We start from the raw sequence: 65,418 nt of genomic DNA on the forward strand, positions 1-65,418 counted from the left end.
TCCTCTTGAGAATTAGAATCAGAAGTACAGTCGTATAGCTCATCGCATATTTCACGTCTTTGGGCAAATAGTACCCTAGACAGTCCTGATCATCTAGTTGAGCATTCCAGATAATTCCTCCATCCCAGCAGAAATGTCCCATCCACATAGTAGGATTTTACCATTACAAAGCCCAGTCTATTTTACCGTTACTATATTTACATTGACATTTTAGTCATTTAGCAGACGCTCTTATCCAGAGCAACTTAGTTAGTGAGTGCATACATTTTTCATACTATAGTCAAGCCTGTGGGTTATAGTATTTTAATATAAACATTTACATTACATTTACGTCATTTAGCAGACGCTCTTATCCAGAGCGACTTACAAATTGGTGCATTCACCTTATAGCCTTATAAAAAAAAAAATTGGGAGGGGGTGGGGTGGGGTAAGTGGGGGGGTTAGAAGGATTACTTTATCCTATCCCAGGTGTTCCTTACAGAGGTGGGGTTTCAAATGTCTCCGGAAGGTGGTGAGTGACTCCGCTGTCCTGGCGTCGTGAGGGAGCTTGTTCCACCATTGGGGTGCCAGAGCAACGAACAGTTTTGACTGGGCTGAGCGGGAACTGTGCTTCAGCAGAGGTAGGGGAGCCAGCAGGCCAGAGGTGGATGAACGCAATGCCCTCGTTTGGGTGTAGGGACTGATTAGAGCCTGAAGGTACGGAGGTGACGTTCCCCTCACAGCTCTTTAGGCAAGCACCATGGTCTTGTAGCAGATGCGAGCTTCAACTGGAAGCCAGTGTAGTGTGCGGAGGAGCAGGGTGACGTGAGAGAACTTGGGAAGGTTGAACACCAGATGGGCTGCGGCATTCTGGATGAGTTGTAGGGGTTTAATGGCACAGGCAGGGAGCCCAACCAACAGCGAGTTGCAGTAATCCAGACGGGAGATGACAAGTGCCTGGATTAGGACCTGTGCCGCTTCCTGTGTAAGGCAGGGTCGTACTCTCCGAATGTTGTAGAGCATGAATCTACAGGATCGGGTCACCGCCTTGATGTTAGCGGAGAACGACAGGGTGTTGTCCAGGGTCACGCCAAGGCTCTTCGCACTCTGGGAGGAGGACACAACGGAGTTGTCAACCGTGATGGCGAGATCATGGAACGGGCAGTCCTTCCCCAGGAGGAAGAGCAGCTTCGTCTTGCCAAGGTTCAGCTTGAGGTGGTGATCCGTCATCCATACTGATATGTCTGCCAGACATGCAGAGATGCGATTCGCCACCTGGTTATCAGAAGGGGGAAAGGAGAAGATTAGTTGTGTGTCGTCTGCATAGCAATGATAGGAGAGGCCATGTGAGGATATGACAGAGCCAAGTGACTTGATGTATAGCGAGAATAGATAGGTGCCCCACTAGCGCTATCTCTGAGTTGTCATTATGCCCATTATCTCAACATCTTCCTTTTCATATAGAATTAGCTCGAGCACTTCATACCATTTTAATACCACAGTGAAAATACCTATTTACATTATCAACACCTTTTTCCTATTTTTATTTTGTATTTTAGTTATTTAAAAAAAACATTCATTGTCCATCTCTTAAGGGACATAGTCCCGTACCGCAGGGGCGGTCTTATGTTAGCCCTTGTCCTAGTGTGGCGCACTGGTAGCATATTGGGCATCTCTGGGAGCCTCAGGGCCTCTCCTTCCTCTTCCACATCCTCCTGAAATTGTGGAGGCACAATCGGCAGAGATAACTGCCATGGTGGGGTCTTCCCTGTCTCCTCATTATGTGTCCTGCCCACACCATCCAGAGGATATTCAGTCTTCCCATGTGGCCCTCCTGTGCCCTATGCTCTCCCGAACTGGTTGAATGTCACTCCGGTTCTTTCGTTACTTTCGTTCCTTTACTTCCACTTCATATGACCTTGCGCTGATGTGCCCTATGCATGTGCCAAGACTCCATGTGGCATCCCTGGCATGAGGTGACAGGAGCACTCTGACAGCTTGGCCTTGTTTTATTACAGGCTGATTTTTTGCATGCTGGTCATAGTAATGTTTTGACTTGTCCTGATGTGCACGCTTGTGTGCCTGAACATCCCTAATGACCTTTGGTGCGAGGAGCTTGGGAGTTGTTGGCAACAGAGAGCGAGTGCGTCTAGACATTAAGCGCTGTACAGGATTGCTGCCGAAGCCCTCTGGTAGTATTTCTCCACGCCAAAATGGCTTGCCACACATCTGTGCCTGCATAGCCTTTGTGATGAGTCTTTGCTATTTTCACTGCTGACTCCGCCTTACCATTACTCTGACTGTCGTAGGGTGAGGTCGTCACATGCTGGAACTCCCAGGCTTTTGCAAAAAAAGCAAAGTCTTGACTTGTGACCCGGGGCCCATTATCCGTAACTACACCACTGTCAGGTATGCCATATCTGCTAAACACATGATGCAAGTGGCTGTTGTGTCAATCACTTTCTCCACCTCCCAAAAATCTGAATAGTAGTCCACTATAATCAGAAAAGGAACGTTATTGACTGTGAACAGATCCATTCCCACTTTAGACCAAGGACATGCTGGCATTTCCTTTTGCCGCTTAGGTAGATTAGCATTACATATGCTGCACACAGCCACAAAATGCTTAATTTCTTGGGTCATGTTGGGCCAGAATACTGAGTCTCTGGCTTTCTTAAGACTGGCTTTGACCCCTGAGTGCCCTGCATGGATACGAGAGAGAATCATCGGGCGTAGAGTTTCTGGCAATACCACCCTGTCGCCTTTGTAGGCGACCTCTTCCTGCATTGTGAGTTCGTCTCTGTATGTCCAGTAGTCCCTAACCAGGAAGGCGTACTCTTTCTTGTGTCCGGCCAGCCTCTTAGGATAAAAGACTGAAGCATTCGAGAAGTCTTGTCCTCTGCTGAATGAGCTTTGATAGCATCCTGTGTCTGCAGGGAGATGTTTTGATTAGTAGCATGATTCACATCTTCAAACTCAGCCTGTAGAGCATATACAGTTTAATTTGTCCGATATTGCGAGTGACTTGTTGTTGGTAGTGCTGCCCTGGACAAGAAATCTGCAATGTGAAGCTCTATTCCTTTCTTGTATACCATCTGTAGTTGATAACGCTGAAGCTTTAGCATCATCCTTTGTAGTCGCTTCGGGCAGACAGAATAGGTTTTTTGAAGATAAGCTCAAGCGGCTTGTGAGCAGTGTGCACCGTGATAAAGTCCCTACCATGAAGGTATTGATCAGAACGGTCACAGGCGAACATTATGGCTAGGCACTCCTTTTCAATTTGGGCATATCCTTGCTCCGTAGGTGTCAATGTCCTTGAAGCAAATGCAATGGGCTGCCCCTTCTGCTGCCCCTAGGCCTTTGTCACTTGCATCACATTGTAGGGTCACTTCCTCAGAGAGGTCATAGTACCTGTCACGATCGTTATAAACAGCGGACCAAGGCGCAGCGTGATATGCGTACATTCTTTTATTAAGTACACACACGAACAAAAACAACAAAACAAACGATACGTGAAGTCCTAGGTTAAACACCAAAACAAACCTTACAGAACAAGATCCCACAAATAACTAGTGCCAACAGGCTGCCTAAGTATGGTCCCAATCAGAGACAACAAGAATCAGCTGCCTCTGATTGGGAACCACCCCGGCCAACATAGAAAACACGAACTAGAACAAAACATACAGTGGGGAAAAAAAGTATTTAGTCAGCCACCAATTGTGCAAGTTCTCCCACTTAAAAAGATGAGAGAGTCCTGTAATTTTCATCATAGGTACACGTCAACTATGACAGACAAAATGAGAATTTTTTTTCCAGAAAATCACATTGTAGGATTTTTAATGAATTTATTTGCAAATTATGGTGGAAAATAAGTATTTGGTCAATAACAAAAGTTTCTCAATACTTTGTTATATACGCTTTGTTGGCAATGACACAGGTCAAACGTTTTCTGTAAGTCTTCACAAGGTTTTCACACACTGTTGCTGGTATTTTGGCCCATTCCTCCATGCAGATCTCCTCTAGAGCAGTGATGTTTTGGGGCTGTCGCTGGGCAACACGGACTTTCAACTCCCCTCCAAAGATTTTCTATGGTGTTGAGATCTGGAGACTGGCTAGGCCACTCCAGGACCTTGAAATGCTTCTTCACGAAGCCACTCCTTCGTTGCCCGGGCAGTGTGTTTGGGATCATTGTCATGCTGAAAGACCCAGCCACGTTTCATCTTCAATGCCCTTGCTGATGGAAGGAGGTTTTCACTCAAAATCTCACGATACATGGCCCCATTCATTCTTTCCTTTACATGGATCAGTCGTCCTGGTCCCTTTGCAGAAAAACAGCCCCAAAGCATGATGTTTCCACCCCCATGCTTCACAGTAGGTATGGTGATCTTTGGATGCAACTGAGCATTCTTTGTCCTCCAAACACGACGAGTTGAGCTTTTACCAAAAAGTTATATTTTGGTTTCATCTGACCATATGACATTCTCCCAATCCTCTTCTGGATCATCCAAATGCACTCTAGCAAACTTCAGACGGGCCTGGACATCTACTGGCTTAAGCAGGGGGACACGTCTTTCACTGCAGGATTTGAGTCCCTGGCGTGCGTAGTGTGTTACTGATGGTAGGCTTTGTTACTTTGGTCCCAGCTCTCTGCAGGTCATTCACTAGGTCCACCCGTGTGGTTCTGGGATTTTTGCTCACCGTTTTTGTGATCATTTTGACCCCACGGGGTGAGATCTTGCGTGGAGCCCCAGATCGAGGGAGATTATCAGTGGTCTTGTATGTCTTCCATTTCCTAATAATTGCTCCCACAGTTGATTTCTTCAAACCAAGCTGCTTACCTATTGCAGATTCAGTCTTCCCAGCCTGGTGCAGGTCTACAATTTTGTTTCTGGTGTCCTTTGACAGCTCTTTGGTCTTGGCCATAGTGGAGTTTGGAGTGTGACTGTTTGAGGTTGTGGACAGGTGTCTTTTATACTGATAACAAGTTCAAACAGGTGCCATTAATACAGGTAACGAGTGGAGGACAGAGGAGCCTCTTAAAGAAGAAGTTACAGGTCTGTGAGAGCCAGAAATCTTGCTTGTTTGTAGGTGACCAAATACTTATTTTCCACCATAATTTGCAAATAAATTCATTAAAAATCCTACAATGTGATTTTCTGGATTTTTTTTCGTAATTTGTCTGTCATAGTTGACGTGTACCTATGATGAAAATTACAGGCCTCTCTCATCTTTTTAAGTGGGAGAACTTGCACAATTGGTGGCTGACTAAATACTTTTTTTCCCCACTGTAGAAAATCACACCTAGAAAATCCACACCCTGGCTCAACATATAAGAGTCCCCAGAGCCAGGGCGTGACAGTACCTCAGTATTGGTTGGTTGCTTACCAATTTCTTGATTTTGTCCAATGCAGCATCATGTTGAGGAAGCCATGCCAACAGCACATCTTTATTGGTCAGCCGACGCAATGGCTCACATACGTCAGACAGATGAGGTAAGAAATTGGCTAAGTAATTTACAAAACCAATCAGTCACTGCACTGCTTTTGCATCTGTAGGTGGCGGCATTTGCTGTACTGCCTCCACCTTCTTGGGGTCTGGCTTCAGGCCTTCAGCTGTCAAAAGATGAACCATGTATGGAATACTTGTGAGCCTGAGCTTAACCTTGTCCTTATTCAGCTTTAGATTCATCTCCCTTGCTCTTTGTAGGAGCTGAGTCAGGTTGTGGTCATGCTCCTGCACTGCTTCTTCCATTGTAGCACCACAGCCTTATACCAGGATGTCATCAGCTATGCCGCTTATTCCTGAAGTGCATCATGTTGCCTTCACTGATATTCCTCTGCAGCTGGTTTCACTCCAAATGGTAACCTTGTCCACCGGTATCTACCATTAGGGGTCCAAAATGGGGTAAGGTAACTACTCTCTTCATCCAAACGTACCTGCCAGTACCCATTTTTTTGCATCCATAACATATAAGATTTTAGCTTTTGCCAGGCTTGGCAGTACCTCTTCAATGGTAGGCATTTGGTAATGTGCCCTACATAAGGCTTGTTCAGGGCACTTGGATCGAGGCAGACTCTTATTTTGCCAGGCTTTTCCACCACAATCATGTTGCTTATCCACTTAGTAGGTTTGGTGACCTTCGTAATGACACCCTGTTCCTCCATTGAATCAACAGCCTTTAGTATATTTTCTTTCAGTGGAATGGGGATTCGGCGGGGAAGCTGTTGAACTGTTCTGACAGACTCATCCACCACCAGCTGGAGCTCACCTGGCAGAGCCCCCATCCCTTCAAAAACATCCTCAAACTGTTTCAGTATTGCCTCTGAGGTGTTCAAGTCTGATGGGACCTTTTGTTTTTCTTTAGTGCTGACTTAATGAACAACATGTTAGTGGTTAAGCTGTAGCAACAAAAGCTTTTCACACGTTTCTGCTGAAAGGAGAGACTTTTGCAAGGTTTTCACCACTTTAGCACATATGTTTCCCCATCATGATTGGCTTGTAGTTCACACTCCCCTACTGGTGTAATAACCGAGCCATCGTACAGCCTTAGCCTTGCCTTGCTTGGTTGTGGCTTTACATCTCCATCCTGCATTACTTGCATAAAATCTCTGTAGCCGAGTATATTAACAGTTGAGCCACTGTCTAGCTGGCATTTGATAGTGCTGCTTGGATCATAATCACAGTTATCACCTGTCAGTGGGGCAAGCTTTAAGTTTGTAAACTATTTATCTTTGCCATTTTGAACAGAATTTACATCTGTCATGTATAGCATGTCAGCTTCTTCATCATCATTATGATCACTGCATATATCCTGTTCTAGCAGATTGACAGGCTTACTTTGTCTTTGTCTGCACACTTTAGCAAAATGGTTATTTCTTCCACAGAATTTGCACAGAACCCCATACGCTCGGCATGTGGCTCTTGCGTGTGTTGATCCGCAGTGCATGCACCCATCTTTAGTATTTTCCGCCTTGCATTACTGTCCTACGAATTTTGTTTCAATTTTTTGTCGACATGTTCTCTGTATTTGTTCTGAGTTGCATAATTGACAGATTCTGCCTGTTCAGCGACAGTGTTCATTTATCTGTTTGCTTGCTCTGCATATACAGTGGGGGAAAAAAGTATTTAGTCAGCCACCAATTGTGCAAGTTCTCCCACTTAAAAAGATGAGAGAGGCCTGTAATTTTCATCATAGTTACACGTCAACTATGACAGACAAATTGAGGAAAAAAAAATCTGAAAATCACATTGTAGGATTTTTATGAATTTATTTGCAAATTATGGTGGAAAATAAGTATTTGGTCACCTACAAACAAGCAAGATTTCTGTCTCTCACAGACCTGTAACTTCTTCTTTAAGAGGCTCCTCTGTCCTCCACTCATTACCTGTATTAATGGCACCTGTTTGAACTTGTTATCAGTATAAAAGACAACTGTCCACAACCTCAAACAGTCACACTCCAAACTCCACTATGGCCAAGACCAAAGAGCTGTCAAAGGACACCAGAAACAAAATTGTAGACCTGCACCAGGTTGGGAAGACTGAATCTGCAATAGGTAAGCAGCTTGGTTTTAAGAAATCAACTGTGGGAGCAATTATTAGGAAATGGAAGACATACAAGACCACTGATAATCTCCCTCGATCTGGGGACCACGCAAGATCTCACCCTGTGGGGTCAAAATGATCACAAGAACGGTGAGCAAAAATCCCAGAACCACACGGGGGGACCTAGTGAATGACCTGCAGAGAGCTGGGACCAAAGTAACAAAGCCTACCATTAGTAACACACTACGCCGCCAGGGACTCAAATCCTGCAGTGCCAGACGTGTCCCCCTGCTTAAGCCAGTACATGTCCAGGCCCATCTGAAGTTTGCTAGAGTGCATTTGGATGATCCAGAAGAGGATTGGGAGAATGTCATATGGTCAGATGAAACCTAAATATAACTTTTTGGTAAAAACCCAACTCGTCGTGTTTGGAGGACAAAGAATGCTGAGTTGCATCCAAAGAACACCATACCTACTGTGAAGCATGTGGGTGGAAACATCATGCTTTGGGGCTGTTTTTCTGCAAAGGGACCAGGACGACTGATCCATGTAAAGGAAAGAATGAATGGGGCCATGTATCATGAGATTTTGAGTGAAAACCTCCTTCCATCAGCAAGGGCATTGAAGATGAAACGTGGCTGGGTCTTTCAGCATGACAATGATCCCAAACACACCGCCCGGGCAACGAAGGAGTGGCTTCGTAAGAAGCATTTCAAGGTCCTGGAGTGGCCTAGCCAGTCTCCAGATCTCAACCCCATAGAAAATCTTTGGAGGGAGTTGAAAGTCTGTGTTGCCCAGCGACAGCCCCAAAACATCACTGCTCTAGAGGAGATCTGCATGGAGGAATGGGCCAAAATACCAGCAACAGTGTGTGAAAACCTTGTGAAGACTTACAGAAAACGTTTGACCTGTGTCATTGCCAACAAAGGGTATATAACATAGTATTGAGAAACTTTTGTTATTGACCAAATACTTATTTTCCACCATAATTTGCAAATAAATTCATTAAAAATCCTACAATGTGATTTTCTGGATTTTTTTTCCTCATTTTGTCTGTCATAGTTGACGTGTACCTATGCTGAAAATTACAGGCCTCTCTCATCTTTTTAAGTGGGAGAACTTGCACAATTGGTGGCTGACTAAATACTTGTTTCCCCCACTGTATCTATGGCTTTAGTCAGCCTAAGCTGTGGTTTGCGCAGCATACTTGCTCTTATTCTGTTATCTTTGCAGCCAATCACAAGTTTGTCTCTGATCATTTCGTCTCTCATTGACCCGAAATCACATGAATCAGACAATTGACGCAGCCTCACAACATATTGACCCAACGTCTCTGCTTGAGTTTGTTCAGGTGTTAAAAATGAATCTTTCATAAATCACATTACGAGTGGGTTCAAAATGTCTTTGTAAAACGTCAAGGATTTTCAGTGAATTTTTCCTGTCCTCTTCCCCCATATCTATGTGATGCTGAAAGCACTGTGTCGGTAAAGTAGGGGTATAGCTTTAAAACACTGAAGTGCATTATGGATTCTCTACTGGCGGCGACGAAGATGGCGGCCTCGCGACTAGCTCTTATGAAACTTTGCAGTATTTTGTTTTTTTTATGTATGTTTTACATTATTAGCTCAAAGTGTTTTGTATCATTACATACAGCCGGGAAAAACTATTGGATATCAGAGCGGCGGTAACTCACCAGCATTACGACCAGGAATACGACTTTCCCGAAACAGATCCTTTGTTTGCGCTCCCCAGGGCAACTGAACTGACTCCAGCGGCTGACCCAAAACATTTTTATTTTATTTATTTATTTCACCTTTATTTAACCAGGTAAACCAGTTGAGAACAAGTTCTCATTTACAACTGCGACCTGGCCAAGATAAAGCAAAGCAGTGCGATAAAAACAACAACACAGAGTTACATATGAGGTAAAACAAAACAAAGTCAAAGAAATACAACAGAAATACATATATATACAGTGTGTGCAAATTTAGCAAGTTATGGAGGTAAGGCAATAAAATAGGCTATAGTGCAAAATAATTACAATTAGTATTAACACTGGAATGATAGATGTGCAAGAGATGATGTACAAATAGAGATACATTGCCGGCGGAGGAGAGGCACTCGGAGCGGCCTGCTGGTTCGACTTAGGAGGTGTGCACACCACCCACCGCTTCCAAGTATATTACTCGCTAATATTCAGTCTCTGGTTAACAAGGTCGACGAACTCCGGGCAAGGATTTCTTTCCAGAAAGAAACATACTGTAACATACTTTGTTTCATGGAAACATGGCTCTTTTGGGATATTCTGTCTAAATCGTTCCAGCCAGATGGGTTCTCAGTTCATCGTGCAGACAGGAATAAATATATCTCCGGGAAGCAGAAGGGCGGAGGTGTGTGTTTCATGATTAACGACTCATGGTGTAATTGTAGTAACATACAGGAACTCGAGTCCTTTTGTTCACCCGACCTAGAATATCTCACAATCAAATGCCGATCGTATTATCTCCCAAGATAATTTTCATTGGTTATAGTCACAGCCGTGTATATACCCCCTCAAGCCGATACCACAATGGCCCTCAAAGAACTTCACTGGACTTTATGCAAACTGGAAACCACATATCCGGAGGCTGCATTTATTTTAACAAAGCAAATTTGAGGACTAGGCTGCCGAAGTTCTATCAACATATCGACTGTTGTACTCGCGCTGCCAAAATCCTCATCCATTGCTAATCGAACTTCCGGGATGGTTATAAGGCCCTCCCCCGCCCTCCTTTCGGCAAATCTGACCACGACTCCATTTTGCTCCTCCCTTCCTATAGGCAGAAACTCAAACAGAAAATACCCGCGCTAAGGACTATTCAACGCTGGTCTGACCAATCGGAATCCACGCTTCAAGATTGTTTTGATCACGCGGACTGGGATATGTTCCGGGTAGCTTCTGAAAATAATTTAGACGAATACACTGAAACTGTGACTGAGTTCATCAGGAAGTGTATAGGTGATGTTGTGCCCACTGTGACTATTAAAACCTACCCTATCCAGAAACCATGGATAGATGGCAGCATTCGCGCAAATCTAAAAGCGCGAACCACCGCATTCAACCATGGCAAGGTGACTGGGAATATGGCAGAATACAAACAGTATAGCTACTCACTCCGCAAGGCAATTAAACTGGCTGCCGGCCCAGACGTCATCCCTAGCCGCGTCCTCAGAGCATGCGCAGTCCAGCTGGCTGGTGTGTTTATGGACATATTCAATCTCTCCCTTTCCCAGTCTGCTGTTCCCACATGCTTCAAGATGGCCACCATTGTTCCTGTATCCAAGAAAGCAAAGGTAACTGAACTAAATGACTATCGCCCTGTAGCACTCACCTCTGTCATCAAGGATCATATCACCTCTACCTTACCTGTCACCCTAGACACACTTCAATTTGCTTACCGCCCCAATAGATCCATAGACGATGCAATCACCATCACATTGCACACTGCCCAATCCCATCTGGACAAGAGGAATACCTATGTAAGAATGCTGTTCATTGACTATAGCTCAGCATTCAACACCATAGTACCCTCCAAGCTCATCATTAAGCTCGAGGCCCTGAGTCTGAACCCCGCCCTGTGCAACTGGGTCCTGGACTTCCTGACGGGCCACCCCCAGGTGGTAAGGGTAGGTAACAACATATCTGCCACGCTGATCCTCAACACTGGGGCCCCACAAGGGTGGGTGCTCAGCCCCCTCCTGTACTCCCTGTTCACCCATGACTGTGTGGCCAAGCACGCCTCCAACTCAATCATCAAGTTTGCAGACGACACAACAGTAGTAGGCTTGATTACCAACAATGATGAGACCGCCTACAGGGAGGAGGTGAGGGCTTTGGGACTGTGGTGCCAGGAAAATAACCTCTCACTCAACGTCAACAAAACAAAGGAGATAATCGTGGACTTCAGGAAACAGCAGAGGGTGCACCCCCCTATCCACATCAACGGGAGTGGAAAGCTTCAAGTTCCTTGGCGTACACATCACCGACAAACTGAAATGGTCCACCCACGCAGACAGTGTGGTGAAGAAGGCGCAACAGAGCCTCTTCAACCTCAGGGGGCTGAAGAAATTTGGCTTGGCACCTAAAACCCTCACAAACTTTTACAGATGCACAATTGAGAGCATCCTGTCGGGCTGTATCACCGCCTGGTACGGCAACTGCACTGCCCGCAACCGCAGGGCTCTCCAGAGGGTGGTGCGGTCTGCCGAACGCATTACCGGGGGCAAACTATCCGCCCTCCCAAGACACATACAGCACCCTATGTCACAGGAAGGCCAACAAGATCATCAAGGACATCAACCACCCGAGCCACTGCCTGTTTACCCCGCTATCATCCAGAAGGCGAGGTCAGTACAGGTGCATCAAAGCTGGGACCGAGAGAATGAAAAACAGCTTCTATCTCAAGACCATCAGACTGTTAAATAGCCATCACTAGCACATTAGAGGCTGCTGCTGCCTATTGAAATCACTGGCCACTTTAAGAAATGGAACACTAGTCACTTTAATAATGTTTACATATCTTGCACTACTCATCTCATATGTATATACTGCATTATATTCTACTGTATCTTAGTCCATGCCACACTGTCATTGCTTGTCCATATATGTATATATTCTTAAATTCCATTCCTTACTAGTTTTTGTGTGTATTGAGTATATGTTGTGAAATTTTTAGATACCTTACAGTGAGGGAAAAAAGTATTTGATCCCCTGCTGATTTTGTACGTTTGCCCACTGACAAAGAAATGATCAGTCTATAATTTTAATGGTAGGTTATTTGAACAGTGAGAGACAGAATAACAACAAAAAAATCCAGAAAAACGCATGTCAAAAATGTTATAAATTGATTTGCATTTTAATGAGGGAAGTAAGTATTTGACCCCCTCTCAATCAGAAAGATTTTTCTGGCTCCCAGGTGTCTTTTATACAGGTAACAAACTGAGATTAGGAGCACACTCTTAAAGGGAGTGCTCCTAATTTCAGTTTGTTATCTGTAAAAAAGACACCTGTCCACAGAAGCAATCAATCAATCAGATTCCAAACTCTCCACCATGGCCAAGACCAAAGAGCTCTCCAAGGATGTCAGGGACAAGATTGTAGACCTACACAAGGCTGGAATGGGCTACAAGACCATCGCCAAGCAGCTTGGTGAGAAGGTGACAGTTGATGCGATTATTCGCAAATGGAAGAAACACAAAAGAACTGTCAATCTCCCTCAGCCAGGGGCTCCATGCAAGATCTCACCTCGTGGAGTTGCAATGATCATGAGAATGGTGAGGAATCAGCCCAGAACTACACGGGAGGATCTTGTCAATGATCTCAAGGCAGCTGGGACCATAGTCACCAAGAAAACAATTGGTAACACACTACGCCGTGAAGGACTGAAATCCTGCAGCGCCCGCAAGGTCACCCTGCTCAAGAAAGCACATATACAGGCCCGTCTGAAGTTTGCCAATGAACATCTGAATGATTCAGAGGAGAACTGGGTGAAAGTGTTGTGGTCAGATGAGACCAAAATGGAGCTCTTTGGCATCAACTCAACTCGCCGTGTTTGGAGGAGGAGAAATGCTGCCTATGACCCCAAGAACACCATCCCCACCGTCAAACATGGAGGTGGAAACATTATGCTTTGGGGGTGTTTTTCTGTTAAGGGGACAGGACAACTTCACCGCATCAAAGGGACGATGGACAGGGCCATGTACCGTCAAATCTTGGGTGAGAACCTCCTTCCCTCAGCCAGGGCATTTCAAATGGGTCGTGGATGGGTATTCCGGTATGACAATGACCCAAAACACACGGCCAAGGCAACAAAGGAGTGGCTCAAGAAGAAGCACATTAAGGTCCTGGAGTGGCCTAGCCATTCTCCAGACCTTAATCCCATAGAAAATCTGTGGAGGGAGCTGAAGGTTTGAGTTGCCAAACGTCAGGCTCGAAACCTTAATGACTTGGAGAAGATCTGCAAAGAGGAGTGGGACAAAATCCCTCCTGAGATGTGTGCAAACCTGGTGGTCAACTACAAGAAACGTCTGACCTCTGTGATTGCCAACAAGGGTTTTGCCACCAAGTACTAAGTCATGTTTTGCAGAGGGGTCAAATACTTATTTCCCTTATTAAAATACAAATCAATTTCTAACATTTTTGACATGTGTTTTTCTGGATTTTTTTGTTGTTATTCTGTCTCTCACTGTTCAAATAAACCTACCATTAAAATTGTCTTTGTCAGTGGGCAAACGTACAAAATCAGCAGGGGATCAAATACTTTTTTCCCTCACTGTACTTGTTAGATATTACTGCACTGTCAGAGCTAGAAGCACAAGAATTTCGCTACACCCGCTATAACATCTGCTAAACACGTGTATGTGACAAATACAATTCGATTTTGATTTGGGTAACGTAGTAAGTTAACTTTAGTTTTTGATGGAATTGTGGTGTGACGGAGATGTAGCCGAACTGTGAGGCACGCTCTTTTTGCTCTGTTAGCCCACTATTTGATTTTGTCATACAGACTACCTCACATGGTGTACAAGTTTAATAAATGTCAACTACTTCAGTGAAATTCCAGACTAACTCATCATTAGCAGCGGATAAGCTCCCTAAATGTGGGAATTACCCCAGAGCAAGTGAAGGCTCCCTCCCATGAGCCGTCCCGACTACGGTCTGGAGGCGAGGCAGGAAAGGTAACAACTGTTATGTGTAAGGCTTGGATGCCACCTGCTGGTATGGTGCTAAACTATTAGGTCATAGACCGGAGGCCATTGTTCTACGTGCAGGATATGGAAGTTGTTACATGCTGGCTATATGAAACATCCACAACTAAGTAATCACTGTGGAATCTGAAAAGACACTTATCCCAAAGGTATGATGGTGTAAACAAAGAATCCGATCTCTTATACGTTAAATTCATTTTCGTATTATTATCTATGCAATGGGCCATTATTGATTTTGGCCCAATAGGCCTGTGATAGAGGAATTATGATTATGACTAAAATTGTTCCACCCCGATACTGATGATGACTGTGTGAACTGTGTTAGGGTTATCATTATAAACCCACTAATAGAGGGGGTGAGCTAGAAACTGCTGAGACAAACATTCCAGGAGGGAGGGGTCTTAGAAACTAGTTAATCATTCTATACTGTGTAAATATGCAGGCCGCCTAATGGTGGGCGGAGCAGTTCCTTTGTGTGAAGGGGTATAAAAAGGCTGTATTTGTTTTTTGGCAGGAGAGCTCTCCATGATTAAATAATACAGATCATTCTTGCTGGTTGTGGACCTTGTTTAATTAATGATTAAAACCAGAGCATTACAACCTCTGGGAATTATTCAAGCTTGAGTTTAATAAGAGATAGAAATTCTCGTGACAGCCTGACATAATCCCACATTCAAAGAGCTTTTCATTTTGATTGGGTTAGTTAGCCTAAAAACCTTTAGGCCTACCTCTAGATGTTTGTTTTGTTTTACTCTGCATCTCTGCGCAGCCTGGCAAGACTGGCCAAAAGGGTGTTTAGCATCCCCAGTGGCTCTGCAAGTGTGGAGAGGATATTCTCCGCTGCTGGTCGGCTCTACAGGCACCATTTCATGAGTCAAACTCGTTTCTAAAAGTGAATTCTGAAAATGAAGGCACTAATAACTCATTTTTCGTTTAATTTGTATTTCATTCTAAGTAAGTCACAGCCTATATGCGCAATTTATAGACTAATGATTTCATAAAACTATAATGATTTAATACAACAAAATGTTTAAATGCTTCGCAATGTATTTCTTTGTAGGCTATAGCCTTGAAATAATTTAGCCTAAATAATTCATTTGCGTTCCTTCTTAGCCTCCCTGTCTGGCTCCTGACCTATTTAGAGTGTTTATATGCTGTTTAATATGACTTGTAGCCAATTTGAAATGATGTTCGCTTCTTACATTCACCTTTTCATGTTTATTCAAATACTTTTCATTCAAATCCATATGGTTTTGTTTCAATACTTAGAAAACAATTGGTAGGTCCAGGTAGTCACATAAATAGATTGGTGTTGGTTAAATTGTGATTTTAATGAATGGAGCGAATTTGGAGTGGGACTTTTTTTTTCCTGTGAGAGCGGAGCGGTTTTTAAGCGAAGCTGTAGGAAACGACAGAGCGCCCGGAGCATCCGGCTCGACTCTGCTCACATGCTCTGGTAATGATAAACAATGCATTTTCTGTCCAGATAAAGATGTTGATACGGCATTGAAAAATACCCACCACTGACCAAATACCTCTTTGTTTTCCAGTCCAACAGGAGTGCATCCCTCAAGCCATGCGGTGTATGGACATCCTGTGCCAGTGTGATCCGAGCACAAGCATCCAGTTGTAGAGACTACAGCAGATCGAGCCTGTGGATGGACAGGTCAGTAACTCATCAAATGTGATACAACAATTAATTTGTAGATATACTGTATCTGCACAGTGTTTGTCATGTTTGTGTATGGTTCTCATGACTTAAGATTGGGTGTTGAGGGACCACTTGTCACATTGTCAAAGGTGTGTTTGTGTTATGATAAAAAATGCATTTTCTGTCCAGATAAAGATGGTGATACAGCATTGAAAAAGACCTACCACTGACCAAATGTCTCTTTGTTGTCCAGTCCAACTGGACTGCATCCCTCAGACCATCCAGTGCATGGACGTCCTGTGCCAGTGTGATCCGTGCGTGAGCGTCCAGTTGTGGAGACGACAGCACATCGAGCCTGTGGACGGACAGGTCAGTAACTCATCAAATATGATACAATAGTGTAAAACATTGAATTTGTAGATGCATCGAAATTGTTATTTGTGTCCCCTTTTCCCCATGTTTTAGACATCAGGCTCACCCCACGAGAAGCAGTGCATGATCAACGCCACCCTCCGCAAGGAGATCTGCTGGAAGTGATGTACTCTCACTCTGGGGTAAGACATTTATTTAAACATTACAGATATACATTCCCATGATAAAATGCAATGTGAATTGTGTTGTACTACTGAATGAAACTGAGGAGATGCACTCAGACCAGCCTTTTTGATTCAACTTACATTAAATACATTATTTTACTTGGCTGCTTTGAGCAAAACATGAATGTAATATAACCTATTCTTTGCCTATTGTTTGTGTATAATCTTTATTCATTGTTCTCTTGTTTTTCAACAATGTCAGGTACAGGCAGGTATGACTGGGGCCTTCAGCAAGTAAGACACAGGGGGTAAGAAATCATTTGAACATCACAGATATAAATTCCCACTGTGCCCATGATAAAGTTAACTTCATGACTTTAGTTGGCAGCTTTGAGCAAAACTTGTAATGTAATATAACCTATTATGGGAGCTTAGTGTGTGTGTATGAACATTGTGGAATATTTTTGGACCATTGGCTTCCCTGAAAACAGGTACTGACAGGAGGAGCAATATGAGTATGTCAGATGTCGTCAGTCTGGATGGGGATGGTGATGGAGGCTTTGGTGGTCCACACATTGAAGAAGCAGGTGTCCCTTCCAGTGATGTGGAGCTGACCTTGGACCTGGTGCCAGTAAGGATGGTCTTCACGGAGGTGGTAAGACCCTCCCTCCTTGATATAGAAATCCTTTGACTTCACTGCCTCTTCAATGGTAAGGTGCCTGCACCATAGAGACACTTGCCCTCCACCACTGCTTTGGTGCCCACCAGACCATCCGGTGAGGCACCCAGGATCCCAGACTCCATGACCCAAAGTTCCTGCACATCCATCCCTGTAGCCATTTTTAATGCCTTGATGCCCTCCTCTTCGTTATCTGTGTCCCACTTTACAGACAACACCCCATCCAACGACTGTGATCTGAGGACACTTTTAAGCAGCGACGGAGTAACACGCTTGGCCCTAACCACTGCTCCATAATTGCTGGCCATTAACCTCCCTCTCCTCAGGGTGTGCCAGTTGGGGTTGGTGTGCTGTTCAGGATGCCTGCATGCCCCAGGTGCCCTTGTTTCTTAACAATGTCCGATACAGACAGGGATGACAGGGAGTGTAGCGGTTGTTCTGGCACAGGTTCAAGGAGACATGCCATTCCACTGAACCTGCCACGGAGACGGTTCCTTAGCCACTAAAGATCCTCTGTGGGCTGTCGGGACAGAGGGTTGTAGTCTGGCTTCCTCCACTCATACTCCACAGCCGTACGCACTATATTGTGAACCGCCAAAATAGGCTGCATGGCTACATTTATGAGCTCCACGGAGGCATTCACATGTGGTAGAGAGAATCCCCTGGTCACCTATAGAGACCTGCCAAGAGGAAGGATGTTAATTGCCACATGCCTTTCAATGCATGACTTTGAACACCTTGAAATGCATTTGTAGTAAGAAATATGCTATATAAATAAAGTTTTATTTGATTGATGACATTACAGTGGTAGAATATTTAATAAACTGTAATTTTCACATGAGGACAAGTGCAGTTTTTTCATAAACTTTTAATTGATAACATAGTATTTTATCACTTGACATATCAATCATATAGTGGAAAGGATCCTGTAAATCAAGACTGCGTGAATGCATGTATCACTCTGAATAAATAAATACTGTGCCTTTGAAGATTTGTCTCTGGTCATGCAACTACAATACAGGCTGAACGTCAATAGATTTTTTGATTCATTTTCAATGACAACATTCTAGAATTGCGTTATCACTCATCTACAGTGCATTCGGAGAGTATTCAGAACCCTTGACCTTTTTCCACATTTAGTTATGTTACAGCCTTATTCTAAAATGGATGAAATTGGTTTTTTCCCTCATCAATCGACACACAATACCCCATAATGACAAAAAAAAACGGAAATATAACATTTACATAAGGATTCAGACCCTTTACTCAGTACTTTGTTGAAGCACCTTTGGCAGCGATTACAGCCTCAAGTCTTCTTGGGTATGACGCTACAAGCCTGGCACACCTGTATTTGGGGAGTTTCTCCCATTCTTCTCTGCAGATCCTCTCAAGCTCTATCAGGTTGGATGGGGAGCGTCGCTGCACAGCTATTTTCAGGTCTCTCCAGAGATGTTCGATCGGGTTCAAGTCTGGGCTCAATTGTAGCTCAATTGGTAGAGCATGGCGCTTGTAACGCCAGGGTAGTGGGTTTGATCCCCGGGACCACCCATACGTAAAAATGTATGCACACATGACTGTAAGTTGCTTTGGATAAAAGCGTCTGCTAAATGGCATATTATTATTATTATTATTATTATTATTATTCAGAGACTTGTCCCGAAGCCACTCCTGCGTTGTCTTGGCTGTGTGCTTAGGGTTGTTGTCCTGTTGGAAGGTGAACCTTCGCCTCAGTCTGAAGTCTCTGGAGCTGGTTTTCATCAAGGATCTCTCTGCTTTGCTCCGTTCATCTTTCCCTTGATCCTGACTAGTCTCCCAGTCCCTGCCGCTGAAAAACATCCCCACAGCATGATGCTGCCACCACCATGCTTCACCGTAGGGATGGTGCCAGGTTTCCTCCAGACGTGACGCTTGGCATTCAGACCAAATAGTTCAATCTTGGTTTCATCAGACCAGAGAATCTTGTTTCTCATGGTGAGTCCTTTATGTGCCTTTGGCAAACTTCAAGCGGACTGTCATGTGCCTTTTACTGAGGAGTGGCTTCCGTCTGGCCACTCTACTACCATAAAGGCCTGATTGGTGGAGTGGTGCAGAGATGGTTGTCCTTCTGGTTCTCCCATCTCCACAGAGGAACTCTAGAGCTCTGTCAGAGTCACCATCGGGTCCTTGGTCACCTCCCTAACCAAGGCCCTTCTCCCCCAATTGCGCAGTTTGGCCGGTCGGCCAGCTCTAGGAAGAGTCTTTTTGGTACCCTTCCCCAGATCTGTCCCTCGACACAATCCTGTCTCAGAGCTCTACGGACAATTCCTTCGACCTCATGGCTTGGTTTTGCTCTGACATGCACTGTCAACTGTCGGACCTTATATAGACAGGTGTGTGCCTTTCCAAATCATGTCCAATCCATTGAATTTACCACAGGTGGACTCCAATCAAGTTGTAGAAAAATCTCAAGGATGATCAATGGAAACAGGATGCACCTGAGCTCAATTTCTAGTCTCAAAGCAAAGGGTCTGAATATTATGTAAATAATGTATTTCTGTTTTTTATTTTTAATGTGCTTCGTCATTATGGGGTGCTGTTTGTAGATTGAGGATTTTTACAAATTTAATCAATTTTAGAATAAGGCTGTAACATAAAAAAATGTGGGAAAAGTCAAGGGGTCTGAATACTTTCCGAATGCACTCTATATCTGTGATGTTCAAATTATTTCTTACCCTGTGTCTTACTTGTTGAAGGCCCCAGTCATCCCTGCCTGTACCTGACACTGTTGAAAAAGAAGCGAACAATGAATGAAGATCATACACAAACCATAGGCTCCTCGAATAGGTTATATTACATTCAAGTAGTCTAGCGGAGCCAGACGTGTATAGCTATAATGGAAATTTTGGTGACCTTATTTGACCTTTTCTGCTGCTTTTGAGACACAGTTCGATCCCACTGGGGCACTACTTGTTGAGTAATTAAAACACTAAACAATCACAATACAGTAACTATTGGTCACTGATGTAATATTATTCTAATATGTATTAATTATAGAATTGTGTCAGTCATTAATGATAAACCTTTAAACTGCACTCTTCCTACCCATCTCTCTGTTTCAGCTTCAGTTGACAAAACCTGCACACACTCCAAGGGTTGCAGGTCTGCTGACTTCCTTTTGGTCACACATTTTATTCTGAGAAATATCCAATAAACCAAAGACATTGCTTTAACGGTGAATGTACTTTATTGCAGACATTTTTCTCATAAAATGGAGCATACCTAAATGCAAAAGTTATTACAATTTATTCACATTGGGTCTAATGTGGGTGAGTTTGAGAGTCATGTTTTGTAACTTAAACAAAAGCACACAGAACTTACCCACATATGAAATGGAGTATACATAAAATAAACAATTACAATTTATTTACATATTCACATACTATTGTGTGTGGGAGAGTGTGTGCATGTTGTATTTTATTTTTCCTCGTCAGCCACCATCTCTTCTAACCATGCCCTCTCCACCAACTGTGAGTAAGCACAACTGCACATATCCATTCTGGGAAATGGATAACAATCTGTAGGCCTAAATATCTCCAATCCTGAAATAAAATGGAGCATACATATAAAATAAAGTAATTACAATGTATTTACATACTAGTGTGTGTATGAGAGAGTGTATGTTATTTTTTCTTGTTAGCCACCCATCTCTGCTTTTCCACTTCATAAAAAAACGGAGGTCTGGAACTCCCTCCAGGTCATCCCTCTCCATTCCTTGGCCTTGGTTGCCTGATGATGCACCCTGAATTTTAATCGCTACATACATTAATTGTGGAGAACAAATGTCAGTTTGGCCTCAGCGATGTGGATGGGTAGCCAGGGAATGGCCTTGGTACATAAAAAATAATTTTGCAGGACAATAAACATATAAACAAATTACGCAATAGTCATACAATATTATCAATCACACGTTGATTGGATAGATATTTAGAGTAATTATGTAGATATTTATAATGGGTATGTAGGCATAGATAACTCCAATCATAAAATAAAATGGAGCATACATAAAATAAACAAGTCATTACTATTTATTTACATTGGGGATAATGTGTGTGTGACAGAGAGAGGGAGTGTGTGTGCATGTGGTGTTTCATTTTTCCTTGTCAGCCACCCATCTCTGCTTGTCAGTCTTGATAGGCCCAGTGTATGCACTTCTGGGTGAGGCTGTCGGGCAGTGGTGGAGTGCATGGCAGATCTGAAAGAGAGATGCAAAAAGTGACAGTAAGTATACAGCTCAACAACATGTTTGTGTGAACATCTGTTGGTTTGAGTGAGTGAGCATATGTGTATGTAATATAATTCTGAATTACCTGTATCCATCTGGGAATCCTCAAAAGATTCTCCCTTCATGGCCAGTGTAGTAGGAACTGGTGCAGCCGGTAAATTAAATACAACAGCATAGGACAACCGTGACTGCAGCTGAACTGCTGGGGGTGGCAGATCTAAAAAGAGAGGCACAATTTTCTTAACTGACAATAATCACACAACTAAATAGACTGAATGAGCGTAAGACCTAGATTCAATCAGATCAAGCGTTACCCGGCGATAGCCGACACCCGCATAGCGGTTGTTTTGGCGGTGTCTGAGGTGTAACTGTGTTGGATCTGTCAAATCAGTAAGCAGCTGCTCTTGATCATTGTCACGAAACTACACCCGTCCTACTTGCGTTACAAGTTCAGAAGAAGAAAGTGTAGGTTATATAGACATAATGATGCTCAAATTCTAAATCATTAAACTAAATAATGAGGATTTATCAGCCTAATCTAGGTGTAGATTACATCTCAAATTCCAGTGTTCTAACTTGTAAGCAGGGCTGCATGAGATTTCTGTTAATGCGACTCCGTGCAGCCAATGGCAATGTCCGCTTTAGGTACAGTGGGGAAAAAAAGTATTTAGTCAGCCACCAATTGTGCAAGTTCTCCCACTTAAAAAGATGAGAGAGGCCTGTAATTTTCATCATAGGTACACGTCAACTATGACAGACAAAATGAGAAAAAAAAATCCAGAAAATCACATTGCAGGATTTTTAATGAATTTATTTGCTAATTATGGTGGAAAATAAGTATTTGGTCACCTACAAACAAGCAAGATTTCTGGCTCTCACAGACCTGTAACTTCTTCTTTAAGAGGCTCCTCTGTCCTCCACTCGTTACCTGTATTAATGGCACCTGTTGAAATTGTTATCAGTATAAAATACACCTGTCCACAACCTCAAACAGTCACACTCCAAACTCCAGTATGGCCAAGACCAAAGAGCTGTCAAAGGACACCAGAAACAAAATTGTAGACCTGCACCAGGCTGGGAAGACTGAATCTGCAATAGGTAAGCAGCTTGGTTTGAAGAAATCAACTGTGGGAGCAATTATTAGGAAATGGAAGACATACAAGACCACTGATAATCTCCCTCGATCTGGGGCTCCACGCAAGATCTAACCCCGTGGGGTCAAAATGATCACAAGAACGGTGAGCAAAAATCCCAGAACCACACGGGGGGACCTAGTGAATGACCTGCAGAGAGCTGGGACCAAAGTAACAAAGCCTACCATCAGTAACACACTACGCCGCCAGGGACTCAAATCCTGCAGTGCCAGACGTGTCCCCCTGCTTAAGCCAGTACATGTCCAGGCCCGTCTGAAGTTTGCTAGAGTGCATTTGGATGATCCAGAAGAGGATTGGGAGAATGTCATATGGTCAGATGAAACCAAAATAGAACTTTTTGGTAAAAACTCAACTCGTCGTGTTTGGAGGACAAAGAATGCTGAGTTGCATCCAAAGAACACCATACCTACTGTGAAGCATGGGGGTGGAAACATCATGCTTTGGGGCTGTTTTTCTGCAAAGGGACCAGGACGACTGATCCGTGTAAAGGAAAGAATGAATGGGGCCATGTATCGTGAGATTTTGAGTAAATACCTCCTTCCATCAGCAAGGGCTTTGAAGATGAAACGTGCCTGGGTCTTTCAGCATGACAATGACCCCAAACACACCGCCCGGCAACGAAGGAGTGGCTTCGTAAGAAGCATTTCAAGGTCCTGGAGTGGCCTAGCCAGTCTCCAGATCTCAACCCCATAGAAAATCTTTGGAGGGAGTTGAAAGTCTGTGTTGCCCAGCGACAGCCCCAAAACATCACTGCTCTAGAGGAGATCTGCATGGAGGAATGGGCCAAAATACCAGCAACAGTGTGTGAAAACCTTGTGAAGACTTACAGAAAACGTTTGACCTGTGTCATTGCCAACAAAGGGTATATAACAAAGTATTGAGAAACTTTTGTTATTGACCAAATACTTATTTTCCACCATAATTTGCATATAAATTCATTAAAAATCCTACAATGTGATTTTCTGAAAGAAAAAAATTCTCATTTTGTCTGTCATAGTTGACGTGTACCTATGATGAAAATTACAGGCCTCTCTCATCTTTTTAAGTGGGAGAACTTGCACAATTGGTGAATGACTAAATACTTTTTTTCCCCACTGTATGTACCATGCAGCAGACTTCATTTTACAAACTGCTCATTGTACTTGCCCTCGCAGTCTGGGGTGTGTGTGATTGTGTTATTGTGACTCAGAAGTGTGTCAACCTGACCATATCCTTGTAGTAGGACATTCAGTGATTAGCTTTGGGGGAGAAAACTGTGTACAGTAAAAAGGATATCAAATATTCAGATCTGGATTGACAAGTACGCTAAATCATGTGAAGTTACAAAACCTCTAGGGCTTAGTCTACACAAATTAAATAAAGGATGCAGGACCTGAGCCCTAGGACCAGGACTACCTGGCCTGATGACTCCTGGCTATCCTTGTCCCTAGTCCACCTGGTCGTACTGCTGATCCAGTCTGTTTCTGTCTGCGGCTATGGAACCCTGACCTGCTCAGGACCTGTTCAGGACAAGCGCTACCTTGTTCCAGACCTGCTGTTTGACCCTGTCTCTCTCTACCAGACCTACGGTCTCAACCTCTAATTGCTCAGCTATGAAGAGCCAACTGACATTTACTCCTGAGGTGCTGAACTATTTCACCCTCTATAACCACTGTGATTATTATTTGACCCTGCTGGTCATCTATGAACGTTTAAACGTCTTGAAGAGCGATCTGGCCTAAATGGCTGTACTCTTATAATCTCCACCTGCACAACCAGAAGAGGACTGGCCAACCCTCAGAGCCTGGTTCCTCTCTAGGTTTCTTCCTAGGTTCCTGCCTTTCTAGGGAGTTTTTCCTAGCCACTGTGCTTCTACGTCTGCATTGCTTGCTCTTTGAGATTTTAGGCTGGGTGTCTGTATAAGCACTTTGTGAGAACTGCTGATGTAAAAGGGGCTTTATAAAATACATTTGATAGATTGCTTGTATATGCTTCTATTCATGTCAGTAACTCTAAATATGACATTGAATTATCTTACTTTTCCTCAATAGGAAGTTGTACCTTAAGCCAACACTTTTTCCTGGTCTTTCCTGCTGGGGACAGGGGGCTTCAGGTTTGGGAATGGAGGGCCTAGAGAATTGGAATATTAACAATAATTAGTGTCCACATTTATGAATGAATGAAATTCAGTTTGGGTTAGCTGTGTATCTCATCTCATTGAGAATGCTGATGATCTACTGTATATGTCTATTTTCTTTTGACAATCAGCAACCAAACCACACAATTCTATCTAGTGACAGTGCACACAACAGTTAGCTTATTTTACCAGGTCAAAAATAACATCATTTTGTTAAGGGAGACCTGGCAAAGAGGACAGAGCTCTCAAGTAAAAGGCATATCCATAGCAGCAGCTATGGTATGGATAAAGACAATGTGACACCACCACAGCATGAATGTGTGATCTTTCTATAATATTAGCTAATTTAACAATTTCCAGACCCACCGAATAACAGAGCAGTAGGAAGGCTATTGTTGCTGTATTGTAGCCTACTGTACCCCACCCCATCAACCAACTACTAGCTAGTGACAAGGCTACATCGTTATCATTTAGTAATGTTGCACTGTAGCGTACTGCACCCCATATCAACCAACTTGCCAACTAGTAGTGACAAGGCTATATTGTTGTCATTCAGTAATACTGTAACGGTACTGTAGCCTACTGTACACCACATTAACCACCTAGCTAGCTAGTGATAGCTTGTGACAATATTCCATGTAACTCCTTCGCCGAGAAATCTTTCAGCCCCATGAACCGCTCCGCCCCATCCACAATGATTTCTATCTTCCTGGACCTTCTCTCCACCTTGGCAGTGCCATTAATCACCATAGCTATAAAGGCCACAAAGTCCACCTTCTTAACCTTTCAAATGTCAGGATCCTGCTGGTGAAAGGCAACCCCTGCAGCCTGCAGTGAAGGCCTATCCACCACCATGGACTCTTCAGGTGCACCATTCAAACCCTCAACCCTTTTAACAGCTGCTGCATATGAAATGCTCTGGACAGCCCTGACTTTGGCCACCTCGTTCTCTTACACCCTTGTGGGCCAATTGAAAGACGTAGCTTCATGGTTCCTACCACAATTGCAACATGTCACATTTTCATCACTTTTATAACACATTAGATTATATTTTCCACAACTTGGACATCTCGGCTTTTCTCTTCTGCAAACACTTGAAACATGACCAAAAGCTTTACAATGATCACACTGCATTGGTCTTGGGATAAATGCTCTGACTCTGTAGTTAATATACCCTAACTGCACTTGAGTAGGGAGAGACTCCACATCAAAAAACAAAAGAACAGATACTCTTCACTTTTTTTTCATTCACCACCCGATTCAGCCGACATGCATCAATCACTCTAGGAATATTTTTCATCTCCTCAACATTCCCACGAGACGCCAGATATAACCCCCTTTAGGAGTGCCCTGTTCTTAAAGAGACACACACGACAGATGTGTTGCTCATTACTGAGACGTGGTTAAGAAAGACTGTTTTAAACACTGATGTTAACATTTCTGGTTATAACCTTTTTCGGCAAGACAGATCTTCCATAGGTGGTGGAGTAGCAATCCTTACCAAGGAACACCTTCAGTGCTCGGTTGTCTCCACCAAGTCCGTCCACAAACAATTTGATTGGCTGGTTTTAAGGATTCAACTTTCAAATAGCTCTTTGTTGACTGTTGCTGGGTGTTATCATCCACCATCAGCCTGTACCCTAAATGCCCTAAGCTCTCTCATTTTTTACATTTTAGTAATTTAGCAGACGCTCTTATCCAGAGCGACTTACAGTTAGTGCATACATTTTTTTTTTCATACCCCCTGTGGGAATCGAACCCACAACCCTGGCTTTGCAAACGCCATGCTCTATCAACTGAGCTACATCCCTGCCGGCCATTCCCTCCCCTACCCTGGACAACGCTGGGCCAATTGCACACCGCCCCATGGGTCTCCCAGTCGCGGCCGGCTACGACAGAGCCTAGATTCGAACCAGGATCTCTAGTGGCACAGCTAGCACTGCAATGCAGTGCCTTAGACCACTGCGCCACTCGGGAGACACTATTCTGGCCCCTTACACTAAGTCTGAATTGTCCTGCTAGGTGACCTAAACTGGGACATGCTTAAACCACCTGACCAAGTCCTGAAGCAATGGGACTCCCTAAATCTCTCATATTATTACCAATCCCACAAAGTATGACGCCAAATGGGACATAGTCAATTTCGATGAATCTACAAATTCAATGTTTTACACAATATTGTATCATATTTGATCAGTTTGTGTTTTGTGAGCTAGCTAGCCAACTTTAGCTAATGTAGCTAACTAGCCAACCGAGGTGCCTAACTAGCTAGCCCACCAGACGATATGTAGCTAGCTAGCTAACATTAGCTCACCATTCGTGAATAAAAAGGTCAAAACAGTCATTATGCTAGCTTTCTTTTTACTTGTAAGGTAACATGCCTTGTACATGTAACTACAGTTGGTGGTAAATTTTTTTTTTTTTAGTCATTTAGCAGACACTCTTATCCAGAGCGACTTACAGTTAGTGAGTGCATACGTTATTTTTTTAGTTTTCATACTGGCCCCCCGTGGGATTCAAACCCACAACCCTGGCGTTGCAAACGCCATGCTCTACCAAATGAGCTACATCCCTGCTGGCCATTCCCTCCCCTACCCTGGACGACGCTGGTGTTGTGTTTTACACCATTGATTTTTCCCATAGGGAATTTTAGAAACACTTAAAAATAAAGGCTGTGTGTCCTGTAGGCTCACCCTGGCGTGGCGTTTTGATAACCATGTAAATGTCTCTCGGACAAGGTGACTTTTAGCAATTATTATTTGTAAATCAGTCAGTCACAATTTACCCGTGATACATTTAAGCAATAAGGCACGAGGGGGATGTGGTGTATGGCCAATATACCAGGGCTAAGGGCTATTCTAAAGCGCGACACAATGCGGAGTGCCTGGATACAGCCGCTAGCCGTGGTATATTGGCCATATAGCACAATCCCCCGAGGTGCCTTATTGCTATTATAAACTGGTTACCAACATAATTAGAACAGTAAAAATAAATGTTTGGTCATTCCCGTGGTATACGGCCAAACAGCATTCAGGGATCGAACCACCCAGTTTATAATGTGGTTTTGATCCTCTCGAACATGGGCATAGCGTTTGGCCACAGCAAGGAGTTTGGGTAGCCAGGCGAAATGAGCCCTCCCCAGCTAGCTAGTTTATGCTTGTTTCTAGGAATTTCTACGAACATTTTAAATTAATCTGCCGAAGTTGGGACTTGGGAGAGTTTTCAGAATCATTCAGTTTTTATAGGAGTAATTATGTCGCAGGTTTTTAGACATTAATGCAGTAGTTGTAGGCAACTTTTTTGTGTCCTCAGTAAACAGGAGTGAATGACACTGTGCCAGTGTTGTTGTATTGCTGGCTTGCAGCCAAACTCTCCCCATTGAGTAGACTGTATCATGGTGACATTCAGATGATTACTACCAATATTACAAGTTATTTATGGTGTAGGCTGCTATCCTACTAATCGAGTGGGATGGAACAAATTGGCCACATTAATCATACTGCTGTTGTTGCCAGGGAGCCAGCATAAATTAGGCTCACCAGGACGACTGAACCGAATCCACTCGACTCTCAATTGCGCGACATACGTCATCAATTTGGGCACTAGGCGTGTCCATTTGGCAGGGATCATCAACTAGATTCAGCCAAGGGACGATTATTTTCTTGAGTGTATGGTTGGGGGGCCGGAACATAATTAGAAATAATTTGTAGACTGCAAATTGACCGCAAGAAGCCCAAACAGAGATAATGTTTGACTAAAACATAATCATTTCAAACCTTGCTTACATTTGTTTACGATCAAGTGGCTTTCTCTTATGCGTGGGAATACTTGGGAACAGATTTCTTAAATTATAATCAATTGGAGCTGATTTCCTGGTGTTTTTACAGTCTTTTATGTACAAGGATGAACATTTTAAAAATGTAATAGTTGGGAACCCTGCCGTATAGCCTCTCCCCATCCTATGGCAGCTTCCAGCTTCAGGACTAACTTTAAATTAAGAAATGAAAGTGAAACATACCGTGTAAGATTCGATTCCCAGGGATGACACTCCCCCTATTTTACTAAACCGGTTATTATAAAAACGATACTAGAGTAAAAACTCTCCCTCTCGGAAAAGGGACTGGAGCTGGAGGAGGGAATACTTTTGAAATATATGCTTTGCCAATAATTTCATAACCTTTCAACATCCGCAGTGGGCATCAGATAGCAGAACATCTTGCTTTTTATTTCAGTTTTATCACTAAATAATAATACACCATGAATAACACGCTGAACCAACATTATGAAGAGAAGGTGCGGCCCTGTATCGACCTCATCGACTCACTGCGCTCCCTTGGCGTGGAAAAGGACCTTGCGCTGCCAGCCATCGCGGTGATAGGGGACCAGAGTTCGGGAAAGAGCTCCGTGCTGGAGGCGCTGTCTGGGGTGGCTTTGCCAAGGGGTAGCGGTGAGTGATAATTCAACCTGGATTCATGGGTAGACGCCCGCAGCCCTCGCCTATCATCGATGTCTTTATTTATTTATTTAATAAATCATTTTGACAGTAACCCTCCAAAAAGTAATCAATAACCTTTTTCATTTCCATATGTACTAGGAAGCTAAGTGTTTGTTTCTTGGTCTTCAGGAATGTGACTGAACAATAACAAATGTACTGATTGAAAGAATAAGCGGATATCAGTGAACCAATGCCGTGGTCAAGAATACGATGGCGCCAGTGCAAGGAGTGGAGCTTACTTGTTTGTTCAAAAGCGCACATCAGACCGAGAGCCAAATGCTTCTTAGTTCTTTATTAGTTTTAGTTGAGAAAACGATCTCTCCGCAGAAGCGACAGTTACAGGTATAAACAGCATCAGGGAAACTGGGCAGAAGCGAGGTTTGCTTTAAAAAGCTTACAGCAGTTCTGTAACATTAGTTATGTATCTCATTCTCATTCATTGCCGGCCTCAACACGTTACGTAAAGGGATTAACTGTATAGGAAGCTCTGGGGACAGGTCGTCTGGATACTGGACAGCCAATAAATTGACAGATGTTAACAGATTATCATCTTTAGCAGACAAGTTCTTGAGGGCTTGAACAAAAAAAGCTGTTTGCGATTACGTTCATACTGGTGAACCTGCGTTTGTGTTGTGTGGTTGCAATATCAACAGTCCCTTATCTCTGGTATTTCTTGGCATGCATAATTCAAGACTAAGTTTAAATTGTGTGCAGCGCAATGGACATATAATGCACAATGTCTCAGGAAACACTGTCTGGGTTGGCAATACTCAGTATAGAAAACAGTCGGGCCGCAACCTGGACCTACTGGCCGTGGTGAAAATATTTGCACACAAAAAAGGAGGACTTCAGGACACCAGTGGAGTCTCTGAAGTTGGATTTAATTGGATTTAATTTAATTTAACTTGAATATTGCAGCCCATATGTGTAGACTATTAGCCAGACAAAACCCGCTGAGTTCAACAATAAATACTGGCTGAATTTATCCTCAAGCAGACTACTTTTTTCCTCACTGTTAGGCTATTTTATGTTACATTTTTATAAAAAGTTTGTAAATAGCAGCTAAGTACGGTATAGATATGACACTGCATAATGAAACAATCTCTAGTAAACTAGTGTTTTGAGGGTGGACTGACTGTATTATTTGGCATTAAAAGACTGGTTTTACGCACAACTTTTTATCCAAGCTGGGAGAGAGCGGGAAGACGGCTCATGTCATGCAGGTTCCTGGTAGCCTATACAGGACAGTTGTGTGTATATATTGAAAATATATATATTGGTAGCTGATTAGTATGCTGTTGCATCGAACATTTATTTTACAATCTGCAATGTTTGAATTTCCTACTTGAATTACTGAACAAGTAATATCATTATACATTTATTTTATTACACCAGTCTAACAATGACATCATTGCGATACTGTGTATAGCTTCGTGAATGTTAGACTTAACATGATAAAATGACGACCAATTAGGCCTACCAATACATATTTATCCATTAGCTAAAGAAAAGCTAAGACCTGGCAGGACAGAAAGCCTATAATCGATTCGATAGACATGCAGCCATATAGACATGTCGCAATTTCAGCACCATGGACAGCGATCGGTAGTCTATACTTTTTATTTTATTTTATTTTATTATAGGGATGGGTGAGGGCCGAACTCCGACCTTGCAGGGGTCCAGAGAAACTGCGTTGTGCCAGTGTGTAGATGTAACATCACAAGATGTTGGAACATTGCTGTGGGGACTTGCTTCCATTCAGCCACAAGAGCATTAGTGAGGTCGGGCACTGATGTTGGGGGATTAGGCCTGGCTTGCAGTTGAAGGTCCAATTCATCCCAAAGGTGTTCGATGGGGTTGAGGTCAGGGCTCTGTGCAGGCCAGTCAAGTTCTTCGTACCCGGAATGTATGACAGTGTAAAATCAAACCGGGTGAACAATAGGGCCCACCTGGCCTGGCGAGGATTCAGCCTCCTCGCTGTCCGGATGTACTCCAGGTTACGGTGGTCCGTCCAGACGAGGAAAGGGTGTTTCGCCCCTTCGAGCCAATGCCTCCACATGGTCAAAGCTCGGACAACAGCCAACAGCTCCCGATCACCAACGTCGTAGTTCTGCTCCGCCGGGCTGAGCTTATTAGAGAAGAAGGCACAGGGGCGGAGCTTGGGTGGCGTGCCCGAGCATTGGGATAGGACAGCGCCTATCCCTACCTCAGACGCATCCACCTCCACTGCGAACGGTAGTGATGGATCGGGGTGGGCCAGTACCGGGGCTGAGGTGAACAGACCCTGCAGTCTCCTGAAGGCCAGGTCAGCCCTTGCCGGGACGGCCCACCCTTCAACAGGGAGGTAATGGGAGCTGCGACCTTGCCAAAGCCCCGGATAAACCTCCGATAGTAGTTGGTAAATCCAAGGAAGCGCTACACCTCCTTTATCGTGGTTGGATTCGGCCAATTACGCACGGCTGAAATGCGATCTCCCTCCATCTCCACACCTGAGGTGGTAATGCGGTATCCGAGGAAGGAGACGGACTGCTGGAAAAACATACACTTCTCTGCCTTGGCATAAAGGTCATTTTCCAACAGTCGGGCCTACACTTTGCGAACCAGGGACACATGCTCGGCGCGCATAGCGGAATACACCAGGATGTCATCGATGTAGACCACCACACCACGACCAAGCATGTTCCGAAACACCTCGTTCACAAAGGACTGGAAGACAGATGGAGCATTCATCAAACCGTAGGGCATCACCAGGTATTCATAATGCCCCGTGGTTGTGCTGAATGTTGTCTTCCACTCATCCCCCTTCCGAACACGCACCAGGTTGTATGCACTCCTGAGATCTAGTTTAGTGAAGAAGCACGCCCCATGCATTGACTCAATCACTGAAGGAATGAGGGGGAGAGGATAACTAAATCTAATCGTCTTCTTGTTCAGTGATCGATAATCAATGCACGGGCGCAGACCGGCGTCTTTCTTCTTCACAAAGAAGAAACTCGAGGAGGCGGGTGAAGTGGAGGGACGTACAGTGGGGAAAAAAAGTATTTAGTCAGCCACCAATTGTGCAAGTTCTCCCACTTAAAAAGATGAGAGAGGCCTGTCATTTTCATCATAGGTACACGTCAACTATGACAGACAAATTGAGGGAAAAAAAATCCAGAAAATCACATTGTAGGATTTTTAATGATTTTATTTGCAAATGATGGTGGAAAATAAGAATTTGGTCACCTACAAACAAGCAAGATTTCTGGCTCTCACAGACCTGTAACTTCTTCTTTAAGAGGCTCCTCTGTCCTCCACTCGTTACCTGTATTAATGGCACCTGTTTGAACTTGTTATCAGTATAAAAGACACCTGTCCACAACCTCAAACAGTCACACTCCAAACTCCACTATGGCCAAGACCAAAGAGCTGTCAAAGGACACCAGAAACAAAATTGTAGACCTGCACCAGGCTGGGAAGACTGAATCTGCAATAGGTAAGCAGCTTGGTTTGAAGAAATCAACAGTGGGAGCAATTATTAGGAAATGGAAGACATACAAGACCACTGATAATCTCCCTCGATCTGGGGCTCCACGCAAGATCTCACCCCGTGGGGTCTAAATGATCACAAGAACGGTGAGCAAAATCCCAGAACCACACGGGGGGACCTAGTGAATGACCTGCAGAGAGCTGGGACCAAAGTAACAAAGCCTACCATCAGTAACACACTACGCCGCCAGGGACTCAAATCATGCAGTGCAAGATGTGTCCCCCTGCTTAAGCCAGTACATGTCCAGGCCCGTCTGAAGTTTGCTAGAGTGCATTTGGATGATCCAGAAGAGGATTGGGAGAATGTCATATGGTCAGATGAAACCAAAATATAACTTTTTGGTAAAAACTCAACTCAGTCGTGTTTGGAGGACAAAGAATGCTGAGTTGCATCCAAAGAACACCATACCTACTGTGAAGCATGGGGGTGGAAACATCATGCTTTGGGGCTGTTTTTCTGCAAAGGGACCAGGACGACTGATCCGTTTAAAGGAAAGAATGAATGGGGCCATGTTTCATGAGATTTTGAGTGAAAACCTCCTTCCATCAGCAAGGGCATTGAAGATGAAACGTGGCTGGGTCTTTCAGCATGACAATGATCCCAAACACACCGCCCGGGCAACGAAGGAGTGGCTTCGTAATAAGCATTTCAAGGTCCTGGAGTGGCCTAGCTAGTCTCCACACCTCAACCCCATAGAAAATCTTTGGAGGGAGTTGAAAGTCCGTGTTGCCCAGCGACAGCCCCAAAACATCACTGCTCTAGAGGAGATCTGCATGGAGGAATGGGCCAAAATACCAGCAACAGTGTGTGAAAACCTTGTGAACGCTTACAGAAAACGTTTGACCTGTGTCATTGCCAACAAAGGGTATATAACAAAGTATTGAGAAACTTTTGTTATTGACCAAATACGTATTTTCGACCATAATTTGCAAATAAATTCATTAAAAATCCTACAATGTGATTTTCTGGATTATTTTTTCTCATTTTGTCTGTCATAGTTGACGTGTACCTATGATGAAAATTACAGGCCTCTCTCATCTTTTTAAGTGGGAGAACTTGCACAATTGGTGGCTGACTAAATACTTTTTTCCCCCACTGTATATACCCCTGGCCCAGGGACTCGGTGACGTATGTTGCCATAGCCTCCGTTTCAGCCTGCGACAGGGGGTACACATTACTCTTGGGAGGTACAGCGTCTACCCGAAGGTTTATCGTGCAAACCCCCACCCGATGAGGTGGTAATTTAGTCGCACGCGTCTTAGAAAACGTGTGCGCCAAGTTGAGGTATTCGGGGGGAATGCGCACGGTGGAGGTACCGTCTGGACTTTCCACCGTGGTTGCACCAACGGAAACACCTAGACACCTACCCTGACACTCTCGCGACCACCCCGTGAGAGCCCTCTGCGCCCATGAGAAGGTGGGGTTGTGGAGTGCTAGCCAAGGGATACCTAATACCACAGGGAAAGCAGGAGACTCAATAATCGAAAAAATTACCTGCTCACAATGAGTCTCCTGGGTGATCATGGTGACTGGTATAGTGACTTCTATAACAAATCCGGACCCTAATGGTCGACTATCAAGTGCTCTGATGGGGAGTGGAATGGATAGGGGAACCAATTAAATGCCTTGACGGCGTGAGAATGCCCTGTCCATAAAGTTCCCAACTGCGCCTGAATCGACTAGCGCCTTACACTGGGGAACTACCATGTGATCGGGAAAGTGGATAGGTAGGGTACAGTGCGCAGCAGAGGGCTCTGATCAAGTGTGGGTGTTCGATACCTGGGGTGATGCGAGAGTACCCTTCCTGCCGCCTCCAGGCCCAAAATAACGTTGGCTATGACGTATGGTGTACTGTCCCTTCGTGCCACCAGAGTGGCACTGTCGCTGTCTTCCTCCGATCTCTCGGATGGCGGCTCCACCCAGCTCCATCAGGGATCCGAGTCGTCCGGGGTGGAAACAGGCAGACCCCTACCAGGACGTCCTCTGGCTGCCAGCAGGTTGTCCAACCGAATGGCCATGTCCACCAGTTTTGTGAAGGACAACATGGTGTCCCGGCAGGCTAGCTCCCGTTGGACGTCCTCCCGCAGATGGCACCGGAAATGGTCGATCAGGGCCCACTCGTTCCATCTAGACCCCTTTCCCACAGAGGCAGGAAACGAGGGCGGACACCTTCTCCCGCTCCGATGGCGCCGGCCTGATGCTGGAGAAGTAAAGCTCTAGTTGGAGGAGGAATCCTTGGCAGAGCGCCGCCATCCCATCGAACGCCCGTGGTCAGGATATCTGGATCCCTCCGGGTGCTGGGGTGTAGGTGGCTGGATCCAGTTGGCCAGCTGGTCTCGACAGATCGGGTCCTCTCCTCTCCAGGCATTGGACGACCTGAAGAACCCGATCCATCGCTTCCCCCAAGCTGGCCAGCATCGTGGAATGCTCCTGGACTCGTGCCACGACTCCAGGCATGCACTCTTCTCCCGCTGACTGCATAGCGGGTGGGTGATTCTGTGATGAGTGTGATGGAAGGAGTCAGGCGCAGGAGGGTAATCACCGAATACAGAGTTTATTCCGTCTTTACACACACATGCGCTGGAATAGCGACAAACGAAACAGGCACAGGGGAAACTATTATCCCTGGCAATACACTGTAACGGTAGATCCAGCAATACATAGGCACAGGGGAAATATCTACCCTGGCAACAAAATGGTACGAGTAGCTCCACCAAGCTATGCTACTCTCACAATTAAACAATCATCCACAAGGACAAGGGGGCGTGGATTCCGATTGGTCAGACCAGCGTTGAATAGTCCTTAGCACGGGTACTTCCTGTTTCAGTTTCTGCCTATAGGAAGGGAGAAGCAAAATGGAGTCGTGGTCAGATTTGCCGAAAGGAGGGCGGGGGAGGGCCTTATAACCATCCCGGAAGTTTGAATAGCAATGGTCGAGGATTTTAGCAGCGCGAGTACAACAGTCGATATGTTGATAGAACTTCGGCAGCCTAGTCTTCAAATTTGCTTTGTTAAAATCCCCGGCTACAGTAAATCCAGCCTCAGGATATGTGGTTTCCAGTTTGCATAAGGTCCAGCGAAGTTCTACAATGTCATTGTATGCTGTAGCGTTAAGATTTCCCTTCACTGGAACTAAGGAGCCTGAACCATGAAAAACAGTCCCAGACCATTATTCCTCCTCCACCAAACTTTACAGTTGGCACTATGCATTGGGGCAGGTAGCGTTATCCTGGCATCCACCAAACACAGATTAGTCGTTCGGACTGCCATATGGTGAAGCGTGATTCATCACTCCAGAGAATGCGTTTCCACTGCTCCAGAGTCCAATGGCGGCAAGCTTTACACCACTCCAGTCGACGCTTGGCATTGCGCATGGTGATCTTAGACTTGTGTGCGGCTGCTCGGCCATGGAAACCCATATCATGAAGCTTCTGACGAACAGTTCTTGTGCTGACGTTGTTTCCAGAGGCAGTTTGGAACTCGTTACTGAGCGTTGCAACTGAGGACAGACGATTTTTACGTGCTTCAGCACTCAACGGTCCACTTCACGGCTGAGCCGTTGTTGCTCCTAGATGTTTCCACATCACAATAAAAGTACTTACAGTTGACCGGGGCAGCTCTAGCAGGACAGAAATTTGACGAACTGACTTGTTGGAAAGGTGGCATCCTATGACGATGCCACATTGAAAGTCACTGAGCTCTTCAGTAAGGCCATTCTACCTCCAATGTTTGTCTATGGAGATTGCATGGCGGTGTGCTTGATTTTATACACCTGTCAGCAACAGGTGTGGCTGAAATAGCAGAATATTGTATTTATTTTGACTATTTTCTACATTGTAGAATAATAGTGAAGACATCAAAACTATGAAATAACACATCAAACAAATCAAAATATATTTGAGATTTGAGATTCTTCAACGTAGCCACCCTTTGCCTTGATGACAGCTTTGCACACTCTTGGCATTCTCTCAACCAGTTTCACCTGGAATGCTTTTCCAACAGTCTTGAAGGAGTTCCCACATATGCTGAGCACTTGTTGGCTGCTTTTCCTTCACTCTGAGGTCCAACTCATCCCAAACCATCTCAATTGGGTTGAGGTCAGGTGATTGTGAAGGCCAGGTCATTTGATGCAGCACTCCATCACTCTCCTTCTTGGTCAAATAGCCTGGAGGTGTGTTGGGTCATTGTCCTGTTGAAAAACAAATGATAGTCCCACTAAGCGCTGTCGTGACGTGACTTTCATGAATCTGATGACTGTTATTTATCGAATCAACTAACTGTTTACTTGTCACTCGATTAAATTAATCATGTAACAATTAACTCATTAGGAATTTGGGGCACCACGGAAGAAGTTGTTTAACGAGTTACCATCTCCCGAATTAAACTCTTAGAATATATACAGTGGGGAGAACAAGTATTTGATACACTGCCGATTTTGCAGGTTTTCCTACTTACAAAGCATGTAGAGGTCTGTAATTTTTATCATAGGTACACTTCAACAGTGAGAGAATCCAGAAAATCACATTGTATGATTTTTAAGCAATTAATTTGCATTTTATTGCATGACATAAGTATTTGATACATCAGAAAAGCAGAACTTAATATTTGGTACAGAAACCTTTGTTTGCAATTACAGAGATCATACGTTTCCTGTAGGTCTTGACCAGGTTTGCACACACTGCAGCAGGGATTGTGGCCCACTCCTCCATACAGACCTTCTCCAGATCCTTCAGGTTTCGGGGTTGTCGCTGGGCAATACGGACTTTCAGCTCCCTCCAAAGATTTTCTATTGGGTTCAGGTCTGGAGACTGGCTAGGCCACTCCAGGACCTTGAGATGCTTCTTACGGAGCCACTCCTTAGTTGCCCTGGCTGTGTGTTTCAGGTCGTTGTCATGCTGGAAGACCCAGCCACGACCCATTTTCTTTTTTTTTTTTTATATATACTTTGTTTATTGAATTTTCAGTACCAGCATTTAGTAAATAATTGCACTTGAAAGTTATTTGGTATGAATATGGAACAACAATTTGAAGACAACGATACAGCAAAACATAGAGAAACAGACATGAAAGAAAAAATAGACATTAAATACATAAATAAGATAAAGCACAAAAAAATAAAATAATAATAATAATACAAAAATAATAATAAAAAAAAATTTAAAAAAAAGGAAAAATATCTGTTTTGATCCAGTTGTTATAGGTCAGCTAGCACAGTTATTACCGTCCTTAACATCCGAGATGTCGTATATGCACATACCAGGCTTCTTACATCATCAATATATAAATATACATCACTCTGGAACTGCAGGGAAATGTATTCTTTTAACATAAGAAAAGAAGGGAGCCCACTTTGCATAGAATTTGTCTACAGACCCATTGAGTGTCTGTTTTATTTTCTCCAACTTTATGCAATTCAAAATAGATTTAATCCAAAGAGCATGAGAAGGGGCTGCAGAGGATTTCCATCTAAGTAAAATTAATCGTCTCGCTAACAACGTGACAAAGGCAATTACATCCTTATTCATTTTGGTCAATTGTATTGTGGGTAAGGAAACTCCAAATAATGCAATGAGAGGGTCTGGCTCGATCTGTGTGCCGCTTAATTCTGAGAGTGTGTTAAAGATGTCTTTCCAGAAACCAACAAGAGATGGGCAGCACCAAAACATGTGCACATGATTAGCAGGGGACTGGTTACATCGAACACAATTAGGGTTCACATCCTTGTAAATTTTTGATAGTCTTGCTTTGGTCCAGTGGGCCCTATGAATGAGTTTGCATTGGATGAGGCCGTGTCGAGCGCAAATAGAAGAGCTATGTACCCTTTTGAGTGCCCCTTCCCATAGTTCATCAGATATTTCCTCACCCAGTTCCTCCTCCCAAGAGGATTTGATATTGTTTAATGAGATGGCTTGTAGTGAGCAAATTTGACTATAGATTATTGACAATGTGCCTTTCTGGTTAGGAAGTGGGGTGAGAAATGTGTCGAACTGTGTTCCACCAGAAAGGTTGGGGAATCCTGGATCTATGCTGCGGACGTAACTCCGGACTTGTAGGAACCTAAAAAAATGATGTCTGGGGAGACCAAATTTAGCTGATAATTGTTGAAACGTACTAAATGTATTGTTAGTGTACAGATCTCTGAATCTTTTAATACCGAGATTAGACCATGTTGAGAAAGCACCATCAATCATAGATGGGGAAAAGCTGGGTTTGAGGCTACCGGAGCCAAGGAAGAGGTTGTTTGAAACCCAAAGTGGCGCCTAAATTGATTCCAGATCTTCAATGTTGTTTTGACACATGTATTATTGGTGAAGGAGGAGTAAGGGCCTGTAATAGAGGAGTGAGCGAGGGAAGACAGTGATGCCGGTGTTGACGAGGCAGCCTCCATCTCCAGCCAAGTTGGGGGTGGGAATATCACTCTGCTCTGCAACCAGTACTGAATGATCCTAAGGTTAGCGGCCCAATAATAGAATCTGAAATCTGGTAGAGCTAGACCGCCGTCTGGTTTGGGCCTCTGCAAGAGCTGTTTTCGCATCCTAGGAGGCTTTTTGTCCCATATAAAGGGTAGAATTAGGCCGTCGATCTTTTTGAAAAATGTATTGGGTAGAAATATTGGAAGGCACTGATAGAGGTATAAGAATTTAGGGAGAGTATTCATTTTAATAGAGTTAATTCTAGCAACTAAGGAGAGGTGTAGCAAAGACCACCGTTCCAAATCGTCCTTAGTACGGGTTAAGAGAGGAGCAAAGTTGGCTTGAAAAAAGGTTTTCAAACCTAATTGTGACATGTACCCCGAGATAAATAAAACTACTGTGAGCTATTTTAAATGGCAAGTTATGTAAAGGGGGATTTTTTTTGCAGCCATGTTAAGTGGCATCAATTCACTTTTACTGAGATTTAGTTTATACCCTGATAAGTGACCGAAGGATGCGAAAGTGGCAAGGGCAGCAGGGACAGAGACAGAAAGATTGGATGTGTATATTAATAAATCATCTGCATATAAAGACAGTTTGTGTTCGTGCCCGTATCTGACTATGCCTTTGATGAGGGGGTTGGAGCGAAGTGCTATTGCAAGTGGCTCTATGGCGAGGGCAAACAGTAAGGGACTTAAAGGGCAACCCCTGACGTGTCGATCTTTGCAAAGGGGCGATCTGATTGAGTGTTATTAGTCCTGACAGAGGCTTGGGGGATGAGTACAGAAGTTTTATCCAGGTCATGAATTTGGAGCCAAAGCCAAATTTATTTAGAGTGTAAAAAGGTATTTCCATTCCACCCGATCAAACGCTTTCTCCGCGTCCAGGGATATAATGGCTTCAGAGGTATTGTCGACAGAAGGATTGTATATAATATTAAATAATCTTCGGAGATTGAAGAATGAGTGTCTATTTTTATAAATCCTGTTTGATCCGGAGAGATAATTGATGGGAGGACTGTTTCTAGCGCGTTGCCAGAATTTTGGCTAGAATTTTATAGTCCACATTTAGCAGGCTAATTGGACGGTATGATGCACAGTCAAGAGGGTCTTTGTTTTTTTAAGAATAACACAAATGGTTGCTTGAGTGAGAGTATGTGGGAGAGCACCATTTACAAATGCATCATTGTACATTTCAATTAGAATAGGGGCTATTTTGGTGATAAACTTTTTATAAAACTCTGTCGGGTAGCCATCAGGCCCTGGGCTTCTCCCAGATTGAAGGGATTTGACAGCGTTAGACAGTTCTTCAACAGTGATCGGCTGCTCTAATTTTTTAACCAAATCCCGGCCGACCGAAGGCACAGATAGTGAGTGGAAGAAATTATCCAATTCCAGTGTATCCGCTTTACTTTCAGAGGTATATAGAGACTGGTAAAATCTCTTGAACTCCTCATTGATCCCCCAGGATCTAATGATATCCCAGATGATGTACGAATTTTTGTAATCTGAGATGATGATGATTGTTGACGTAACTTGTGAGCTAATAATTTACTGGCTTTATCTCCTTGTTCATAGTAAGTGCTCCTAGACTTGACAAGCATTTCAGTAACCTGGTCTGTTAATAGTGTGTCAAATTCTGCTTGCAGAGTTAAACGTTCCTTATAAATATCCGGGGATGGTGAAACGGCATAAATGTCATCTAATTGGGCAATACAGCGTGTTAGCATAGATAACCTATTCCTTTTCAATTTGTTCTCATGTGCGGTGTAGGAGATAATTTCACCTCTGATATAAGCTTTCAAAGTTTCCCAGAGAGTAGACGCGAGAGATGTTTGGGGTTCTATTTGTAATCATGAAAAAGTCGATTTGACTCAAAACAAAATTGACAAAGTGTTCATTACTGAGCAGTTGAGTTTTTAGTCGCCAAGGCGGTCGCTGATTGTCAACATTTTGAAAAGCTACTTCCATAGTAACAGGGGCGTGGTCAGATACAACAATTGGGTTATATGAACATGAAGATATGGAGTGGAGGAGCCGGTCATCAACAAGGAAGTAGTCTATGCGCGTAAAAGTGTGGTGAACCGATGAGAAAAAAGAGTATGCTTTCCCAGCTGGATTAACCATTCTCCAAGGATCTGAGACTGCGAATTCAGACATAAAGGTTCGAACAACTCTAGCTGAGGTTGATAAGGTGGTAGGTTTAGTGGAGGATCGATCCAATTGTGGGTCTAACCAACAGTTAAAGTCACCTCCTAAAATCAACATATGGGTGGACATATCTGGGAGTGTAGAGAAAACTGATTTGAAAAAATCACCATTGTCCCAATTAGGAGCATAGATATTAACAAGAAGAACCTTTGTATTGAGCAGCCTACCACTGACAATTATATATCTGCCATGGGGATCTGCGATCACCTTAGAACATGTAAAAGGTAACCGATCTGTGAAGTAAAATAGCCACCCCTCTCGCCTTACTCTGAAATGAGGAATGGAACACCTGACCCACCCATCTGCACCTAAGACTTGAGTGTTGTGATACCTTCAGATGAGTTTCTTGGAGAAAGATGATGTGAGCTTTCAAATGATGAAGATGGTGTAGCACTTTACTACGTTTAACTGGGTTATTTATGCCCCTGCAGTTCCAAGTAAGAAAATTAAAGCCATTCCCTCCAGCAGTATGGGCTACACTAGGCTGAGTCATATCTTAAGAGAGAGAGAGGATGTGTAAAGGACAAGGTACAATGTAAACTGAAGATCTTAGTTGAACCTAAAAGCGCAAATGTAAAAAAAACAAAGACAAACGAAGAGGCACAAAAACATATACAAACTATATACAAATAGAGAGTGAACAAACCCTTCCCTCACACCCGCCCTTGCCGAAGCATCTCCCCAAATGAGATGCAAGCAAAACCCTAAATACGAAGAAAGTTTAGAGCTAAGCATGATAACTCTTACTCTGTGCTACCTAAGATTAGTGACCATTTAACTAGAGTAAGCCAAACATGGATAGAATGGTCCCCAATAGAGTCTAAGGAAAACTAAAGTCGATTAAGAGAGGTTTAACCTCGACGCAGATGGTAAATGATCAAACTGAAACAGCCATGCAGACCCCCAGATATTGGCATTAGAGGCGGCAAACCTGGGCTGGAAATAAAGAGATAAAAAAGAGAATGACATTCATATGTCGATGAACCCAGCAAAGATGGCTTCGTTAGTCACCCATTCGGCCTGCTAACTAGCCTGCTAGGAAGACCAGCCAGCCAACCATTTGTTACACACCATGCGGTACAACAGCCGCTTTCACGTTCTTGTTGATGAAATCTGCCGCTATAGTCGGGTCCTCGAATCTGTGCATGGAGCCGTCTGGTAAAGTCAGTCTCAAAACCGCAGGGTAGATGAGGCCGAACTTCACGCCCGGGCAGGCGTGTAGTTGGCGTTTCACAGCTCCAAAGCTAGCCCGCCTCTTAGCCACAGCTGTTGTGTAGTCCGCAAATATCGAGATTCTTTACCTTTATGTAGAAGAGGGGATGCTTCTCCCGATCTTCTCAGTATGTCGTTGCGGACGTGAAAGAAATGCACCCTGATGACAAATGGTCGTGGTGGTTCTCCATCCCTGGGTCGGCTACGCAGAGTGCGGTGAGCCCGGTCTAGCAATGGCTTCTCCTCTAGCCCGAGCAGCTCCTGAAGTAGCTGGGCCATGTACTCCGTGGGCCTTGGGCCCTCCACTCCCTCCGGTATTCCCAGTAGACGAATGTTGTTCCTCCGCATTCTACTTTCCATATCTTCGCATCTATTATCGAGGAATGCCACCCTAGTTGTCAATGAGCCGACGTTAGCCTCTAGCTCGCTAATGCGAGTGCTGTGGTCTGTAGCACCTCGCTCCAAATCTGATAAAGTCACCCCATGTGCGTCGAGCTTATTCTGTATACTCTCGATAGATTTTTTAAGCTCGTCCTTGATCGTTGATATCTCTGACCTGAGATTGGTAGAGAGACAGTCAATTTTTCCAAAAATGTCGGCTTTGAGGGTACCTATCACGGATTGCAGCATCTCCACAGTCAGTGTTTCCGTGGGGCCGGCATTGGCAGCGTTCGGTGGCGGGGGTGAGTCGGGAGAAGTTGCAGGCTTGTTGCGGCCTGCTCTTGCAGACTCTGTTTTTGGTCGGGTTGATGTCATTACGAATTTAAATTTATTAAACTTGAACTGAGTTGTTTATGGGTCTCTTCAGACGCCTGGGCAAACAGAAATGTATGCAGTTTTGCAAAGTTAAATATATAAATTTGGTCACTAACTCAGGAGCGATAGGGAGACGCGTGCTACATCCTTGGCTTCCAACAGCGCCCCCCCCGCCACGACCCATTTTCAATGCTCTTACTGAGGGAAGGAGGTTGTTGGCCAAGATCTCGCGATACATGGCCCCATCCATCCTCCCCTCAAAACGGTGCAGTCGTCCTGTCCCCTTTGCAGAAAATCATCCCCAAAGAATGATGTTTCCACCTCCATGCTTCACGGTTGGGATGGTGTTCTTGGGGTTGTACTCATCCTTCTTCTTCCTCCAAACACGGCGAGTGGAGTTTAGACCAAAAAGCTCTATTTTTGTCTCATCAGACCACATCACCTTCTCCCATTCCTCCTCTGGATCATCCAGATGGTCATTGGCAGACTTCAGATGGGCCTGGACATGCGCTGGCTTGAGCAGGGGGACCTTGCGTGCGCTGCAGGATTTTAATCCATGACGGCGTAGTGTGTTACTAATGGTTTTCTTTGAGACTGTGGTCCCAGCTCTCTTCAGGTCATTGACCAGGTCCTGCCATGTAGTTCTGGGCTGATCCCTCACCTTCCTCATGATCATTGATGCCCCACGAGGTGAGATCTTGCATGGAGCCCCAGACCGAGGGTGATTGACCGTCATCTTGAACTTCTTCCATTTTCTAATAATTGCGCCAACAGTTGTTGCCTTCTCACCAAGCTGCTTGCCTATTGTCCTGTAGCCCATCCCAGCCTTGTGCAGGTCTACAATTTTATCCCTGATGTCCTTACACAGCTCTCTGGTCTTGGCCATTGTGGAGAGGTTGGAGTCTGTTTGATTGAGTGTGTGGACAGGTGTCTTTTATACAGGTAACGAGTTCAAACAGGTGCAGTTAATACAGGTAATGAGTGCAGAACAGGAGGGCTTCTTAAAGAAAAACTAACAGGTCTGTGAGAGCCGGAATTCTTACTGGTTGGTAGGTGATCAAATACTTATGTCATGCAATAAAATGCAAATTAATTACTTAAAAATCATACAATGTGATTTTCTGGATTTTTGTTTTAGATTCCGTCTCTCACAGTTGAAGTGTACCTATGATAATAATTACAGACCTCTACATGCTTTGTAAGTAGGAAAACCTGCAAAATCGGCAGTGTATCAAATACTTGTTCCCCCCACTGTATATGTTATATATTGATAACAGTCACTTATTAATCATTACCTCATCAGTCTCATTCTGAACGTCGCATAATCCTTGAACCTGCAAGAACCCTAACCTTATAAGTCAGCAATACACAAATTGGCTTAATTATTTATTTACTAGCTAACTAAATAATAACACAGAATACATACATACTTAATACATGAGAAAAGTCCCTAGCGGACTAACAACAGCATGACTGCTTGGTTATCAAAAAGGGAAGGGTCAATAGAAGGAGGGAGAGAGACACAAAGACAGTCAAACTTATCGTACATACATTTGGAAACTATGCTCACGGTAATCAGAATACTTAGCACCCTAACCACCGCCCCTTTGCGTAAGAAATGCAATGTATTTACGTGTCTGTCTTTGTTCGTCGTCTTTCTGTTGAACCCAATCACTCCTATGGGAAGGTGTCGATGAGTGCAAGGCTCTTGTTGTCCATCAGAGGTCACAATGTCCTTAGTTGTCCCGGCTTGGAGTGGAGGGTTCAAATAGAACAGATACTCAAATGCACCAAGGATTGTCTGAGATGGGATTCTCCTTCCCAACTCGTTTCTTTAGTCAAAGATCTAGACCACTTTACATGCACAGCTGCAGACTGCCAATGTTCTAATCTAGTGAGTTTATCTTCTTCACCTCGTGTAGAGATTCAAAGTTCCAACCATTTGTAACGTTTAGCTCACGCCTCACGTCTGCTGGTCTTTCTGGTCTAACCATCTCCACGCTTCCTGGTCTAGTTTTAATTTATCTTTCAAGCCTTTATGCCCTCTTGGTAAAAGGGGCGTTCCTACTTGCTGACACGATCTCTGATGGCACTTGGGGCGTGGCTAGTTACTGTGCAAAGGATATGATTAGAATTTATCACTTACAGTGGGGAAAAAAAGTATTTACTCAGCCACCAATTGTGCAAGTTCTCCCACTTAAAAAGATGAGAGAGGCCTGTAATTTTCATCATAGGTACACGTCAACTATGACAGACAAAATGAGAAAAAAAATCCTGAAAATCACATTGTAGGATTTTTTATGAATTTATTTGCAAATTATGGTGGAAAATAAGTATTTGGTCACCTACAAACAAGCAAGATTTCTGGCTCTCACAGACCTGTAACTTCTTCTTTAAGAGGCTCCTCTGTCCTCCACTCGTTACCTGTATTAATGGCACCTGTTTGAACTTGTTATCAGTATAAAAGACACCTGTCCACAACCTCAAACAGTCACACTCCAAACTCCACTGTGGCCAAGACCAAAGAGCTGTCAAAGGACACCAGAAACAAAATTGTAGACCTGCACCAGGCTGGGAAGACTGAATCTGCAATAGGTAATCAGCTTGGTTTGAATAAATCAACTGTGGGAGCAATTATTAGGAAATGGAAGACATACAAGACCACTGATAATATCCCTCGATCTGGGGCTCCACGCAAGATCTCACCCTGTGGGGTCAAAATGATCACAAGAACGGTGAGCAAAAATCCCAGAACCACACGGGGGGACCTAGTGAATGACCTGCAGAGAGCTGGGACCAAAGTAACAAAGCCTACCATCAGTAACACACTACGCCGCCAGGGACTCAAATCCTGCTGTGTTCCCCTGCTTAAGCCAGTACATGTCCAGGCCCGTCTGAAGTTTGCTAGAGTGCATTTGGATGATCCAGAAGAGGATTGGGAGAATGTCATATGGTCAGATGAAACCAAAATATAACTTTTTGGTAAAAACTCAACTCGTCGTGTTTGGAGTACAAAGAATGCTGAGTTGCATCCAAAGAACACCATACCTACTGTGAAGCATGGGGGTGGAAACATCATGCTTTGGGGCTGTTTTTCTGCAAAGGGACCAGGACGACTGATCCGTGTAAAGGAAAGAATGAATGGGGCCATGTATCGTGAGATTTTGAGTGAAAACCTCCTTCCATCAGCAAGGGCATTGAAGATGAAATGTGGCTGGGTCTTTCAGCATGACAATGATCCCAAACACACCGCCCGGGCAACGAAGGAGTGGCTTCGTAAGAAGCATTTCAAGGTCCTGGAGTGGCCTAGCCAGTCTCCAGATCTCAACCCCATAGAAAATCTTTGGAGGGAGTTGAAAGTCCGTGTTGCCCAGCGACAGCCCCAAAACATTGTCTGGCTATCTGTCAGCCATTTGCCAAGCTGATCTGGAACTTTTGATCCTCACCAAGGAGAGAGTCAGGACCAGATGGGATGGCGTATCGCTGCAGAATGCTGTGGTAGCCATGCTGGTTAAGTGTGCCTTGAATTCTAAATAAATCACAGACAGAGTCACCAGCAAAGCACCCTCACACCATCACACCTCCTCCTCCATGCTTCACGGTGGGAACCACACATGCATAGATCATCCGTTCACCTACTCTGCGTCTCACAAAGACACAGAGGTTGGAACCAAAAATGTCAAATTTGGACTCATCAGAACAAAGGACAGATTTCCACCGCAGTTGTCCATTGCTCATGTTTCTTGGCCCAAGCAAGTCTCTTCTTATTATTGGTGTCCTTTAGTAGTGGTTTCTTTGCAGCAATTCAACCATGAAGGCCTGATTCACGCAGTCTCCTCTGAACAGTTGATGTTGAGATGTGTCTGTTACTTGAACTCTGTGAAGAATTTATTTGGGCTGCAATTTCTGAGGCTGGTAACTCTAATGAACTTATCCTCTGCAGCAGAGGTGACTCTGGGTCTTCCTTTCCTGTGGTGGTCCTCATGAGAGCCAGTTTCATCATAGCGCTTGATGGTTTTTGTGACTGAAGAAACTTTCAAAGTTCTTGACATTTTACGGATTGACTGACCATGTCTTAAAGTAATGATGGACTGTCGTTTCTCTTTGCTTATTTGAGCTGTTCTTGCCATAATATGGACTTGGTCTTTTACCAAATAAGGCTATCTTCTGTATACCAACCCTACCTTGTCACAACACAACTGATTGGCTCAAACGCATTAAGAAGGAAAGAAATTCCACAAATTAACTTTTCACAAGGCACACCTGTTAATTGAAATGCATTCCAGGTTACTATCATATGAAGCTGGTTGAGAGAATGCCAAGAGTGTGCAAAGCTGTCATCAAGGCAAAGGGTGGCTACTTGTCTTGAGATGTTGACTTGTCCCCATGTGCAGTTGCAAACTGTAGTCTGGCTTTTTTATGGCGGTTTTGGAGCAGTGGCTTCTTCCTTGCTGAGCGGCCTTTCAGGTTATGTCGATATAGTACTCGTTTTACTGTGGATATAGATACTTTTGTACCTGTTTCCTCCAGCATCTTCACAAGGTCCTTTGCTGTTGTTCTGGGATTGATTTGCACTTTTAGCACCAAAGTACGTTCATCTCTAGGAGACAGAACGCGTCTCCTTCCTGAGCGGTATGACGGCTGCGTGGTCCCATGGTGTTTATACTTGCGTACTATTGTTTGTACAGATGAACGTGGTACCTTCAGGCGTTTGGAAATTGCTCCCAAGGATGAACCAGACTTGTGGAGGTCTACAATTTTTTTCTGAGGTCTTGGCTGATTTCTTTTGATTTTCCCATGATGTCAAGCAAAGAGGCACTGAGTTTGAAGGTAGGCCTTGAAATACATCCACAGGTACACCTCCAATTGACTCTCATGATGTCAATTAGCCTATCAGAAGCTTCTAAAGCCATGACATCATTTTCCTGAATTTTCCAAGCTGTTTAAAGGCACAGTCAACTTAGTGTATGTAAACTTCTGACCCACTGGAATCGTGATACAGTGAATTATAAGTGAAATAATCTGTCTGTAAACAATTGTTGGAAAAATTACTTGTCATGCACAAAGTAGATGTCCTAACCGACTTGCCAAAACTATAGTTTGTAAACAATAAATTTGTGGGGTGGTTGAAAAACAAGTTTTAATGACTCCAACCTAAGTGTATGTAAACTTCCGACTTCAACTGTATATACTTTAAGGACATTTTTTATTTTAGATTTGTATATTTAGCTCACATAATATAATTTAAAAGTTAGCACTAAGGTGTCTGTAATAGAATAAACGTGTAAAAAAAAAAAGTCAACATGAAAAATGCATTTCTATAGCTTCCAAAATCTTTTTTTTACAATTGAGGAGAAGTACCAAGATGGCTGCACGGTGGCTTCAATACAGCACCCTCTGTCAGTCATTGTGGGTTTATACACATAATTGGTCCCACCTGATCTTTCCTCCTCCACTGAGGTATAATAAAATCAAATTGTATTTGTCACATACACGTGTTTAGCAGATGTTATTGCGGGTGTAGCGAAATGCTTCTGCTTCTAGCTCCGACAGTGCAGTAATATCTAACAAGTAATATCTAATAATTTCACAACATATACCCAATACACACAAATCTAAGTAAGGAATGGAATTTAAGAATATATACATATATGGACAAGCAATGACAGAGCAGCATGGACTAAGATGCAGTAGAATATTATAGAATACAGTATATACATATGAGATGAGTATTGCAAGATATGTAAACATTCTTAAAGTGACTAGTGTTCCATTTCTTAAAGTGGCCAGTGATTTCAATAGGCAGCATTCTTACATAGGTATTCCTCTTGTCCAGATGGGATTGGGCAGTGTGCAGTGTGATGGTGATTGCATCGTCTGTGGATCTATTGGGGTGGTAAGCAAATTGAAGTGGGTCTAGGTGATATGATCCTTGACTAGTCTCTCAAAGCACTACATGATCCTCAGAGTTCGTACTGCTTGGTGACCTAAATTGGGATATGCTTAACACCCCGGCCATCCTACAATCTAAACTAGATGCCCTCAATCTCACACAAATTATCAACGAACCTACCAGGTACAACCCTAAATCCGTAAACATGGGTTTCCTCATAGATATCATCCTGACTAACTTACCCTCTAAATACACCTCCGCTGTCTTCAACCAGGATCTCAGCGATCACTGCCTTATTGCCTGCGTCCGTAACGGGTCCGCGGTCAAACGACCACCCCTCATCACTGTCAAACGCTCCCTAAAACACTTCAGCGAGCAGGCCTTCCTAATTGACCTGGCCCAGGTATCCTGGATGGATATAGATCTCATTCCGTCAGTAGAGGATGCCTGGTTGTTCTTTAAAAGTAATTTCCTCTCAATCTTATATAAACATGCCCCATTCAAAAAAGACAGAACTAAGAACAGATATAGCCCCTGGTTCTCCTCAGACTTGACTGTCCTTGACCAGCACAAAAACATCCTGTGGCGTACTGCATTAGCATCAAATGCAACTTTTCAGGGAAGTTAGGAACCAATATACACAAGCAGTTAGGAAAGCAAAGGCTAACTTTTTCAAACAGAAATTTGCATCCTGTAGCACTAACTCCAAAAAGTTTTGGGACACTGTAAAGTCCATGGAGAATAAGAGCACTTCCTCCCAGCTGCCCACTGCACTGAGGCTAGGAAACATTATCACCACCGATAAATCTACAATAATCGAGAATTTCAACAAGCATTTTGCTACGGCTGGCCATGCTTTCCACCTGGCTACCACTACCCCAGCCACCAGCTCTGCACCCTCCGCTGCAACTTGCCCATGCCCCCCCAGCTTCTCCTTCACACAAATCCAGACAGCTGATGTTCTGAAAGAGCTGCAAAATCTGGACCCCTACAAATCATCTGGGCTAGACAATCTGGACCCTTTCTTTCTAAAACTAGCCGCCGAAATTGTCGCAACCCCTATTACTAAACTGTTCAACCTCTCTTTCGTAACGTCTGAGATCCCCAGAGATTGGAAAGCTGCCGCGGTCATCCCCCTCTTCAAAGGGGATGACACTCTAGATCCAAACTGTTACAGACCTATATCCATCCTGCCCTGCCTTTCGAAAGTTTTTGAAAGCCAAGTTAACAAACAGATCACCGACCATTTCGAATCCCACCGTACCTGGTCTGCGCATGCTCTGAGGACGCGGCTAGGGATGCCGTCTGGGCCGGCAGCCTTGCGAGGGTTAATATGCTTAAATGTCTTACTCACATCGACAACGGAGAAGGAGAGCCCACAGTCCTTGGTAGTGGGTCGCATCGGTGGCACTGTGTTATCCTCAAAGCGGGGGAAGAAGGTGTTTAGCTTCTCTGGAAGCGAGACGTTGGTGTCGGCTACAGTGGGGCAAAAAAGTATTTAGTCAGCCACCAATTGTGCAAGTTCTCCCACTTAAAAAGATGAGAGAGTCCTGTAATTTTCATCATAGGTACACGTCAACTATGACAGACAAAATGAGGAAAAAAAAATCAGAAAATCACATTGTTGGATTTTTTTATGAATTTATTTGCAAATTATGGTGGAAAATAAGTATTTGGTCAATAACAAAAGTTTCTCAATACTTCGTTATATACCCTTTGTTGGCAATGACACAGGTCAAACGTTTTCTGTAAGTCTTCACAAGGTTTTCACACACTGTTGCTGGTATTTTGGCCCATTCCTCCATGCAGATCTCCTCTAGAGCAGTGATGTTTTGGGGCTGTCGCTGAGCAACACAGACTTTCAACTCCCTCCAAAGATTTTCTATGGGGTTGAGATCTGGAGACTGGCTAGGCCACTCCAGGACCTTGAAATGCTTCTTACGAAGCCACTCCTTCGTTGCCCGGGCGGTGTGTTTGGGATCATTGTCATGCTGAAAGACCCAGCCACGTTTCATCTTCAATGCCCTTGCTGATGGAAGGAGGTTTTCACTCAAAATCTCACGATACATGGCCCCATTCATTCTTTCCTTTACACGGATCAGTCGTCCTGGTCCCTTTGCAGAAAAACAGCCCCAAAACATGATGTTTCCACCCCCATGCTTCACAGTAGGTATGGTGTTCTTTGGATGCAACTCAGCATTCTCTGTCCTCCAAACACGACGAGTTGAGTTTTTACCAAAAAGTTCTATTTTGGTTTCATTTGACCATATGACATTCTCCCAATCCTCTTCTGGATCATCCAAATGCACTCTAGCAAACTTCAGACGGGCCTGGACATGTACTGGCTTAAGCAGGGGGACACGTCTGGCACTGCAGGATTTGAGTCCCTGGCGGCGTAGTGTGTTACTGATGGTAAGCTTTGTTACTTTGGTCCCAGCTCTCTGCAGGTCATTCACTAGGTCCCCCCGTGTGGTTCTGGGATTTTTGCTCACCGTTCTTGTGATCATTTTGACCCCACAGGGTGAGATCTTGCGTGGAGCCCCAGATCGAGGGAGATTATCAGTGGTCTTGTATGTCTTCCATTTCCTAATAATTGCTCCCATTCCCCCCATAAAAACAACAACAACAAAAAAAGTAATACATAAAAAAACAAAATACCGCAAAGTTTCCTAAGAGCTAGTCGCGAGGCCACCATCTTCGTCAGCAGCGTCCAAGATGTCCGCCTGTTGTTTTCAAGGTAATCTACTCATGTTCGCATAAGCTGATTCATGGACCATCTATACCCGGGTTGAATCCGGTTTATAAGGACCAACATCACATGCGCTCAGTGCATACAGGGAGTAGGGCGAGCAGCGACGACATCATCACGTTATCCAAAAACATGGCAGACATTGGATGAATATAACATTTGGAGAGAGAAAAATGGGCCTCATCTACAATTATTTGAATAATTCAATGGATGTTTTGTGCACAAAAGTGATGACTAAAGTGATTATTAGGATATTAACATTTCATATTCATGCTCTGAGGTCATGACCCCAGCTAGCCAGGGGAAGTGCTGGTTGGCTTGTTTAGTTGTCCACATGCTCTGACAGAGTTCCCGGAGCATGTTCGCACGATACTGTTGTCTGTCCAGTGTGAACTGAGTGCTAGTGCGCAATCTTCGTAATCCCTGTAAGAAAGATGGCAGCAACCACGAAACAGTGTATGTGAACGTGAGTAGATTACATTGAAAACAAAGCTTCACCATCTTGGAGGCAGTCTCTAGTTCTTATTATACCTCAGTGCATGACATGAAGAACAGGGAGTGGATTAGCTAAAAATACTGGTACCCAGGCTAACTGCCTTCCATTTTTGAAGACATTTATTTTAATTGTTAGAGAGGCCACTTGACCACCTAACCCAAAACCTTACCCTACTCCTTACCCTAAACCGGGTTCGTATCCTAACCCCAAACCCACCCCTTACCCTAAACCGGGTTCGTATCCGTATGGCTGCATCATTTGTGGGGGACGACATGTTTACTGTTGCCTTGTTTATTTATCAATATCAGTCTCAAATAGGTTGAAGAAACCTATTGTCACGATCGTTATGGGAAGAAGCGAACCAAGGCGCAGCGTGAGAAGCGTACATCTTTATTACTTGTACACACAACGAACCAAAACAATAAACGATTCGTGAAGTCCTAGGTTAAATACACAAACCTTCCGGAACAAGATCCCACAAAACAAAAGTGCCAACAGGCTGCCTAAGTATGGTTCCCAATCAGAGACAACAAGCAACAGCTGCCTCTGATTGGGAACCACCCTGGCCAACATAGAAATACGTGAACTAGAACACCATAACAAGTCCACACCCTGGCTCAACATTTAAGAGTCCCCAGAGCCAGGGCGTGACACCTATATTGCCTATATTGATTTGATTATCATTTTATCTCTAATTTGACATGGTAAATAAATATTGCACAATTTCATTTAATTGAAATTAACATTGATAAATAAAGACAAAAGTAATTTATTTCTGGTTGCTTTAGTTGATGTATGGGCTGCTTTTGTTCAGTGTTTCGTACAGTTTCATTTGATCCCACTCTCTCTAACTCCTCCTCTGTCAACTCTGACAGGTATTGTAACACGATGCCCTCTCGAGCTGAAGATGAAGAGGAAGAGAGAAGGAGAGGAATGGCATGGAAAAATCAGCTACCAAGACCATGAGGAGGAGATTGAGGACCCCTCTGATGTGGAGAAGAAAATTCGTGAAGGTGTGGTCATTGGCCTGCTGATCATGGCAAAGATGAAAGTCTCTAAAGTCTAAACTATGTTCTCTACTCCATAAGAGAGCATACCCATAAGCATGAAATATCTAAATACCAATAAAAAGATAACTTGATCCACTTTACTATTGTGCTGTTGGAACCCTGGTGGTTTCTAGTAGCAGTGTTCAGTATTCTTGTTCCTCCCTCCAGCCCAGGATGAAATGGCAGGTGTGGGGGTGGGTATCAGTGATGACCTCATCAGCCTGGAGATTGGCTCCCCTGACGTCCCAGACCTCACACTCATCGACCTGCCAGGCATCGCCCGGGTAGCTGTCAAGGGACAACCTGAGAACATTGGTGAACAGGTACACCCTTCCACCCCACCCTCAATGTTAGTGGGAAAACATTGTGCATTTTCAACCCCAGAACAGAAACCAAGTCCTCCCACGACATGTTATGTATAATAATGTTTGACATTTTCAGATTAAGAGACTGATACGGAAGTTCATCATGAAGCAAGAAACAATCAGCTTGGTGGTTGTGCCATGCAACGTTGACATAGCAACCACAGAGGCTTTGAAGATGGCACAAGAGGTGGACCCTGAAGGGGAAAGGACATTAGGTATTCCTCCTTTGTTATTTACTAAACTATTATGAAGCAAGCTCTTGTGTAATGGTGGTTATAAACCATGTTGACTTTAATGAGTTAGACTTATGTGTGTTTCCCATTGGACAGGCATCCTGACCAAGCCTGACCTTGTAGACAAAGGCACAGAGGAGACGGTGGTGGACATAGTTCATAATGAGGTTATCCACCTGGCTAAGGGCTACATGATAGTCAAGTGCAGGGGACAGAAAGAGATCATGGAGCGAGTCTCACTGACCGAGGCCACAGAGAGGGAGAAGGCCTTCTTTAAAGAGCACGCTAATCTCAGGTCGGACCTCTTGGCTGATGTGTGCCACAGATTTTATCAAATTTGATCAACTTTATAGATTTTCAATGAAGTTTGTACCTGTGTGGTAACCAAACTATTTGTGAAGTTGATTTTCCTATCGTTTGTGCAGCACACTTTATGATGAGGGCTATGCCACCATCCCTAAACTGGCAGAGAAATTAACTCTTGAACTGGTGCATCATATCGAGGTAAATTCTTCTTCCATTACATTTTACTGCACAAAATGCTATACATTTGTTACTGAGTGACTGTTGCCATAAGCCATGACTCTGCTTTGTGCCCTTTAGAAATCCCTGCCTCGTCTAGAAGAGCAGATTGAGGCAAAGCTGGCAGAGACACATGCCGAGCTGGAAAGATTTGGTACTGGACCACCTGAGGATTCGGCAGAGAGGCTGTACTTCCTGATTGATGTGAGTCCCCCAGCCTGCAAACCCCAGATTATTTAGTTACCCTCTCTTTCACTCTGCTTTGGCCTTGACCCAAACTCACAACAGCCATGTTAGTCTTTGTTAGCAAAATTAGCAAATTCTGGAAATAATTTGAAAGTTGATAACATTTTATATCCATAGCTTTTTCACTTTCTACACGTCTATCCCTCTCCATGTATCTAACAACTTATTTTTTTGTGTTTCAGAAAGTGACTGCATTCACCCAGGATGCCATCAACCTGAGCACTGGGGAGGAGCTGAAAAGCGGAGTTCGTCTCAACGTCTTTTCCACACTAAGAACAGAGTTTGGTAAATGGAAGTTACACCTGGATCGCGCTGGAGAAATCTGTGAGTGTACTACTATCACACACCCATCGAAAACAATGGCTCATTTGAGCGAGCTAGATAACAAATAATTGCTATATGAATTGAGATTTCTGTACCAAATTTGTATTAAACATGGAAGGCTTACACACTTACACGCTTATTTAATGTAATGCAACAGTGACATCCTTTGTATATTACAGTTAACCAGAGGATCGAGGGAGAAGTGGCTGATTATGAGAAGACGTACCGTGGAAGAGAGCTCCCAGGGTTCATCAACTACAAGACCTTTGAGGTGATGGTGAAGGACCAGCTCAAACAACTCGAGGAACCAGCAGTCAAGAAGCTGAAAGAGATATCAGGTACAGTATATGTTTGAGAATGTTATTTTATACCTACAGTGGGGAGAACAAGTATTTGATACACTGCTGATTTTGCAGGTTTTCCTACTTACATGTACTACTTGCATGTAGAGGTCTGTAATTTGTATCATAGGTACACTTCAACTGTGAGAGACGGAATCTAAAACAAAAATCCAGAAAATCACATTGTATGATTTTTAAGTAATTAATTTGCATTTTATTGCATGACATAAGTATTTGATACATCAGAAAAGCAGAACTTAATATTTGGTACAGAAACCTTTGTTTGCAATTACAGAGATCATACGTTTCCTGTAGGTCTTGACCAGGTTTGCACACACTGCAGCAGGGATTTTGGCCCACTACTCCATACAGACCTTCTCCAGATCCTTCAGGTTTCGGGGCTGTCACTGGGCAATATGGACTTTCAGCTCCCTCCAAAGATTTTCTATTGGGTTCAGGTCTGGAGACTGGTTAGGCCACTCCAGGACCTTGAGATGCTTCTTATGGAGCCACTCCTTAGTTGCCCTGGCTGTGTGTTTCGGGTCGTTGTCATTCTGGAAGACCCAGCCACGACCCATCTTCAATGCTCTTACTGAGGGAAGGAGGTTGTTGGCCAAGATCTCGCGATACATGGCCCCATCCATCCACCCCTCAATACGGTGCAGTCATCCTGTCCCCTTTGCAGAAAAGCATCCCCAAAGAATGATGTTTCCACCTCCATGCTTCACGGTTGGGATGGTTTTCTTGGGGTTGTACTCATCCTTCTTCTTCCTCCAAACACGGCGAGTGGATTTTAGACCAAAAAGCTTTATTTTTGTCTCATCAGACCACATGACCTTCTCCCATTCCTCCTCTGGATCATCCAGATGGTCATTGGCAAACTTCAGACGGGCCTGGACATGCGCTGGCTTGAGCAGGGGGACCTTGCGTGCGCTGCAGGATTTTAATCCATGACGGCGTAGTGTGTTACTAATGGTTTTCTTTGAGACTGTGGTCCCAGCTCTCTTCAGGTCATTGACCAGGTCCTGCCATGTAGTTCTGGGCTGATCCCTCACCTTCCTCATGATCATTGATGCCCCACGAGGTGAGATCTTGCATGGAGCCCCAGACCGAGGGTGATTGACCGTCATCTTGAACTTCTTCCATTTTCTAATAATTGTGCCAACAGTTGTTGCCTTCTCACCAAGCTGCTTGCCTATTGTCCTGTAGCCCATCCCAGCCTTTTGCAGGTCTACAATTTTATCCCTGATGTCCTTACACAGCTCTCTGGTCTTGGCCATTGTGGAGAGGTTGGAGTCTGTTTGATTGAGTGTGTGGACAGGTGTCTTTTATACAGGTAACGAGTTCAAACAGGTGCAGTTAATACAGATAATGAGTGGAGAACAGGAGGGCTTCTTAAAGAAAAACTAACAGGTCTGTGAGAGCCGGAATTCTTACTGGTCGGTAGTTGATCAAATACTTATGTCATGCAATAAAATGCAAATTAATTACTTAAAAGCCACACAATGTGATTTTCTGGATTTTTGTTTTAGATTCCGTCTCTCACAGTTGAAGTGTGCCTATGATAAAAATTACAGACCTCTACATTTGTAAGTAGCAAAACCTGCAAAATCGGCAGTGTATCAAATACTTGTTCTCCCCACTGTATACTGAAACCCAGTTAGTGATTTTATTTAATATGGTGGCCCTATTTGCCAAACTATGAAGCCAAGACAGTCGTGAAGAGGGCACGACAAAGCCTATTCCCCCTCAGGAGACTAAAAAGATTTGGCATGGGTCCTCAGATCCTCAAAAAATTCTACAGCTGCACCATCGAGAGCATCCTGACTGGTTGCATCACCGCCTGGTATGGCAACTGCTTGGCCTCTGACCGCAAGGCACTACAGAGGGTAGTGCGTACGGCCCAGTACATCACTGGGGCAAAGCTCCCTGCCATTCAGGACCTCTATACCAGGCGGTGTCAGAGGAAGGCCCTCAAAATTGTCAAAGACTCCAGCCACCCTAGTCATAGACTGTTCTCTCTGCTACCGCACGGCAAGCGGTACCGGAGTGCCAAGTCTAGGTCCAAAAGACTTCTCAACAGCTTCTACCCCCAAGCCATAAGACTCCTGAACAGCTAATCATGGCTACCCGGACTATTTGCACTGCCCCCCCACCCCATCCTTTTACGCTGCTGCTACTCTGTTAAGTATTTATGCATAGTCACTTTAACTCTACCCACATGTACATATTACCTCAACTACCTCAACTAGCCGGTGCCCCCGCACATTGACTCTGCAACGGTACCCCCCTGTATATATAGCCTCCCTACTGTCACTTTATTTTACTGTATATATAGCCTCCCTACTGTCACTTTATTTTACTTCTGCTCTTTTTTTCTCAACACTTTTTTTGTTGTTGTTTTATTCTTACTTTTTTTGTTTAAAATAAATGCACTGTTGGTTAAGGGCTGTAAGTAAGCATTTCACTGTAATGTCTGCACCTGTTGTATTCGGCGCATGTGACCAATAAAATTTGATTTGATTTGATTTGAAGATGATTTATGTATATTTATATATATATATCTTTGAGTCCTATGTGTCACAGTGATGTTATGGTATTTCTTCCCTTCTCTAGATGCCGTTAGGAAGGTGTTCTTACTGCTGGCTCAGAGCAGCTTCACTGGATTTCCTAACCTCCTGAAATCAGCTAAGGTATACAGTATCTCACACCATGCAATATTAATGTCACCATTCATCCCTGATTTTCCCACAGTTGGTTCCCACAGTTGGTCATCGACCTGTATGTGAATGAGATGGCTGACATGCACCAACTACATTTATCTCCTGTTGAATGACTGAGTTGTGTTTTGTTTGAACTACAGACAAAGATTGAGGCCATTAAGCAGGTGAATGAGTCTACAGCTGAGTCCATGTTGAGGACTCAGTTCAAGATGGAGCTGATAGTGTACACACAGGACAGCACCTACAGCCACAGCCTGAGTGAGAGGAAGAGGGAGGAGCAAGAGGACGACCACCTTCCCATACCTGAGATAAGGAGTACTATCTTCAGCACAGACAACCATGCCACCCTACAGGAGATGATGCTGCACCTCAAGTCCTATTACTGGGTAAGTACTGTGTAAATCACCATCTTAGATGCTGGCCTAACACCCTAAACAAGAACCTACCTGTATTTCCACTAGCTCTTCTGACTAGGGATAAGAGGGCACTAACTCAGAGATTGAATAAAACTGCTGACTCTTAAACTTATTTCATCACCAATTCCCTGAAAGCTATTATATAATTGCATGTAAATGTGCTATAACATTATACAATTCAGTGTGTGTGAACCAACCATTGTTAGGGGGCTAAAACTTGAATTGGACAAAAGTGATGGTAGATCACTATATCCATCTATGTCTGTCATTTTAATAATAGGTGTTTTGTCTTGTCTGTCTCTTTATCTTTGCCAGATTGCCAGTCAGCGTCTGGCTGATCAGATTCCCATGGTGATCCGCTACCTGGTGTTGCAGGAGTCTGCTTTGCAGCTGCAGAGAGAGATGCTTCAGATGCTGCAGGAGAAGGACAACATCGAGTACCTGCTGAAGGAGGACTTTGACATCGGCAGCAAGAGGGCTGCACTGCAGAGTAAGCTCAAACGCCTGATGAAGGCACGCAGCTACCTAGTGGAGTTCTAGTATGGACAGCTGCTTGTTAACATTTAGGATGGTCTTGTCTAATGTCAGATAGCTTGGTTAATGGAAGTAGGCCTACGTGTGCATTGCATTGAGGTTTGGGGTAGACTCTGTAATCTAAGTTATAATAAAGTTACTATGCAATCAAGTTCTTTGTTATCGTTTTTTGTTTATAATATTAAACTCAAATGCCTTATGAAGGCAAGCAGCTAGCCTACCTGGTGGAGTGGAAAGCTGCCTGATAGCATTTGGGAACAGAGATGGAAGTGCAATCTTTTTATTGATAGGCAATGTTTAATTTACTTAAGATATTTTCACTTGTGGTTTATATTTCTGCAAACATACTTTTTATTGTTATGATGTCTCCTTTTTATCATGTCTGGATGGTGGGCCTGTGGACCACAGAACATCAACTAATGGCCTCACAGTTTGGGTTTATCCATGTTAAACCAAGTATATTTGTATAGTTTATTTTAAAACATTTAAGCCAATATACAAATGTGTGAAAAATAAAAACCATGTTGAACTGTCAAATGCTATTGCACTAGATATCAGACCTCTCAGGTTACGCCATCTGATGTAGAACTTTTCTGGTGAAACAGGTCCATCTACTGGTCTAGCCTAGGAATGACGCCATGACTCACCTGTCGCACAAACTTTCAATTAAGAAATGAAAATGAAACATACCGTGTAAGATTCGATTCCCATGGATGACACCGGCTGTTTTTTTTACCCATTTTATAAAACGGGTCGAGTGCTGAGGAGTATTTCTGTCTGTAATAAAACCCTTTTGTGGGGAAAAACACATTCTGATTTACTGGGCCTGGCTACCAAGTGGGTGGAGGGCCACCCATGGCTGCACCCCTGCCCAGTATATTTTCCAATTTAGTGCCTGGCTGTCATCAAATCTAATCAAAGTTTATTGGTCACATGCTCTGGATACAGGAAGTAAACGTTGCAGCAAAATGCTTACTCACAGGCTCGCCTCAAATCTGCAATACACATGTACACTACCGGTCAAAAGTTTTAGAACACCTTCTCATTCAAGGGTTTTTCTTTATTTTTACAATTTTATTTCCTTCGTAATGCGTTTCAGCCCATCAGTTGTGTTGTGACAAGGTAGGGGGGGTATACAGAAGATAACCCTATTTGGTAAAAGACCAAGTCCATATTATGGCAAGAACAGCTCAAATAAGCAAAGAGAAATGACAGCTCATCATTACTTTAAGACATTAAGGTCAGTCAATACAGAACATTTAAAGAAGTTTGAAAGTTTCTTCAAGTGCAGTCGCGAAAACCATCAAGCACTATGATGAAACTGGCTCTCATGAGGACCGCCACAGGAATGGAAGACCCAGAGTTACCTCTGCTGCAGAGGATAAGTTCATTAGAGTTACCAGCCTCAGAAATTGCAGCCCAAATAAATGCTTCACAGAGTTCAAGTAACATATCAACATCAACTGTTCAGAGGAGACTGTGTGAATCAGGTCTTCATGGTCGAATTGCTGCAAAGAAACCACTACTAAAGGACACCAATAATAAGAAGAGACTTGCTTGGGCCAAGAAACATGAGCAATGGACATTAGACCGGTGGAAATCTGTCCTTTGGTTTGATGAGTCCAAATTGGAGATTTTTGGTTCCAACCGCCATGTCTTTGTGAGACATGGTGTGGGTGAACGGATGATCCCCACATGTATATTTCCCACCATAAAGCATGGAGGAGGAGGTGTTATGGTTTGGTGGTGCTTTGCTGGTGACACTGTCTGTGATTTATTTAGAATTCAAGGCACACTTAACCAACATGGCTACCACAGCATTCTGCAGCGATACGCCATCCCATCTTGTTTGGGCTTAGTGGGACTATCATTTGTTTTTCAACAGGACAATGACCCAACACACTTCCAGGCTGTGTAAGGGCTATTTTTACCAAGAAGGAGTGTGATGGAGTGCTGCATCAGATGACCTGGCCTCCACAATCCCCCTGACCTCAACCAAGTTGAGATGGTTTGGGATGAGTCGTCCTGCAGAGTGAAGGAAAAGCAGCCAACAAATACTCAGCATATGTGGGAACTCCTTCAAGACTGTTGGAAAAGCATTCCAGGTGAAGCTGGTTGAGAGAATACCAAGAGTGTGCAAAGCTGTCATCAAGGCAAAGGGTGGCTATTTGAAGTATCTAAAATCTCAACTATATTTTGATTTGTTTAACACTTTTTTGGTTACTACATGATTCCATATGTGTTATTTCATAGTTTTGATGTCTTCACTATTATTCTACAATGTAGAAAATAGTAAAAATAAAGAAAAACCCTTGAATGAGTAGGTGTTCTAAAACTTTTGACCGGTAGTGTATATATATAAACAAATACAACAAAGTAATAGAAACATTTTTTTTTAAAGAAGTAGGAAGGGTAATAGGAATATATACTGTACACATTAGGAATATGCAGAATATACTATGAATATTACAGAATATGCTGGGATGTGCAATAAAGTAAATAGTAGCAGCAGTATTGACCGCGTGTGTGTCAGTGTGTGTCTCTCTCGCTGTTTTGTCTTCCTACCTCCACTGCACTTGACTCTGCTGCAGCAGCTGAGCTGTCTGTGCTGCACCTAGCATCACTGGGCTCAGAATATGACGGGACGACACTGCTTGTACTGGGCCGAGCAACATCCTAGTTGTGAATGAATAAACACATTTATCAGACATAGAAAATCACTAAATCAATGCATAATAGATACCAATGGCTCATAATACCTTATAACAGCCTAACTACTTATATTGCAAATGAGTGCCTGGCATAGCCTATGTTTTCCACCATACCTAAGGATTAGATATACAGTGGGGGAAAAAAGTATTTAGTCAGCCACCAATTGTGCAAGTTCTCCCACTTAAAAAGAAGAGAGAGGCCTGTAATTTTCATCATAGGTACACGTCAACTATGACAGACAAAGTGAGATTTTTTTTCCCAGGAAATCACATTGTAGGATTTTTTATGAATTTATTTGCAAATTATGGTGGAAAATAAGTATTTGGTCACCTACAAACAAGCAAGATTTCTGGCTCTCACAGACCTGTAACTTCTTCTTTAAGAGGCTCCTCTGTCCTCCACTCGTTACCTGTATTAATGGCACCTGTTTGAACTTGTTATCAGTATAAAAGACACCTGTCCACAACCTCAAACAGTCACACTCCAAACTCCACTATGGCCAAGACCAAAGAGCTGTCAAAGGACACCAGAAACAAAATTGTAGACCTGCACCAGGCTGGGAAGACTGAATCTGCAATAGGTAAGCAGCTTGGTTTGAAGAAATCAACAGTGGGAGCAATTATTAGGAAATGGAAGACATACAAGACCACTGATAATCTCCCTCGATATGGGGCTCCACGCAAGATCTTACCCTGTGGGGTCAAAATGATCACAAGAACGGTGAGCAGAAATCCCAGAACCACACGGGGGGACCTAGTGAATGACCTGCAGAGAGCTGGGACCAAAGTAACAAAGCCTACCATCAGTAACACACTACGCCGCCAGGGACTCAAATCCTGCAGTGCCAGACGTGTCCCCCTGCTTAAGCCAGTACATGTCCAGGCCCGTCTGAAGTTTGCTAGAGTGCATTTGGATGATCCAGAAGAGGATTGGGAGAATGTCATATGGTCAGATGAAACCAAAATATAACTTTTTGGTAAAAACTCAACTCGTCGTGTTTGGAGGACAAAGAATGCTGAGTTGCATCCAAAGAACACCATACCTACTGTTAAGCATGGGGGTGGAAACATCATGCTTTGGGGCTGTTTTTCTGCAAAGGGACCAGGACGACTGATCTGTGTAAAGGAAAGAATGAATGGGGCCATGTATCGTGAGATTTTGAGTGAAAACCTCCTTCCATCAGCAAGGGCATTGAAGATGAAACGTGGCTGGGTCTTTCAGCATGACAATGATCCCAAACACACCGCCCGGGCAACGAAGGAGTGGCTTCGTAAAAAGCATTTCAAGGTCCTGGAGTGGCCTAGCCAGTCTCCAGATCTCAACCCCATAGAAAATCTTTGGAGGGAGTTGAAAGTCCGTGTTGCCCAGCGACAGCCCCAAAACATCACTGCTCTAGAGGAGATCTGCATGGAGGAATGGGCCAAAATACCAGCAACAGTGTGTGTGAAAACCTTGTGAAGACTTACAGAAAACGTTTGACCTGTGTCATTGCCAACAAAGGGTATATAACAAAGTATTGAGAAACTTTTGTTATTGACCAAATACTTATTTTCCACCATAATTTGCAAATAAATTCATTAAAAATCCTACAATGTGATTTTCTGGATTTTTTTTCCTCATTTTGTCTGTAATAGTTGACGTGTACCTATGATGAAAATTACAGGCCTCTCTCATCTTTTTAAGTGGGAGAACTTGCACAATTGGTGGCTGACTAAATACTTTTTTCCCCCACTGTATATGTGTAATATAGAGCCAAAATGTTAAGAAACTGGCAACATCTTTGTCAGTGTGTGTCTCTCTCTGTTTTGTCTTCCTACCTCCATTACACTTGACTCTGCTGCAGCAGCTGAGCTGTCTGTGCTGCGCCTAGCATCACTGGGACCAGAAGATGAGGGGACCACACTGCTTGTACTGGGCCAAGCAACATCCTAGTTGTAAATGTAAATGAATAAGCGCATACATATTAGACAAAGAAGAAAGTCACTGAATAAATGCCTTATAGATCAGTGATTTTCAAAGTGGGTGTCACAAGGTTCTGGGGGGTTGCGAGTGTGAATATATATATATATATATATATATATATATATATATACATACACTACATGACCAAATGTATGTGGACACCTGCTCGTCGAACAGCTCATTCCAAAATTATGGGCATTAATATGGAGTTGGTCCCCCCTTTTCTGCTATAACAGCCTCCACTCTTCTGGGAAGGCGTTCCACTAGAAGTTGGAACATTGCTGCGGGGACGTGCTTCCATTCAGCCACAAGAGCATTAGTGAGGTTGGGCACTGATGTTAAGCCATTAGGCATGGCTCACAGTCGGCGTTCCAATTCATCCCAAAGGTATCAATGGGGTTGAGGTCACGGCTCTTCCACACCGATCTCGAACAAACCATTTGACTTATTCCACATTTTGTTGTGTTACAGCCTGAATTCAAAATTTATTAAATATCATCCTTGCTGATGACAAGCGTACACATAACATGATGCAGCCACCACCATGCTTGAAAATATGAAGATTGGTAATCAGTGATGTGTTAGATATGCCCCAAACATAACTCTTCGTATTCAAGACATAAAGTTAATTTCTTTGCCTCATTTTTTGCAGTTACTTTAGTGCCTTATTTTTATTCTGTATAGGCTTCCTTCTTTTCACTATGTAATTTAGGTTAGTATTGTGGAGTAACTGGAATGTTGTTGATCCATCCTAATTTTTCTCCTATCACAGCCATTAAACTCTGTAACTGTTATAAAGTCACCATTGGCCCCATGGTGAAATCCGTTAGCGGTTTCCTTACTCTCCCGCAACTGAGTTAGGAAGGACACCTGTATCTTTGTAGTGACTGGGTGTATTGATACACAATCCAAAGTGTAATTAATAATTGCACCATGCTGAAAGGGATATTCAATGCCTGCCTGTTTTTCACCCATCTACCAATAGGTTCTCTTCTTTGCAAGGCATTGGAAAATATTTTTCTTTGTGGTTGAATCTGTGTTTGAAATTCACTGCTCGGCTGAGGGACTTTACAGATAATTGTATGTGTGGGGTACAGAGGTCTGGTAGTCATTCAAAATCATGTTACTAACACTTTTATTGCACTCAGTCAGTCATGCAACTTATTTTGTGACTTGTTACTTTTAGGTTTTCATTTTTTATTAATTTGTAAAAAAAATCTAAAAACATAATTCCACTTTCACATTGTATTGTGTGTAGGCCAGTGACACAACATTCATTTTTATCCATTTTAAATTCAGGCTGTAACACAACAAAATGTGGAACAAGTCAAGGGGTGTGACTGCTTTCTGAAGGCAATGTATAATTGTTTTGTCCACCCACCCCAATAAAAGATAGTCCAGCCCTTCTAGCATTTGCTAGAATTGCAGGACGGCCAAATCTGCCCATGCTTGGATTTGTAATTTGACATTTGATTTGTAATTTGACATGTTAATAGCTTGATCCTAGGCCCCACACTCTTCTCAAATTACATCAACAACATAGCTCAGGCAGTAGGAAGCTCGCTCACCC

The 65,418-nt window shown here is 43.6% G+C and overlaps 1 protein-coding gene and 1 long non-coding RNA gene across 2 annotated transcripts; both read left to right on the forward strand.

The window, feature by feature from the left end:
• Positions 1-15,654: 15,654 nt before the first annotated feature.
• LOC121575843 lies at positions 15,655-17,148 on the forward strand. The gene is made up of 6 exons (XR_006002385.2): positions 15,655-15,727; positions 15,822-15,937; positions 16,176-16,291; positions 16,388-16,476; positions 16,721-16,766; positions 16,950-17,148. It is a non-coding gene; the product is annotated as an uncharacterized LOC121575843 (long non-coding RNA).
• Positions 17,149-28,772: 11,624 nt separating this feature from the next.
• On the forward strand, positions 28,773-59,325 carry LOC121574952 (interferon-induced GTP-binding protein Mx1). Its single transcript, XM_041887656.2, has 12 exons — positions 28,773-29,115; positions 53,297-53,434; positions 53,639-53,793; positions 53,912-54,050; positions 54,165-54,363; positions 54,494-54,572; positions 54,672-54,794; positions 55,019-55,160; positions 55,340-55,498; positions 58,118-58,194; positions 58,365-58,610; positions 58,956-59,325. Exons 1-12 carry the CDS (start codon positions 28,926-28,928, stop codon positions 59,178-59,180), a joined length of 1,872 nt encoding a protein of 623 aa, XP_041743590.1. The 5' UTR covers positions 28,773-28,925; the 3' UTR covers positions 59,181-59,325.
• The last annotated feature ends 6,093 nt before the right edge of the window (positions 59,326-65,418 follow it).

The sequence above is a fragment of the Coregonus clupeaformis genome, chromosome 10 (assembly GCF_020615455.1).
Source record: "Coregonus clupeaformis isolate EN_2021a chromosome 10, ASM2061545v1, whole genome shotgun sequence".
NCBI lineage: Eukaryota > Metazoa > Chordata > Actinopteri > Salmoniformes > Salmonidae > Coregonus > Coregonus clupeaformis.

Coding starts and splice junctions, on each gene's coding strand:
- LOC121574952 (XM_041887656.2), top strand. CDS start 28,926: ATGAATAACACGCTGAACCAACATTATGAAGAGAAGGTGCGGCCCTGT. Junction 29,116..53,296: donor GGCTTTGCCAAGGGGTAGCG/GTGAGTGATAAT, acceptor CAACTCTGACAG/GTATTGTAACACGATGCCCT. Junction 55,499..58,117: donor GAAGCTGAAAGAGATATCAG/GTACAGTATATG, acceptor TCCCTTCTCTAG/ATGCCGTTAGGAAGGTGTTC.